We start from the raw sequence: 71,722 nt of genomic DNA, 5'->3' as shown, positions 1-71,722 counted from the left end.
TCATTCCTTATATAGGAAGACTTCTGATGCAATAAATGTGGCCAGATTATTCTTTAAGGAGGTGGTTCGTTTGCATGATGTTCCTAAGTCTATTACCTCTGATAGGGACAGTAAATTTCTAGGCATTTTTGGCGGACTTTATGGAAACTGTTTGATTCATCTTTGAATTTCAGTAGCACTACTCACCCGCAGACTGATGGGCAAACAGAGGTGGTTAATAGAACTTTGGGAAATTTGATTCGAAGCATTTGTGGAGATAAGCCGAAGCAATGGGATGTTGCTTTATCACAAGCAGAGTTTGCTTATAATAATGCAGTTCATAGTTCTATTGGCAGGTTGCCTTTTTCTGTTGTTTATACAAAGGTGCCTCAGCATATTCTAGATTTGGTACAGTTGCCTAAGCAAGCGGATAAAAGTGTAGCAGCGGATCATATGGCTAAACAAATTGTGGAAGTGCATCATGAAGTCAAATAGAAGCTGGAGGAAGCCAATCAGAAGTATAAAGCCGCAGTAGATAAACACAGGTGGAAGTAGGTGTTTGCGGTAGGTGATCAAGTCATGATTTTCCTTCGTAAAGAGCAATTACCAGTTGGATCTTATAGCAAATTGCAGCAAAAGAAGTATGGGCCTTACACTATCAGCTAGAAGATCAACGATAATGCTTATGTTATAAACATTTCACATAGTACGGGCATATCTAACACTTTCAATATTGCTGATTTATCACCGTTTCATGAGTCCACGGAGCCGTTATATCTAGATCCTGATTTTAACTCGAGGATGAGTTCTTTTCAAGTGGAGGAGAATGATGCATAATCTATTAGTGTTTCTGGAAGGCGAAACGGTGATGCGACTAGAACTGGCGGACCCGGTTGACGACATTGGATCGGGCTCAAATTCGGTCGTTTGAAGCGAAACGACGTTCTAAACAAAACTCACTGCTTTTAGCCGTGACTAACGATGGATTTTAGCGATTCGGGATTGTTTACATGGGTTTTTCTTTTTTTTAAATAATTTTTTTATGGGTTTTAATTTTAAGGGCAGTTTTGTAATTTTGATATTTTATGCTTTATAATCCTAGTAGGATTTGGTTTAGGGATATATAAGCTTGTTTTAGGGTTCTTTTTTAACAACAGAATATTATCATCAATATTGAATTTTGAGATTTCTTTCTCTAAGCAAGGTTTTGCTTGAATTATTCGCTGAACGCTGCGTCAGCCTCGCCCATTCGCAGCCTAGGGGTGACACCAAGTCTGGGATCACCCGAGACTGACGAGGTTGGGTCTAGGCTCGGCGAAACTAGATAAACCGTCTAGAGCTCTACCTAAAGCAACGACAGGCCGGAGTGAAGCCAAAGCGAGACAGAGGCTCTGTTTGTTTCTTGAAAAATGAATATTTTGGAAAATAATATCCAAAAATTGATCACTTGTATCCTTTAAAATAATTTGCCAATGGAAAATATTTCTATATCGATAACAAGTTATATCTAAAAAATTTTGTGGACGATTAAAATATTTTTCGTTCATTCATTTTTGTAAACGATATAAGAGATCATTTTTAGGGAAATATTTTCTAAATCACACATTTTATGCGAAATGAATAAAGTCTAAACGAGGGATTGGGGTTGGGGGCTTGCGAACTAGCCAACAATGAGTTGGACGAGGTTGCGTTGCCAACACCCCCCCCCCCTCCCGGGGGGGAGGGGTGGTCCGATCACGGTGGGCAACGTCGAGGGTGGGTCGATCGTACCACATCTTCTGTAGGAGGCTAGAGCAGGCTGGGAATTGATCTGGGTCATCCGTTTGCCTAGCAATCGATGTGTTCAAATTTCGTAGTATATCTTAATTATGTAAAATAAAACCCTAAGTTTAGAGGGTCACTATCCACTATCTCTCTTTATGTCCACTTATCATAAAACACTGAAAGTGATTAGAGGTGTGCAAAAAAATCGAAAACTACTCGGACCTCCCAAAATCGGACCGAACCGATTCAGAACTGACAATTCTAATGAGGATTGATCCGATTTCCGATTTTAATTTCTTGAAATCAGTGGATATCGATATGATTTTTGATTCAAGATATAGAACCGACCGCCCATCCACCTAAATTAGTACACGTATATATATATAAATTTAAGCTTTTCAGGACTAGACTCTCTCTCTCCAATTAATAAAGTGCTCTCTCTCTCCTCTCTCTCTCTCTCCTCTTTGTCTTGCACGATCACGGATCAACCAAAATCTCTCTTCACTTTCTTCTCTCTTCATTTAATGCGGCACTCTCTGTCCTCCTTCTTCTGCGTCCATCTCTCTCCACTTTTCTCTCTCTTCAATTAATAGCAGTCTCTCTTCTCTTTCGTATGCGTGCAGCTCTCTCTCTCCTTTTCTCTCTCTTCGTTCAAACTCCTGCATCTCACTCTCTTCAATTAATACGGCATTCTCTCTCTTCTTTCAGAAAAAGTACACCTTGCAAGATCCCTCCCCTCTCTCTCTCTAAACAGAGCTACGTTCATGGCCATTTCTTCATTCTCGCTGAGTTGAGTTCCAAGAACCTTCAAAGAAAAAAAATTTCTCCGTTTCTGATTATTGGATATACCTCATCATTTACGTCCATTATCTTTCACAGCCTCGTTGGAATGAGTCATCTTGAACCAATGTCCATTATTTTTCACCGTCCATTCTCTCTCTAGAGAGATGTAGATCTTCTCTCCACCACCTTCACTCTCTCACTCGACGCCTAAATCTGACCCTTTCGTAAAACCCGACTCTCGCTCCCCCTCTCTCCCCACCCTCCACTCCCGCTCCACCTCATGGTCGCTGTGCTCGTCTCGCCCCTCATCTCACCCTCTCCCAACTCTGCTCCACCCCACTCGACAACCCGTGCCTGCCGTTCCCTTCCTCCTCCGCCATTCCCTACCCCTTCTCCGCCTCCCTGGCCAGTTCCATAAACCCTCCAGGGAACTGGAACCGACCGGTGGTCCGGTTTCTGGGTGGGACCAGGAATTAGCGGGTAGTTCTCAATTCCCATTTTGTGAAATCGATTTTTAGCGAGCAATTTCCGATTTTAGGTGGGAATCGCCTACCCAAATCATGCTCACCCTTAAAAGTGACAAAGATACTTTGATCTCCATCCACCTACACGCAATCGTGCAAATCTTGCAAATCTTGATTTTGACCTAACAATATAGATATTGACCTTCATTAGGACCCAAATGTCCAAGTGCATAGGACCACGTGGAGGAACCAAGTTACTTACACTTGTCGATTTGCTTGGACTGTCGCAATCCAAATGTCGTCTCATGTGACGTGACGAAGATGCCGAAAGTGACAAAGATATTCCGATCGGTCTCCATCTACGTACGCTGGCAATCGCTTGTCCATGCAGATATTGATTTTGTCCTAGTAATTAAAGACATTGACCTTTCTTAGGACCCAAATGTCCAAGTATTTCGGACCGCCGGAGCTGAATTCAAAGTTCCACGCGGAGGAACCAAGTTTTCACCAAGTCGATTCGCTTGGACCATCGCAGCTGAAATGTCATGTGATGCGGCCAAGTCACATCAGTGATTAATGATGTGATGACATTTGTTTGCTGAGTAGCTGTGGCTATAGTTAAATATGGGACCATTTTATGGACTCAGGGACGGTGTGGAAAGGCCTAGAGCCATAATTGAGATCTCAATTTTAGCGCCTATGTAATTTGGATAATTTGTTCTAACGAATTACACAACGCATTCTTATATGGATCTTATTAACAATTTCGTTGCATATTTCATCAAACGACGTTTGATATTCGAAGGATTGGTTATATATATATTATGAGAAAAGTCGGTCCATTGAGAATGGTAAGTTTTCTTTATTTGATTGCATAAAAACGTTTTGGAGATACTTTTTTAAAAAATAGTTCTTTTAGTCGTGGGACTTCTTAGGATGCATAATATCAACTCATATATGACCGAAACAGCTGTCCTGTGAATAAATCCAATTGGAAATAGATTAATATATAATGGGGCAAACCAAAAACTCTAAACTATGCTAACTATGAGACATTTACCCTAAATTTTATTATGGGTCACCAAAAATCTCAAATTTATACTTGTATGACACATTTATCTTCCATCAAAAGTTTGTCAATGACAACCGTTAAAAATCAGCTTACGTAGATGCCGGAAAGCAAACAGTGTTAATATGTTAAAAAAATATTTTTTTAGCTAGAAAATTATCTAATGGAACCTTGACATAGGTACAAGTTTTCTTACTAACTGGACATGAACCACTTCAACCACAAACAAAGCATTGCACCTTTCTAAGAGTTTCGGGGGATGGTGAAAAATATGAAAGAAGATAACCATGATCGGGCCTGAATTATCTTCCCTAAGTCTGAATCTCAACCAAAAAGGAGTTCAGCTGACTTGGAATGCTAACCTAACTGGATTGGAATACTGGACAGCTTAGCTTCTTCAAAAGCTAAGGAATAGCTAAGGTATGGGCTTGGAATGATGGCAAAGAGAAAAAGAAATCAAATACAAAGTATCTATTTTATTAATGGTTAATACGATTAAAAACCCTAAACTGGAACACATGTGACAAATTTTTCTTCAAACTAATTTTTTGACCACTAAAAATCTCAAATTGTTACATCTGTGACAAATCTGCCCTCCGTTAATTTCCGTTAAATTTTATCGTAAAATTTCTAAGTTTGATGACACGTGGCAATTGACGGGTGTACCAATTTAGGATTTCACCTTCCATTTGTCACAAATGTAACAGTTTGTGATTTTTTGTGGTATAAATCCAATTTAACGGATGGTAAATTTATCACAAATGTATCAGTTTAGGATTTTTTGTGATCAAAAAATTAATTTTGGGTAAATTTATCACAAGTGTACCAGTTTAGGATTTTTTGTGGTATTAACCCTTTTATTAATGCTTATTTCTACTACTATGTTCCATTTTTACTGATTTTTGGAAATCTACCTGGAGCTTTCGACTTTTTTATATCTATAAGAAAAAACAGTCCTTAATTGGGCCTTCTCTTTCTATCTACAAAAACTAGGATTCCATAACTTGATGTCTTTAGTCATTGTTAAGGGTGAGTGGTTCCAGATTCCTTATAGGTTCCATGTGGAACCTAGAACCTACCATCGGGTACAGGTTTCCAAATTTTTTAAACCTAGAATCTACCCGTCGGAACCTGAAACCCGAAACCTACCCTGTCACTGGTTCTAGGGTAGGTTTCAAGGTCTAACAGGTTCTTTTTATATATATTGCATTTTTAGTTAAACAAAACAAAAATGAACGCAACAATATTGAACAAACTTGTCGTTCATCAAAAAGAATGCAAACGACTAGTTTTCCTGGCATTACAGTTCAAATAAATATAACTAAAATGAGAAGTCATTGCGTGAATCGATACTAGGGGTGAGCAGTTCCATGTTTCGTATAGGTTTCGCTAATGATAATAAGTTTCTCGTTTTTTGGAATTTAGAACCTACCCTATCACAGGTTCGATGGTCGATTCCAGAGTCTACTCAAGTTTCACCTGTATTATTAATTGAATAATTACAGTGAATCATCACCTTTAATAACCACAACTTACTGCTATGATCCGCTAACCACAACTTATATTTAAACACAAGAAGAATATGAAACATTAATAAATCATAAAATGAAAACTTAGACTAGTGGTTTCAGATCATACACTTATCATCTAATACCATGAAACACCGCAGGATCACGAGAAGACAGGTTCAGGTTCTAGGTTCCAGATTCCATAATCCACCTATCTAGAACCTGGAACCTACTTGTCGAAACAAGTTCCCCAATTTTTAGAACCTAGAACCTACTTTGCATACCTTGAAATCTGAAATCTCCAGATTTCCATTGGTCAGGTTCTTAAGTTCCAGGAAAGAATCTGGAACCATGCTCACCCCTAGTCATTATCAGTCTTATGGATACTTTGTTACCAACAGAATCCTTTTATTTCAATATGATTCATTCGAGGTCTGACTCGACAGTTCAAACTCGTCCTTTCACAATCATCAGAAGATGGGAACAATAGTTTCAGCCAACAAAGGAATGAATTCCAGACCTTAAGGAGACTTCAGATCCACTAGGGATTTTAGCAAAGCAACAGGCCTGACCTCCAAAAAAAACTTCTTAGACTTAACAAACTGGCCCATTTCAGCCAAGAACTATTCGAGAAAGAAACACAGCCGAGATGATAATCGTAAAATAATAATATTGTAGTAGATAATAATCGCGCCCACATCGTAAACGGTGAGGGTCTCTCCTCAGTGGGCCCGCTTCACTTGGTTAAGTAGGTGCATGAATTAGGTCGGGTAGCTTGTGGTTTCGTGGGAAGGAGTCGAAAAAGAAGATTGGTTAGCAGTAGAGCCTTGGTCTGCTCTTTGGTTATTAACTGTAACCGGAAAAAGAATATTACATAAGCTCTTACAGAATTGAGCATTTTGAATTGTATTTTTCTTTGACCGAGCTCAGAGACGCTTTCAAGGATTTAAGGGTTACCACTCTTTAGTTTGTCTCAGTAGACACAAGGAGCGAACATTTCAAATCTAATTGGTATTTTCCTTTTATTGATTCTTAGCTCTTGTCGTCAATTACGGATTCCTTAGCGATATAAGCCATCGGGCAGGAGATCGACAAGGGAAGGGCTGTCTTGGTATTCGTTCTTGAATCAGTAACCGAGAGTAAGGACTAGTGATCAATAAAATTAGATTAGTGAAGTAGGCATCTTGCTTTTCGTAGTAAGCAACTCTCTATATAAAGCTCTTTTTAAATCAAAGTAAAGAGTAGCTCCCCTTGTTGAAGTCATTCCTCCCCTTTTAGGCGAGCCACTTCGTTCCTCTCAAATCTTTCACTTGTTGTTTTTGTCTATTAGCAAACTACGCTTTCTATCCTTATCTTATTAGCCGTAAGGGAAGCCCTATTCTATGGAACAAACCCAATGTGCTGCGTATCATTCTCTTCTTCTTACTTTTTGTTCTTTATGCATCGCTATTAGCCCACGTAACATTTGCTGCCAACGACCGTGAGGGTTACAGTTAAGCCCATGGTTGTGATTCATGTTCATAGCATTGGCTGAGTTTCCACAGTGCTTTGTAGTTTCACATATGTACAAGTTTGGCAGTTTTTATGGGGCTAATTCCAAAAAAAACCCCAAACTTTACACTTTGTCCCAATTATACCCTAAACTTTTTTTTATCTAAAGAAAAACCTGCAGCCCCCGATATGGGGCGAGGGTCGCGCCCTCCCCCAGATCGGGGGATGCAGGCCCTCGCCGGCGACTCGCCCGGGGCCGGCGAGGGTCGCCGGCCTTCGAGAAAGCCCGGGCGAGGGCCGCCGAGCCCGGGCGAGGCCTCGCCCGGGGTCACCCACCCCGGGCGAGGCCTCGCACGGGTCGGCGGCCTCACTGGGCTTTCCCGAAGGCCGGCGAGGGTCGCCGCCCGGGCGAGTTGCCGGCGAGGGCTGCAGCCCCGATATGGGGGAGGGCGCGACCCTCGCCCCAGATCGGGGGCTGCAGGCCCTCGCCTTCGACTCGCCCGGGGCCGGCGAGGGTCGCCGGCCTTCGAGAAGGCCTAGTCGAGGGCCGCCGCTCCTTCCCGGCGGCCACCGGCGAAGGCTTGGCCACGCCGCAGCTGCTGGTTCTTTTTTTTTTTTTTCTGACGTTAATTGGACGGAGTTATAACGGTAGGGTAGATTTGGGACTCGGATAAAAGTTTGAGGTTTTTCTTGAGACAATAAAAAGTTCAGGGTATAATTGGGACAAAGTGTAAAGTTTGGGATTTTTTTGGGAATTAGGCCGTTTTTATGTTACAAGAAAAAATTTAGGATAAATGTGTTACATATTCATTCATCGCTTATATGTATCCCTTATTTATGAATTTTATCCCTATATACTTTTCTTTTTTTGTATAAGTAAGATTTGAGGGAAAAAAAATGCCACGCAGGAGAGAAAGAAAAAATAATAAAAATATATATTGTCATCATTTTCCGTTAGCCATATTGACGAAGTTAACGAAAGGACTTGATTGCATCAATTTGATAAGTTTTAAAATTTAATTGCACTTTTTAAAAAATTTAGGATATGATTGCACTTTCGAAATAAGTTTTTGGATTACCAATGCATGTGTCCCTTCCAATGCATGAGTCGAATCACATAGTGGGCAAGAATTAGGGAGTTCATGTTTGGGCAGGCGCAAAATTTTTTAATTGGGCCACTCATTCTAGGCTTATGGGCCTAAACAATTGAGCAGATTGAACAATTAGATAAATTTGAGAATAGGCCTAGTTTATGATATTCTTATTTTGCACCCATCTCTCTGTCCTCAGTTTTTCCTTTTCCCAATTATTCTATGAGTCTGGATGATTGAAAATGGTGAGCGCCTCTGTGATTCCCATCAAATTTAATGCTCCGAATTCAATTTAGTACATATACTATATTCGTGCAATAAATTCTTACGTATACTTCCAAAAAAGTGTATCACTTGACATTAGGCTCTCCACTTTAATTGAGTGTTGAATCGTTTGACTTTAGTTGCCGATTGATGACATATACTATTAATCAAACCACACAGACAAACACTTTATTCTTGTATTAACTCGCGCAATTTTGATTTTCTTTTTTGTCTAGCAATTAGGTGCTATCCGAGCCAACTTTGACCCATCAAATTAAATCCGTCATATCGATCCACTATCATAGTAACTAAGAAAAATACACTAGTCTAGGCTTTGTATAGTCTTTCTTGCTTACTCGTCTATGTTGTCTACAATTTGCTTCCCCGTAAAACTTACCCAAATATAAACATTACATGCACTGAAAAGGGAGGAAAAACTGCACATTTGCACTCCCGTCCATTAGGATAAATAAAATATGAGCTGATCCCTCTCCAACAAGACCGCATAGCGCAGTGGATTAGCGCGTTTGACTTCGGATCAAAAGGTCGTGGGTTCGACTCCCACTGTGGTCGGTTGGCTGCTTCATTGTTTTTATAATTGCCCGTTGGTTTTTCTATTTTTTTAATGATATGTCCCGGTTACTCTTTTTTTGTCTTTTTTACTACGCGCGAATCGAAACATAAATGGAATATGCATTGGTCCGTTATCTAAATTAAGCTAAACATTCGCAAGATTCGATAATGTACATTCGAGTTTTATCACTATATTTGTTTATGTCGCTTGGTCCATTGATCTCCACCGCAACTCTTTGTCATCATCAATTGCTTTCTCCAATTCACAACTCTCGCCCGAGGCCACTCGCGATCAATGTAACTTCATAAACGATGAACCTCCGCCACCCAATACTCTCTACACTCTCTTGTTTACGATTATGCATCTCCAGATCGTTTCTTCTATGACTGACTCGAGTTCAGTTGCAATTTATTCGCTTCCTTCATTTAGTAAAGCTTGCGTCGCGCGCTTTCACGAAGGAAGCTCTTGTTCTTCCACCATTCCGACGAGAAGACACCCACCATGGGCTTCGTCGGCTGTGGGGTTCTCTAATCTAGTGGGTCTGTTTAGGTTACGTTCTAATTGTACTACTCTGAGCCTTTTTTAGCCTTTACTTTTTGGTTTTGATGTCTCCGAGTCTTAAGGTGGATGTAATGTGTGTTGTTTGTTGGCTGGGGGTTGCTCTGAGGCTCTATGGGCTTGGGCCTCGACTAGCACGTCGAGGCAACCGTGCCGGGCCGGCACGGCCCGCCATAGTGAATGGGCCAAATCCAACTGCAGAATTACTTGACAATGCATTTCAATGCTAGTAGCATGACTTTGGATGTGCCGAAAAGACCAACTTCTACATTCCGCTCTTGTTCTTAAAGAGGGAAAGTGACCGGAGTACTTGACGTAAATGGTTCCCGAACTTTGGCCAATATATAATGTGGTCCCTGAATTTTTAATTTGTTGATTGTGGTCCCTGAATTTTTAATTTGTTCAATATAGTCCATCGATTTCTGGTACATGTTCAATATAGTCCTTCAACTATATGAAAATGTTTAATATAATCATTTCATTAATTCAAGATTAAGGACTACATTAAACATTTTCATATAGTTTAAGGCTTGAATTGAACATGTACCAAAAGTTTAGGAACTACATTGAACAAATTAAAAGTTTAGGGACCACATTGCACATTAAATTAAAGTTCATGGACCACATTGCATATTGATCCAAAGATTGGTCCAAAGTTTAGGGATTATTTATGCCATTTTCCTCAAAAAAAAAAATTGGTTGGATTCCCCAATTAATAAGCAAGTGGAAGAAAGAGTTTTTAAGATGCAAATATGTTATGTTAGTGTCGTTTTCTTATAACACGGAATTTTGTACTTAGATAATCTCTATAAATCTAAACAAATTGTCCCTGCCACATGTATCGAATAAGGCTTCGCTCCCAAGGCAACATGTCTAGTTATTATTTGAGTAGGAGACGATGTATTTGGATAGAGAATCTACCGTGCATCCAAACCAAACAGATGACCCCTCAATCAATCTCTTAAATTTAATGTCATGCAGCGTTTACAAAATACACCGATAATAATGTCAGATCCTAGAAACTGAGTACGTACGAAAACTTATTTCCAATTATGTGGCACCATGAGCAAGGAAATCCGAGGGCTACTAGGAGAATCCTCGGTAAAGTTTGATTATTGGTTAAGATACACAACACCAACTAGTTATGTACAAGAGGCCAGGAACATGAAAGACACTGAACACATGAAGGATGACATGCCATAATAAGAAGAAAACAACTTTAACAAAGAGATTTCCTCGTGAGTATCCAAGGAAAATAGTGAAAATTAGTAAGAGTACCACCGAAGGGTTGGCAAAACAGAACAAAAACATGAATGGTTCTCAAAATAAAAGTAGATTAGCGATCAAGTACATTCAAAGGTGCATTCAACATTGATATGCACAAAGCAACGAAAATCCAGACACGCGGCAGGTAACGGAGTTGCACCCAATATAGAGCGCTCAGCAAGGATTCAAGCATTCTCTGCCCATACAATCAAAAGCAGGCCCTCAAAAGCCACATCGCTCTTGGCAACACTCCATTGAAGTTCTCTTTTTTGTTTCCTTCTAAAATACTCTTGTGCAAGTTACCAAATGTGTAAAATTTTGCTTCCAAACAATTTCATGGTTCCTGTAAGGTAATAGTGGTTACCTTGTAAGCGTAATTCGGTTATCTCCTATTGAACTCTTACATGAAATGATGAAATTGATATTCCTTACATCCTTAATTACTGTTCAGCGATTAGAAATTGCATCGAATGGAATTATCGTTAAGTATGAATACATCAAATGGTGGATGGAGTGTTCAATGATTTCCGTGAACGATGTTTTAACTCGACGAAGGTCGGAAAGTCGCTAGAAATGATGAATCAAATATATGTTTGTGGGGGGGTAAATTTGTCTCTTCCAGTGTATCAAGAGATCAAAGCACTTCTTTCATTAGAATTAGATTAGTATCCTCCATTTGAAACAGTTTCAATGCAATCAATCAATAGAACGAATGCTTTTTTAGGGACTAGATTGAAAGGATCGAACAAAAGTATAGACAATTGTGAAAATCTGGCTTTAGTAAAGACCTATCCTCCATTTGAAACGGTATCAATGCAATCGGTAGAAAGAATGCTTTTTAGTAAGGGTGAGCGGTTACTTGGAATCTAGAACCTATCCATTGAAACCAATTTCCAATTTTTTGAATCTGAAACATACCCTACATACTTTGGAACCTATAATCTAAATTCTAAAATCGGTTTTAGGATCTATTCAGGTTTCACTTATATCCGTAGTTAAATGATTATAGTGAATTATCACCTCTAATGATCACTATTTACCGCTACAATCCATTTATTACAATTATATATTTGGCACATGTAGACAAATTAACATTAACGAAGTGAAAGTTTCAATAATAGATTTCGCTAGAAATGAAAGCCCAGACTAGCGGTTCTCATCGGATACCATGGAATACTGCAGAATCGCACGGAGACATAAAACAAGAAAAACACAAAAGGCTTATTCTAGATTTAGGTTTTATGTTCCACGTGGAATCTACTCGTCGGAATTGGTTCACCAATTTTTGAAACCTGAAACCTATCATGCATATATTGAAACCTGAAACCGAATCGATTTCCACCGGTCCGATTCTCCGATTTCTGATTCTACTATGGAACTATGCTTACCTCTACTTTTTTTTAGGGATTAGATTGAAAAGATTGAACAAATGTATAGGCAATTGTGAAAATCTGGCTTTTGTAAAGACCCAAGCTGATAAAAACGATCTCCGCTCACCCTCCTCCTCTTCCTCCTCCATCCTCCGCTTCTATCATCCCAGGCAAAACAGCTTCACCTGCTTCGTCTTCTTCGTCTTCGTCTTCTTCGTCGATACGAATTCAATCAAAACCCTAACATTCTCGCCCAACAAGCTGCCTCTGCAGCCCCCACCCGCACGTCCTCCTCTCCCGCCGCAGCTCCGCGCGCCGCCCGGAATCTCGCCGCCCTCCCTCTCCCAAAGTCGGGGCGATCCGACCGCCATGAAGCAGCTGCACAAGCAATCGAGCATCAACGCCCGCCGCGGCGACGAGGAGATCGCCGCCTCCAAGCCGTCCCCGTACTCCCCCAAGGCCCTGAAGCACCCCCGATCCCTCCCCCGATCCATCCACTACCTCCTCCGGGAGCAGCGCCTCCTCTTCGTCCTCGTCGGCATCCTCATCGGCTCCTCCTTCTTCGTCCTCCAGCCCACGCTCTCCCGCCTCGCCCCCGCGGAGGCCCGCACCCTGATCCCCCGGCCGTTCCAGGCCTCCGCCGGCCTGCCGGGGCGAGATCGGGCCTCCGCCGTCGTCCCCGGGTTTGTCCACGGGTACGGCCGCGTCCCGGCCGCGGTCGCGCGGCGGAGGCTGAGGATCGTCGTGACGGGCGGGGCGGGGTTCGTGGGGAGCCATCTCGTGGACAAGCTCATCGCCAGAGGTGACGACGTGATCGTGATCGATAACTTCTTCACGGGGAGGAAGGAGAACGTCGTCCATCATTTCAAGAACCCGAGGTTCGAGCTCATTCGACATGATGTTGTGGAGCCGATTCTGTTGGAGGTCGATCAGATCTACCACTTGGCTTGCCCTGCCTCTCCTGTTCATTACAAGTATAATCCCATCAAGACTATCATATCCTTGCTCACTTCTTGTCTTGCCATTTGGGGCTCTCTTGAACTTTCATTTCTCTGTTTTTTTCTTTTGTGAATTATCATTCTTTTAGTTTAACCCAGCAGCTTGTGTCTAGTTTGCTAAATTGGCTAGATTTATAGAGTTTGATATCCTTAACTGAGATCATACAAGACAAATGTGATGGGAACTCTCAATATGTTGGGTTTGGCAAAGAGAATTGGAGCGAGGTTCTTGCTAACTAGTACAAGTGAGGTCTATGGTGATCCTCTCGAGCATCCTCAGAAGGAAACCTACTGGGGAAATGTCAATCCAATTGGTACTATGCTAGTTCGCATTTTCCTTCTTATTGTTCTGGTGCACTGCCCGTTCATATCTGTCTAATCTGCAAACCATTTAGGTGTTCGGAGCTGCTATGATGAAGGAAAAAGAACTGCTGAAACATTGGCGATGGATTATCATCGAGGTGCTGGAGTGGAGGTGACTGATTCTAACTCTGAATCTAACATTATAAATGCTATCACTTGCTTAAGTTTCAAATATATTGGGCATGAAGTAGCTGTTGACTTTTACTAATAACGGCAAGAATTCTTTGCCCATTCGAACCCCTGTATGGATTTAGCTAAGTTACCTTAATTGCTTTTTCTTTAAACCTATCATGTAGTCTTTCTGTGTTGAGCAAGACTATCTGAGTACGTTGTTTAGTTTTATCTTGTTCTGCACTGCTTCAAGTTCATGTTACCCTTCTTAATGAACTCTCTGGGAATGTCATGGTTCCCAGTCATAGTCATTGATACTTTGGGCCTATCTTGCATGAACATATGAAGATAGTTTCTTCAATTTATCGGATTAAGTACTAATCGAGTGCAGACACATTAAGGCTGTTACTTTATATTCAGGTGCATGTCATTATAGTTGCATTGGAGTTTAGAGTAATATAAGAACTCTGTAGACTTTCTGCAGATCTGATCATTGGCAGCATATTCCAGACAAATATCTATTCATTGCCACATTGGCAGCATATACCAGAGAAAATCTGTAACCAACAGCATGAGTCCACCTAAATCTCCATGTGTCTTGCCCAAGTACCGATATCCACATGTACTAGTGAACAAGGATAAAGTATAAAGAGAAAGTTCCTCTCTCACAGATTATTTTGTGTTTTTATGGTGCTTATTAGTAATATTTAATGTAGCTAATTTTTCTTTCAAGCATGCATAGCAACGATAAACAAATACATGACCAGGAGAATTGAATGTAAAAATTCATGAGCATTCAATAGCTGGGGGGATAAGTTTAGGTGACTAGCCAAAAAAAACTAGGGGGTAAAACCCTCATATGGTCAGGCTGAAATGGTATAACTTTCCTACATCTTGCAGATACAAGTAGTATAAGCAAATAATGGGAAATCCTTAAACTTATAAACTACAAGCAAGAAAGTTCTTACTAAAATCCACTTGATGGCTCCCAAAGACCAATGCGTGCTTCTATAATTAGAAAGACATGTCATGGCAACTTGTGCGGTCCAAAAGACCAATACATGCTTCTATAATAAGAATGACGTGTCATGGCAACTTGTGTAGTGCAATTGAGATACTTTGAAGCAACATGCCTATGAACTTTTGCATCCCAAAGACAATAAAGTAATGCAGAAAGAAGGCAAAGCAAGGGGAGGAGGAGATGATACTTGACTGACCACGTGGAACAACCACATGAGTGCATATCCGACGTTATTTTACAAATGGGATAATTTGACTTTTTCAGAAATATAGCTTATTTCAAGTGAGGATCATACTCTACTTTGAAGCAACATGCCTATGAACTTTTGCATCCCAAAGACAATAAAGTAATGCAGAAAGAAGGCAAAGCAAGGGGAGGAGGAGATGATACTTGACTGACCACGTGGAACAACCACATGAGTGCATATCCGACGTTATTTTACAAATGGGATAATTTGACTTTTTCAGAAATATAGCTTATTTCAAGTGAGGATCATACTCTACATGTCTTTAAGAGGAGAAACAGAAAACGGTCTGAACATTCAACTAGAGAGTGTGAGAAGCTGAAATTGAATGCTTGGTCCTGATTCATGATATCTTGAAGATAATTAAAAGCATTATAAGTGTCTCTAATCAAGTACTCCTTAAGGTTGCCTTTCTATCTCACACGTGCCAATGGGAAGATCTTCATCCGATACATATAATTGAGGCTAAAGGGCCAATGTGTATGATTGGTGTATTAAATGCAAATAGACCAATTTAGAAATATTTCTGGCAAATATTGTAGCTGGGAGATTCATACTTATATTTCAACCGCATTGGTTTTTCATGATTACTAGGCAGACCATTGTGCATTCAAAGTACATCTTCAAGGTCATATATGCAAAGCAGCTGTGGTACATGCCACTTGGGCTTTTGACAGCAATAAGTTGTCTTTTATAAGAATCTTTTATCTCTCCTGGCTCTGTCCCTCAACAACTTTTAGGTAAATGTTAATAGATTCTAGGTTTTCTAAATATATTACTTGTTGGGTCTTGAGCTCTTCCGAGATCTAGGATGCACTTTGTTCCCTCCATGGAACCTTTTGTTTTTGCTGAAGTTTGCCTAATTATCTAGTTAGAAGAATTAATGGCTGACATAATATGCTGTTGTAAAGGAAATATGGGGTTGGATCCTTTGGGTGCTCTGGTCTTCACATTAGAGACTTTAGGCCTATCACCCTATAGGGAGGCATCCACAAAGTTTTGGCTATTGTGCTAACTAGAAGGCTAAATGATGGAGAATTATGTCAACAATCTTTGAACACTTATAAAAGGTGTGCCGGATGAAGATCTACTAATAGATAATGGTTAGATTTATTTTCCTTATTAAATTAAAAATCTGACATTACGTGTCCATTTTTTTTGGTTGAATACCTTTCCATTAGGAAGTGAATATTACATTTCCTTGTTTCCTTTGGATTAGGACATTGGATTTCCTATTCATGAGTTTCCCATTTAACTTGGAATAGGGTTTAGTGAAGTCCTTAAATAAAATGCACTTCCTATGGACTGTTGTATGATGCGATTCTAACCGCAGATGTGATGCTTAGGAAGTTGTGGGTTTGATGCTTGAAGGATTTAACCTTTCATGGAAAATCCATTATTTCATTTTGATACTTTCAATCAAACCTTTCCCTACAAATATTGATTCCTTGACCTTCACATAGATGCTTTTCATGAGACTATTCATGAGCATTGTTCCTAGAACAGTGTTTGGAGACTTGATTAGCGTCTGATCAGGTCCTACATCACTAAAGGGTGCGATGTAGGGGCTGATTGGGCTTTTTCAGTTTGCTTTTGTAGAAGCGAGACAAATCCTTGATGCTATCTTGATTGCAAATGTAGTTGATTCTAAAATCAAGGTGGCTCTTACGCCGTAAGTGATGATAAATTCTTGATGTTACCTTAAGTTGTTGATTTGTTGAAAAAGATATGGATTGGAGTATATGCAGATTCTGGAGGATCAATGGTTTGGTTCTTGCATATTATGGAGTATTGTAACATTTAGGAACAATTGTCAAAAGATTGGAGTGGAGTGATATGCCGATTCTGTGGATCAATGGTTCGGTTCTTGCAAACTATGGAGTATTGTAACAAATAGGATCAAGAATTTTAACTCTTATGCTTTGATGGCCACGGTTCACTGGAAGTAGTCATGTGATTGAACTAAAATCCGATGTTCCATAAAAGAGGACAGGCATATGATGCAAGGTGAAATTATCCTAGAAGTTGGGGCCAAGATGAAAAGGTGTGGCAATGAAGGATGAAAACTTGGAAAAGCTACATTATAAGCTAATTCCTTTGTCGTATACTACAAGTGAGATTTTGGCTGCGTGAATGAGATTATCAGCTTCTTCAACCTCAGCGGGGTTGGTTTGGTCCAATTCTGCACTCAGACCTCTGATCTTGGTTTTGCTTTTCTTTTGATAGAGTTTCTATTAGGAGGACAAGCTGCATTTTAATTGCTGCTCCCTGCCTCCATTTCTTCAGTTTTCTTTATATTCTGGGATCTATCGATTATAATGTGATACAATGGCAAGTGCAGATTCCCTTCCGAGACAAGCTATCCAAATAACGGTTTGACTTTACTAAGCCTAGGTCATGTTGCTTCTTAAATCACTAGCATTGAGACCGACCTCTTGAGGCCTTTTTTTTTTTCTACTGCAGATCGTTGAACAGATGGATTAATCTTACTACGATTTAAGATTGGCCGAGCTTTTGGGTTTTAAGCTTGACTTTACATAAGTTTCTTCATTTAAATGTGGTGCATTTGCTTTTCTTTGCCTGGCTATTTAGGTTTATTTTACCCTTTCTAATCATAACAAGGGTATTGTTCGTGTTTCTTATGTCTTGACTGTCACATGGATATTACTGTGTTCTGCTATTAATTAGATTCTTTCTTGCAGGTGCGCATTGCTCGAATTTTTAACACATATGGTCCTCGAATGTGTTTGGATGATGGGCGTGTTGTCAGCAATTTTGTTGCTCAGGTATCAGGTTTTCAGTCTTCCTCATACACAACATGTCTGATGATTAGAGGATTAAATTTGGGATGTTCTGATTTTTGTCATTAATTATACCATGTAATTATGGTTTTCAGGCAATCCGCAAACAACCATTGACAGTTTATGGAGACGGAAAGCAAACACGGAGCTTCCAATATGTCTCTGATTTGGTATGGCCCCTTGCACATATCTATGCCTGAGTATGCACAACTTCACATTCACAATATTTTGGAGACTATACAGTGTCCTAAAAATGTTGTCATGAGCTAGTATGCTTGAGCTAGTATGCTGACTCTGATGAACTCATGGTCTAGAAGCTAGATTGCGAAGGTCTGTGAAAGAGTACTTCATAGATTGGCGAAAAGGGACTGCTATAAGATATAGCCACTGTAGAATAAGCTGATCCATGTTATGGTTGTTTTCAGTGATTAAAATTTCCTTCTGATGACAGGTTGACGGACTGGTGGCATTAATGGAGGGTGAGCATGTGGGGCCCTTTAACCTTGGCAACCCTGGGGAGTTCACCATGCTTGAACTTGCCGAGGTTCGATTTCTTCGAGTTTTCATCTGAAAGTTTTAATCCTTGTTGCTTTGGAAAAGCCTCAACATTGATTTTCTGTTTCTCCCGCGAGCTCTTTCGGCATTTCTTTCCTTGTCTTTCTTTGTCGTCCCAATGACCTAGTGGGCACCAGCATGCATGTGGATGAAAGTTTTGTTCGTCATACTTATGTCTTCTACCGCACTCTGCGGATAGGTTGTCAAAGAAACGATCGATCCAAGTGCCGCAATAGAATTCAAACCCAATACTGCCGATGATCCGCACAAGAGGAAACCAGATATTAGCAGGGCAAAGGAGCTTCTCAACTGGGAACCGAAGATATCGCTGAGAGACGGACTGCCTCGCATGGTGTCTGATTTCCGGAATCGCATCTTGAACGAGGATGAAGGGAAAGGTTTCTAATCTAACATGGGACGGCCGAAGGGGCTTGTATAGCATTAAGAGCATTTTTTGTATCTTCTTGATTATTTTTATATAAAATCACGCTTGTCATTTGCCAATTTTGTAGCAATTTTCTTTTGTTTATATTTGTATCTGCGGCGTGCCTACACGTGCTCTATTAAGCACTTCCTTATTCAGAATTCCCTGTTGAAATTACTAATCAGACATTCCATTCTTTTCGGGGGTATCCAACGTCCAAGTTGAATAGTAAATTGGCATTTTCTTTAGCTTAGTGTATATGCATTTCTCGGTGTTTCTCTGCCTGCTTTCCGTGGATGAAAGAACAGGAGACTGATCTAATTTGATGCTCTGGTCCCAACTGGGTTCGGCGTTAACAGTGGAAGTAATGTGTTCAGATGCTATCCATCTATCCACAGATCCATCTGACCGTGAATTTAATTACACGTGAAGGTTAAATTGGGAAGTATCGAATCTACGTTTGGGGCTGTCTGATGCGAATCAAATGGATTTGGTATTTGATCATAAAGGGAGGCTCTTATTTTGTGGTCAAGGATTTGATAAGGAGGGCAAGAAAAACAACAAATTAGAGTTTTATGTATGCCATGTAAAATGATGGGGAAGAGAAAGATTGAAAAAGGGACAAGGGCATAGGAAGTTTTGAAATTTATTGCGAAAGTGCAATTGAGTCGTGAAATTTTTAAATAGTGCAATTAAATTCTAAAATTTTTCAAATTTGTGTTATTAAGTCTATCTGTTAATTCCGTATAATTTGGCTAACGAAAAAAATTGACACGGTCGGTCTTTATCAAATGCCACGTCAAAAAAAAAATGCTTGAAAATAAAGGAAAAAAAAGTGATTGTTTTTTTAAGCTTTATGTGAACAGCCAAGTGTTTTAGCTTCACGGTTGTGGCCACTCGAGCTTTGTACTTTGTCGAGCTTGGCCATGGCCATTTGAGCTTCTTCGAGCTTGTGGCCACGCATGGCTGCTTGAATTTTGTCGAATTTGGCCATGGGGGCTCCAGCTTTTAGGCTTATTCAAGCTCGCGACCACGGCCACTCGAGCTTTATCGAGCTCAAACATGGCTGCTTGAGTTTCCAAACATTGTTTCGTGGACGTCACCCCTGAGGATGGCGACAAGGAGGATGCAGCGATGGGCGAATTAGAGCTAGGGGAGGTCGAAACATAGCCTTCTTCATGCTCGTAGCGGCAAAATTACAAGAAAAAATCCTAAACTTATTATATTTATGCCAATTCATTTATAAATATTTCAATTTGATCAATTTAGTTCTAAACCTTTTAACGATTTGTCGATGTAGTGTTCTTGGCCAATTTTTCCTAGAAATCACTAACGTTGACAATTTTCATAATTTTTTTAAATTTTTCTGCAAAGCCCTCGCCCGCCTCTCCTAGTGGCCAGCGAGAGTCACCGGTCCTCACCTATAAGTGAGGGCTTCGTGGCCCTTGCTTGATATGGGCGAGGGCTGCGACCCTCACCCGCAAACGGCAAGGGCTGCTAGCCCTCGCTCGCGAACTGCGAGGGTCGATCATCCCTTGCCTGTGACCGGTGAGGGCGGCTGATGACCTTGCTAGGCTTAGAAGAAAAAATAGGAAAAGAAAGAAAGAAAGAAAAAGCAAACAATAAAAAAAAGAGAAAAAAATACAAAAAATGTAGAAAAAATTTAAGAAATTACAAAAATTATCCACATTAGTGTCGGCCACATAAGAAGGTTAGCGTCTACGTCAGCGATTTTAGGTCAAAGTTGTCAGGAATGACTATATTGGCAAATCATCAAAAGATTCAGGACTAAATTGATCAAATTAAAATGTTTAAAACTGAATTGACACAAGTACAATATGTTTATTATTTTTTTGGTAATTTTTCCCTTCACAGCCATGACCGCTCTAGCTTCTCGGCTTCTTGAAGCTTGCAGGGGCCACTTGAGCTTCGTCGAACTTGGTCATGTCCGCTTGAGCTTCCGAACAATATCCTTTCGTGGCAATGGTGGGCATTTCGGAGTTGGGGATGCAGTGGTTGGCGGAGCACTTGTGAAGTCGAGCGACGACGGAGGTGGACAGAATTTGCGCGATGAAGGACCAAGAAAGAGGAAGATGCTTGTGTTGCGGATGCCACATCAACACCTCTCTCTTCAAAAGATAATAATTTTTATTGTTCATTTTGAATGGGATTATGGAGATACTCGATTGCATCAATTTAACAAGTTTTAAGATTTGATTGCATTATTTGAAACTTTTAGGACTTGGTTGTGCTTTCGCGATTAGTTTTAAGATTTGTGGTACACTTATCCCGTAGAAAAAGCGAGAGAGACGAAGAAATCTATGGAATCATATGATTTGGGTTAGCAGGGATGGAGATTTCTGATTGGGGAATTAGAGATCACTTATGCAAGTCCCACAATCTATGCACAAGTGTGTACGTCGCGCTCGCGAGGATTGAACCCCGGACTTGGTACTCTCCGATCGCACCCTTCATTCCCTGTACCAGTAGAGCCCATGCTTGTTGGCAAAGACTTGGATTTGATTAGTTCATGATCCTTGAATGATCTTCCATGTACCTTCGAGTAGTCGGCTTTCTACACTCGTGCCTCCATATTATCTAAATAAATTAAAAAAAAAAAAGGCTTCCGTGTCTCATCAAATGCATCCGCAGTACAAATTTTTGGGGGGGCCAGAATACGTTTCCCACGGACAAAAATAATTGCTCTGAATATCTCAAATCATGTGTCTCCTTACAGACTTTAAAGAGTAGGGCTCTGCACCTGCATGCACATGCAACCTGTATCCTCTTCTCTGTACGTTCATGTACAGGTGGGGTCTGTGACTCTGTTTGCTATTTACTTCTGTGTAACGTTCTATAAAATGTTTCACTGAATAGTGAATTCAGACAACAAAAGTGGTCCCAATGCCCTTGGGGCTCAGGTTAATGTTTCTACAACTACCTAGTGGTGAGCATGATTGAGATTGGGCCAGTTCAGCTCCTAACCCATGGATTAATCCGCACAGTATTGATCCCCAATTTTTAAGACGGGGGACCCGACCCTGTTGAGCTTGAGACTGAAGATTGGAGCAACCTGTGAGTTCGGTCCGGTTTCAAAGGCAACTCGGGACCAACCGATTCTTTTTATTTTTATTATTATTATTTTTTGTATTCCTTGAAAGGACAAACGTATTCTTTAAAATGACATATAAATCAACAATCCGATCTTGAGCAACCAAACGGTGAACACCGGTACAAATCAAACTGAAATCTAAGATAAGATAAGGCAACGATAGAAATCTTCACTTGCCAAAAGTAACAAACCATAGAAAATGAACACGTAAAATAAAATAAATAATAAAAAAGTTTAACATAAAACATGAATTATAGAACTTCATATCTTATTCATTCATAAAAGACTACTTCAAATTTTCAACACTTGAAAACTAAACAAACAACAAGTATAGTTAATACTTAACGATAGTTTTAAATTGAAATTACTATTGGTGCAATTGATAGAACATCTCACCACTTATTTGTCATCCTCATTCCTTCAAGTGAAACTAATGTGGCATAGCCATCGCAATAACCATATCAATAACTCATAATTGCCTCGTCATCCAGGACCATCGAATTCACTAAACTCAAAAGAAAACCACTAAAACCTTAAGTCTAACTTATCCGAAATATGGAGAGACATCTCCCACCGCCAATCACAACCAAGCGAAACACTCCATTCCAACAAAGCTAAGCCCTTCATCTACAATGCATCGTAACAGATGAATCAGCAAAAAAAAAAAAAACAAATAGAGATGAAATAATGAAAAGAATTTGGGACACACCAGTCGCAGTGAAGATACAACTGATCTGATCACCAAAGGTAGCAGAGTGAAAGGGAGGGGAAGAAAATCGATCGTTGAGTTCAAATGAATAGAGAGAAGATGAAGAGACTGCTCTTGAAGAGATGAAAATGGAAGATATCATCGATAATCATAGATTGAAGAAGAGAGTGAGATTGTGAGAGAGGGAAACGGCGAAAGAAGAGGAGAGGCACTTGTAATATATATCCAAGGTTTGGACACAACAAAGAAGAAGATCCGGGTTGGACCAACCTTTTAAGCATTAGGATCAGGGATCAATCCGTACAGTACAGGTTCTAATGGCCCTAGGATGAAAGATCGATCCAGTCCCTCTAGAAACCGGACCATGAATGGCCAGATTGGGCCATTCTTAGCCGTAGTAGACCGAAGCTGTTATAGCAATTGAACGTTAACCTTGCATAGACCGAGTCGATGTAATTATCTCTCCCTCTACACAAGTCACGATTCCATGTGTCGGGAATCGTTGATTGTGACCTCTCTGAGCTGCTCGCTATTTCTTTTGAAAATTTTTCTAACGTTGTTCTCTGTCCCAAATTTACCAATGTTTCTGCTGACAATCTTGTTTTCTTGTTAACGTCTCTATTAAAAAAATAAGAAAAAAAGAAGCAATTCTATATTAAGTGCCAATTCGAGTACTAGTTGCTGTATTCATAACCCACAAGTTGGTAAACAGGAAATAGGTTAAGATTGGTATGGCGACAAGAATGGTCCAGAAAATCTTGAATACTTACATCATTATTGTAAGATTAGGGATTAGGGACTTAACTGAGATATACTTACAAGCAGAAAATGCGACTCGTCCTTTCTGATGTAAAACTGAGTCTAGTTAATTCTTCTTGATAAAAAGTAAGATCGGCGACGCCGATCATAGATCGAATGACCATGTAAAAATTTTTCCTCTAAAATCCAACATAAGGCTTTCCGGTTTCAGTTCCACGAGGGAGATAATGTGCATTGTATAACTTGTATAAATTGCACTTCTTTATCACTGCAATGTGCAGCGAAATGGAATAGTTTATGATCGGCACTCAGAGATGAATTTTGAAAATATTCACCTGTTGAATAAGATAAAATAAATAAATTCAAGTACGGTTCCTTTACTGAGCAGAATCAGCAAATTTGATCTTATACATTAAGTATTAGAGACTCGATCACCTAGTCCCAGCGTAGTCAATATTTAATCTTTTTAGGAAGTAAATTTTATTTGGTGCAAAACAAAGGTCCACTAAAATAAAGTTATCAGTGCGAGAAATGTATCATATTCCATCCATCCATCCCTAAACTTATGAACCCAAGTTTCAAGGTTTATCGGAGAAATTGTCCAAAAAATTCTAAAAATATTGTATGACGGCCAATTTAGCCTTAAATCTTTGGATAATTTGCTAGTGAAGTCCTTCCAGCTAATTTTGGCCGATAATTCCCGACGTGGCTCTCTGGTCAACGTCGGCCATTCTTCGTGGCATGATCGGCATTAACATATACGATTTTCTTTTTTTTTTTGAAAATTTCTAAAATTCTCTTTTTTTTTCCTTCATCGGAATTTCGGCTGGCTAAGGAAAATAAGAAAAAAAAAGAAAAAAAATTCAGTTCGTGACTCTAGCTCGACTTTCTCGAGTTCGTGAACTTGATTTGACATTTCAAAAAGCTCAAGCTTGAGTTCGAATCAATAAATTAATGAATCATATTCTAAATTGGAATTAAGCTCAAACTAAAGCCAATACGAGAGTGGGCACGAGCTCGAATTCTAAAGGAAAACTTGGAAAATCATATATTCGATTTGGTTTGTGAATTACTCAGAGTTAAAGGTATTGTCAAGCTTATAGACAAGTCCAAATATCCGTCCCTAAAAATCTCAACTTAAGTAAAGTATTTTCAAGCTTATGGTGCGTTTGTTCAGGAGAAAGTGAATAATTTGAAAAATATTTTTTTAAAAATGATCGCTTGTACCGCTTGAAATAATTAGTGAACCAAAAACATTTTCATCGTCCACAAAAATATTTAGACATAAATTGTCGTCGATAATGAAAATATTCTCATTGACTAATTATTTCAAGTGATACAAATGATCATTCTTAAGAAAATATTTTCTAAATTATTTATTTTTCGCGAGACAAATCAAATCTTAGTCTCGACTTGCTTAAGTACTTGAGTTACGTGAACACGGATGCGATTCGAGTCTGGTCAGATGGACCTTGGTCACCTAATAATTCCCTCCACATGCAAGGAAAAAATCTTGCCTGCTCGGGGTGCACGTGAGCTTAAAATATGTACCGTTGGATGAGGTTGGACTGACGTGGACCGCACCTAATATAAAGGGTGGATGTGCAGTCGGGCTCGGTCCGCTAGGAGCATGCAAGTATTATCTCCTGTGCAAGGGGGGTAACCCACAACCTGGCCAAGCTTTAAAAGCAGAAATAGACAACGCTTCCTTCTCTATCCGAACACCAGCCTCCTCCTCAATCATCACCATCCTATCCAGCATGAAACGAATAGACATCTCGTGTGCATCCCAAGCCTCAACGGCCATATGCTCGAGCATGGTGAACAAGGCCAGTCCTTCATCTTCATCATCCACCATGCATTATCCGGGCGACCGAGCCATCGACCGCCACAATCCCATCATCCGAGACGCGAGGCGGTCCGTCCGGTCGGCCCTCCCCATCACTCCCCCTTGCAGCTCTTCTCACTGCCCTCCCATCAGCCCCATCCCATACCACCAACTTCACCAGAAAACCGAACCGAACTCTCTCTCCCCTTCAAAATCAAGCGCTGGCGACCCGGACAAGAACCGGTCAAGGACTGACCAAACGAAGAGCAAGAACAAGAAGAAGAAGAGGGGTGCGCATAGCATTTTGACCAGGAGCTTCTCTAGCAAGACGGAGACTGCGTCGGCTGCGAGGAAGAGCGTCAGCCCCGAGCCCAAGCTCGGCGACTCTAGAACAACTCCTCCTGGGTCGACCCGGTATCTCTTGGGAGGCACCGGTTCTTTCGACAGGCTATCAGATCGCGACCCGGCTTCTGCACCTGCTCCGGCTCAGGCTTGGAGCAACAATAGTCAAGATCATCATCATCAAATTGTTGCTTCCAAGCCCACTTCGTCTTCTTTGTCATCTCGCTTTACATCCGCTTCGAACCAGGTAAGAGTTTCTTCTGTTGGTTCACTTGCTTGTGAGTATACTACTCCAAATCGATAGGCTTTGGTCAGTAATTACATTTACATCATTTTAGTAAGAGCAATGTTTATGTCTGCCGGTGGAAAACCTTTTTAAGAAATTATCTATTTGCAAGATCTAATTTCATAAATATATTTCAACAGGATAGAAAATATATGTTCAAATATCCAATTCGGTTTGTAAATTCGTGTTTGGTTTCATCGCAGGCCACTGTATGTTTATCTAGGTCTTGTCAACAAGTCCTTCGATGGCACTTGTTAACCATGCTCAATTATGCATACTTCAATTTTCAAAAGAGTTGACACTCGAAAATTATTAGTGCTCGCAGCACTCTTCAGAAAGTTCATTTATTTAAAATGCTAATTAAAAACTGATTTACTTTCAATTCACGTAATTCTTGAGTCCGTTGAAATTCACATGTCACTGCGTTGCTAATTTCAATTTTTTTTTTGGTAAGGTTGCTAATTTCAATTTTATGTACAATAATCTCAAGAATATTTCTTTTATGGGCTACATCGACAATTTCTTTTTGTAAAGAAAACTACATTGTTCTCGTTATTTAAAGATGTCGTCGCACAGGTGGTCGTCTTGAGGGTATCGCTGCACTGCAAAGGCTGCGAAGGGAAAGTGAGAAAACACTTATCAAGAATGGAAGGTATGTATTGCCATTTCTTGGTCAGGCCATTTTTTTTTCTCTTCTTTTTTATTTATCTATTTTATATTGGGTTAATACCACGAAAAACCCTAAACTGGTACACTTGTGACAGATTTACCCCAAACTATTTTTTTGACCATAAAAAACCCCAAACTGGTACATCTGTGACAATTTTACCCCGAACTATTTTTTTGACCACCAAAAACCCCAAACTGGTACACCTGTGACAATTTTACCCCGAACTATTTTTTTGACCATCAAAAATCCCAAACTGGTACACCTGTGACAATTTTACCCCGAACTAATTTTTTAATATTATTTTTTTTATTTTTCGAATTTTTTTAGTTTTTCTTTTCTTTTCTTTTTCCTTTCCTTTTCTTTTTTGTTTCCTTCATCTTCATTGGACCAACAATGGATTGTTATATTGTAATTGATACAACAATAACGTGACACGTAACATAAATGCTACATTTTGACCCAAAAAAAAACATAAACGCTAAATGAAAGACTTTCTTTTATATGCATGAATTTTCATGACAACCACTTTTTTCTACATTTAAATGTCTCATGTTTTATTTATTATATATTTCAAGTGATCATATTGATTTATGAATCGTCATGCACATATAATATCTCTCATCTTATATATAAAATATACTAATTTTGTAAATTAATCTGTTAAATTAAATTGGCAAGCAAGACGTATATAAATTGTTGATTAGCTGTACTCCAAGCTTAGGTAACAAGCCTACGTTGGACCCCATCAGTTTGCCTATCCACTTGCACCCAAAAATAAGAAAGACACGACAACAATATAATGCCTTTTTCGCGAGACATTTAAATGTAGAAAAAAGTGGTTGGCATGAAAATTCATGCATATAAAAGAAAGTCTTTCATTTAGCGTTTATGTTTTTTTTTTTGGGTCAAAATGTAGCATTTATGTTACGTGTCACGTTATTGTGGTATCAATTACAGTATAACAATCCATTGTTGGTCCAATGAAGATGAAGGAAAGAAAAAAAGAAAAGGAAAGGAAAAAGAAAAGAAAAGAAAAACTAAAAAAATTCGAAAAATAAAAAAATTATATTAAAAAATTAGTTCGGGTAAAATTGTCACAATGTCGGTTGGGGTTTTTGGTGGTCAAAAAATAGTTCGGGTAAAATTGTCACAGGTGTACTGTTTGGGGTTTTTAGTGGTCAAAAAATAGTTCGGGTAAAATTGTCATAGATGTACCAGTTTGGGGTTTTTTATGGTCAAAAAAATAGTTTGGGGTAAATCTGTCACAAGTGTACCAGTTCAGGGTTTTTCGTGGTATTAACTCTTTTATATTTTGTGTTTCTTTTCTTTTCTTTTTTTCAGGTACAACTTTTTATAATGGTATCAGTTTCACCACAATCCAAAAATTCCTGAGCAGCCAAAATCAATTTCTCAATTATAAAGCCTTTCACGAAATAGTGAAAGTCACGTGAAATTCTACTTAAAATACATGGATAAATGCATTAGGTGTCGTAAAACTTGTCATGAAAGTGTAATTGAGTCCTATAAATTTGAAAAAGTGTGATCAAGTCACAAAACTTGTCACGAAAGTGCAATTGAGTTCTAAAACTTTCAAAAAGTACGATCAAGTCCTAAAACTTGTCAAATTGATCCAATTAAGTCATTCCGTTGGTTGCATTTTTGAAAGTTTTAAAACTCGATTATACTTTCGTGATAAGTTTTGGAACTTCATTGGACTATTTAAAAGTTTTATGACTCGATTACACTTTCGTAACGGTTTTAGGACTTAACTGCACTTTCGTAACAAGTTTTAGGACTTGATTATACTTTTTTAAAGTTTTAAGACTCGATTGTACTATCATGATAAGTTTTAGGGCTTTCAGTGCACTTATTCTAAAATACAAGTCTTAACATATGTTTTTACTCGGTGATCTATCCATAATCAGTTCTGCATGAGGTATTTTTGCACAGTTCGAATATTTTTGTGGCTAACAAAACCCTAGAAAATTAAAAATTGCAGGCGTGACGTCATTCAACATAGACTCTGCAGCTAAGAAGGTGACCGTTGAGGGGGACATAACACCGGTGGGTGTCCTGGCCAGCGTCTCGAAAGTGAAGAATGCTCAATTTTGGACATCCTCATCGACGCAATAGCTTTCGATTTTCATTAATCTTTCACAAAGCCTGCCGTGGAACAATCTTTTATCTCCTTGTAATAGGATTAGCTAGCAAATGGTGTATATTTTGGTTTTTCTTTAAATTTCTTTAACTTTTCTTTATTTTTTTTTTGGTTGAAGAAAATAATGGGGTTGAGCAGTTCATGGAATTTCTGTTTTTTGTGTGTGCGCGCGCGTGTTTATTAAGAATCTCTGTTGCTTTGGAAGATGGGAGTCTTTTGATTCTTTTTCGGCTATATTCTCGGATGCTATTTTGTTGTCATTTGTTTTTTTTTCCTTCTAATTCACGAGAAAAAGGCATGCTATTAAATTATGATTTTCCTACCAGGAAAAGTGAACGTCAAGCCTATTCTTCTGGATAACCCAAGCATGGTTGTGCTACAATTTACGTAGCCACGCCTTCGTTCTTCCCAAAAATGGATCTTTCCGTAATCAGCACAATGTCTAATATTCCCTACGTGTAATTTTGCTTTGGGAAGTTGCAAGAAATTAGGTTTGATTATTGGCTCAAGGCCATGGAGTGTTTAAAAGAACGAAAATCTTTGACCCGGTTCCACTAGTGTGTCGACTTAAAAGCTATTGCATGGCCTATGGAACATGTATACTGATATTATCTGAAACATTAATTATATGCATTTTTGTTTTGGGAAGTGGCAAGATGTAGAGACCTCTGATTATGGGCACAAGGCATCAATTATATCATCTCGAACTCGCCTTCTGTAGAATTCATGCATTGTAAATCCAACGTGAAGTATTTTGTTCATTTGCCATGTATTGATGCCTGAATTTGACTAACGGCGAGCTAGAGACTTGATTGTGGGATTTTGAAATTTTAAGTCCTCAATTGACCAATAACCATATCCTTAAAGTTCTCAAATAACCAACGACCTAAAGCTTAAATTCTATTTCTGCACTCATCCCAAAGTTATTGCATAGTCTAAAGGCCATGTAAACCAACATTGACACCCAAAGTTTTGGGCAAAGGCCATTTTCACGTATTTTCAATTGGAACTAGTTTAAATTGTTTTGGGCATTTGGGCCGATATTTCTTAATATTTATTGCCCCCCCTCTCCCACCACTCCCCCCCTCCAAAAAAAAAAAAAAACTAAAAACAGAATAAATAGTCTCAGGTCAATTATATATGTATTTTTGTGCCAACATGTCAACCATGTCTTAATTATGTATTTTTAGCTAGGACAATTCAAGAAAATATTCTTTTAAATTACAAATCACTATGATTGATGCCGTATGGCTGATGAGCTGCACTCGTAAATGTTTTGAAATCTTTAGTTGGATTTTCTTTGTTTTGGAATCTCACAACCGTTACAAGCTAACATACTAGGTTTGGTAGTGCACGCGAGAAGTAGTTCGTTTGCACACCCAAGTTGTGGAATCGTCAGTACTATTTAATGCTTTCTTACTGCTCTTTCACTTGCGTCAAACTCGATTTCTTTTCCTATTTAAACCCAGCAGTCTAGAGCAACAATATAACATTACTACCTTGTTTAGAAAAAAAATGCACTATGTTTAACATGGCAACTCCATTATGTAGTCACTAATATTACTACCTGGTTTAGAAAATCTAGTACAAATTGTTGAGAAAACCTCCTATATATTTTGAAGATGACAAAACTATCCATAGTTAATATTGGACTTGACAAATGCGATAAGTGTTTATGTTTTAAGTAATATTCATGCTGAAAGTATTCTCTATGATTGAAAGACCTGCATGAACAAGTTTAATGAACATTCCTATTGACTTGAAAAGGCAAGGTTTTATGTCTACATAATCTAAATTACTATTGTTGCTAAATTATTTTGGTAAGAACAGTTGATCATATCCAAGAAGCCAGAAGCAAGTGAATTGCGTGAATATTAGCAAGTGAACTGCTTGAATATTAGCAATACCACTTAATGAATATCAGTTAAATTTCCGAATGAATATCATCAAGGGTTTCATATGATTATCAACAATGCAAATGTTGGATATTAACAGGAAGAAGCTGGATATCAGCAAGGCAAATCCTAAATATTGTCATAATATATACTTGAATGTCAACAGAAAGCCAAATATCACCGGAGGAATGCGATGATTGAATTTTAGCAAAACACTTGTTCTACCCGCGACGACAATCTTGTCACGAACTTCAAGACTATTATTTGAGATATTTAACTTCATAACTTTACATCTTGTGATCTAGTATGAATCCCCACTTTAGAAGGTATTGATTGACTTTCTATCTTCATATTATCTTTGCGGAAATATTTAATAACACAACACATCTTGATAGATTGATAATCATCCTGAAGGCAAAATTCTTTCTATAATTGAAGAACTACAAAATTGTTTAAGTTTTCAAACGATCAATTCACTCCCTTTAGGTTGTATTGTTAGCCCTAAGATAGCTAAAGAAATTATGGAGCAATTGCTTATTCACATTCCACATATGTTTATACAATTTTTTTATTGGGTGGCGCTATTTCCACCCCCTAAATAACCTAAACCACTCGATTTACACTTAAAAGATAAAACCGTCCTTAATAATTTAATTGCAATTTAAAGTGATGTCCCATTCATTCTTTTTTTCTATTTTTTCTTTTTCTATATAGAATCTAGTTTACCATGATTAAGCATTTCACATATTTTTTTTTTCTAGAGTATTAAATAAAAGTCTATTCTTAGATATACTTACATATTCCGTGTAAAATTATCTCGCTAATAGTAAACAAAAAAGATATTCTTTCATATAATAAAAAACTAAAAACTCTCTGCTTCATTATTAATCTTATAACAACTTATCTATTATTTATCTCAAAAGCTTACTTTCTTAGTAAACTTTTTATTTTTTAACTTCATTAGGTTAAATTATATATCAAGTATATTTATGTACTATATTAAATATTATCTTTTTTTCTTACTAAAGTGACGAGATACTTTTATACAGAGCATGTAATACGTTAGAAGAATATCTAGGTATACTAAAAAATTGTGCACAATAAGGCATCTTCATATTTTTTCGTAAACATTTCATTGATGATATTAATTTTTGCCAATCCAAAATAATTATGTTTTAACTGGCATTTTCAAAAGGTATTCCTTATTTTATGCAATGTTTTGATTTAAGTAAATTTCATCTTCCAAAATTTCACATTGGAGAATGTAACTCCGATTTTATTTAGGAAAATCTTCAAAGAGAGTTTCTTTTGCTTCATTTGATCATCCCATTATTTGTGTTTGTGTGTGCATGTGTGTGTGTGTATATATATATACACACACACAATATTTTCTGAAAAATTTCCTGATGAAATCAGAGACAAAAATCAATTACAGAGATTCCTTGGAAGTCTGAATTACATTATTGAATTTTTCCCCCGTATAAATATAATTTGCAAACCACTCCACCAAAGGCTCAAGAAAGATCCTCCCCGTGGACTCAGGTTCACACTGATATTGTGAAACAAATCAAACGAACTGTCAAGGAAATTCCTTGCCTACATCTTGCTGATTCTTTTGCTTTTAAAATTGTTGAAACTGATGCTTCTGACATTGGTTATGGAGGAATTCTTAAACAATCCAAACACGATAAAGAACAGATTGTTCAATTTGTCTCAAAACATTGGAATGATTGTCAAAAGAATTACTCTACTATTAAAAAAGAAATTCTTGATATTGTCCTTTCCCCAATTAGCGGGAATGGCTGGTAAGATGTAGGCAAGGAATTTCCTTGACAGTTCGTTTGATTTGTTTCACAATATCAGTGTGAACTTGAGTCCACGAGGGAGGATATTTTCTTCTTATATATATACACACACAACAAAAGTTAAAACATATAAAAAAGTCAATGTTTTAAAAATTGTCTATGTTAAATTTTTTCTAGACTCTACTTAAAAACTTATCCATAAAGTTTCCCAATAAGGTAAAAAAGAACTAGTTTTCTTGGAAATTTCATTTTTCAACAAAACTACTTTTTGTGGAAGTAATATCTAACAATAAAAAAACATAATGCCCTTAATAAACATGGGAAACCTTCCATAAACAAAAATTTAACATGTAAAATTCATAATTAAGGTAAGCAGATCCTACATAGATATAGATAAACTAAAAACGGAAAGTCAATTAATTTGGGACCACCACTTTAATTTGCAATTGAATAATTGAGGGCAATATTATCTTTTTGGTGAAAATTGTGTGGATTTTGTCAAATAGGGATGGAAATAGCACCGCCCTTTTTTTATGGTGTAACATTATCTTTAATTAACTTTTTTTATTTGTCGATTCAACATTTTCGCAATAAAGTGGCTTTACTTAATCTTTCAATATCAATTTTTGGCATACACACAAGGGCTGTGGCGTTTGCACATTTGCTATTATCCTTAAAGCAAAGATAAACGTGTTTTTTAAATATCAAAAGCTGCAACTTAAATGAAGAAACAATGAAAAGAGGGGAAGAGAGATGTGTGATTAATAGGTGGTGTTATGGTGTGATTAGAATAACTTTAATGTTGCTAACTAAGTAAAATGACAAAAAAGGAATACCAAAGCTCTAGAATTGCTCGATTTGCAATCAATAGATTTCTTGGCAAACTCCCTACTAAATTGCCAAAACGATGGTTGTGTGCATATATAGGAACTCTGTCTGACAACTAGATTATTCCACCCATAATGATTGTTTCCCTTTTGAAAGATTGCAATCCCTAAACTTTAGGGTAGTCTCTGCTATTCATATAGATTTCTTGGTAAACTCCTTTATAAATTGCCATAACGGCGACCGTGTGCATATATAGGAATTTTATTTCAATATGACAACCACGTTATCCCACCCATATAGATTGTTTCCTTTTTAGGAGATATTAATTCGTATAAATTAATAGACAGACCCTTGGGTAGCAAGATACATCCGAGATAGAGACGAGCAAACAAACAATGGATAGTGGCAGCAGAAAATGCGTATGGATGGTCTTGTTGATGGTATTGGCTTTGGGCTTATCTTTCTCTCCTCTTATTGAGGCGAGAAAGCTCACCGCAAGAAATATCGAGAGTCTTGTGAATATCGGCTCAATTCCATAAAAAACCCCCAACTTTAGCCTTTGTCCCAATTATATCCCAAACTTTTTTTGTCTCATAAAAAACCCCAAACTTTTACTTTTGTCCCAAATCTACCCCGTTTACTATTCATCCAATTTTTTAATATTATTTTTATTTTTTCGAATTTTTTTCTTTTTTCTTTTCTTTTCTTTTTTTTTTGTTTCACCTTCAACCTCCGGCCGGTCGCCGGTCCGGCGACCGGCCAGAGGCGAGGACCGGCGAGGTCGGCCCCGCCTGCAGCTGGCGAGGCTCGGCCTCGCCCGCCAAGAACGGCGAGGCCGACCTCGCCATCGGCCCCGCCGGCCGCCGGCGAGGTCGGCCTCGCCTCAAAGAACGGCGAGGCCGAGCCTCGCCAGATCCGGCGATGCTCGGCCCCACCGGGTACCGGCGGGGAGTCGGCCTCGCCCGAAAGAACGGCGAGGTTCGCCTTGGCCGACCTCGGCCGGCCGCCGGCGGGCCGATGGCGAGGTCGGCCTCGCCGTTCTGGGCGAGGCCGAGCCTCACCGCTTGTCGGAGGGGTAGACCCTCACCGGATCCGGCGAGGCTCGGCCCCGTCGGCCGCCGGCGAGGTCGGCCTCGCCCAAGGCGAGGGCGAGGCCGAGCCTCGGCAGATCTGGGCGAGGCTCGGCCCGCCCGGCACTGGGCGAGGTCGGCCTCGCCCGAAGAACGGCGAGGTTCGGCCTCGGCCGACCTCGCCCGAAGAACGGCGAGGTTCAGCCTCGGCCGACCTCGCCCAGCAACGGCGAGGCCGACCTCGCCAGCGCCGGCGGGCCGAGCCTCGCAGATCTGCCGAGGTTCGGCCCGCCGGCCACCGGCGAGGTCACCTCGCCAAGAACGGCGAGGCCGAGCCTCGCCAGGCCCGGCGGGGCCGACCTCGCGCCCTCGCCTGCTGGCCGGCGCCGGACCGGCGACCTACGGAGGTTGAAGGTGAAAAAAAAGAAAAGAAAAGAAAAAGAAAAAAATTCGAAAAATAAAAATAATATTAAAAAATTGAATGAATAGTAAACAGGGTAGATTTGGGACAAAAGTAAAAGTTTGGGGTTTTTTATGAGACAAAAAAAAGTTTGGGATATAATTGGGATAAAGGCTAAAGTTGGGGGTTTTTGAGGGAATTGGGCCTGTGAATATCAGAGGAACACCTTTTCATTTCAGGGTTTTGCCCAAAGGACCACCGGTTCCACCATCTGGACCCAGTGGCCCCAGTCTTGTGAATATCAAAGGAGCACCTTTTCATTTCAGGGTTTTGCCGAAAGGACCACCGGTTCCACCATCCGGACCCAGTGGCCCCAGTGGCTCCAGTCTTGTGATTATCAGTGGAAAACCTTTTCATTTCAGGGTTTTGCCCAAAGGACCACCGGTTCCACCATCTGGACCCAGTGGCCCCGGTAGCTCGTCGCCCCTGCCACCACTGATACTCAGGGATTGAGATTCGGCATCGATGCATCAGGCATGCCGAAGCAACTGCCGCCACATTGCTATGTTTCTTTGCTCTTGGACAATGTCGCATATTTGAATAAATGATTCAAGGTTGTGTTACAATGTCATTTGGTGTGTGAGAAAGAACAAAGTGCCATTTCTCCTTCCACCTCTGCCTTCATAAAACCGATTATTCTCCTCCTGACTAACAAACACATAATATGGTGATTATTCTCAAGCTGTGAAATGACCTCATCATAGTCACGTTGAGGTTTCAAGTAGTAAATTGTGGTTATGAAATTCTCATATTCCGAGCCTAACCCCTCCAAAACGCCAAAAACCTTCGTTATCTCATCCACAAGTTTACCAGTTGCGTTCAACTGATTGCAAATTAGTTTAAATTCCCTGAGATAATCAGACAACAAGGAAGAGAGGAAGAAGAAGACCGTTCTTATATGCTTTCGGTCACAGAGGATTAGGGTTTTCACTCCTCTGAAATTACGGTTGTGCCCCTCATGGGCCGCGGTGTCAGTTCTGGGCCGGCTTGCTCATGGGCTGCGGCCCGTCCCGTTTTTGGGCCCGGTCCGGGAAACGGTCTCTATAATGCCATGATCGGCAAAAGCTCTGTCGAGTCCCACACTTGTTTTTGGTCAGAGTCTCCATTGTCTTCTTCACTTCACTATCTTGACCCAGAGCCAAATTTTCAAACGGACCTTTACTCTCAATGGTGTGTAATCGGATTATAGAATGAATGCTTTGCTGCTTTTGATTTTCACACGGTCTTTTGCTATAAGGGTGACTTTAGGTGCTTTAGTATTAGGTTTTTGGTTCTGGTTGTGGTTTATTGAGGCACTAAGGATGTATTTCTGTATGTTCTCCATAAGAATATTGCGTGTATTGAATATTATTTTTATAACAAGAAACCCACTTGAAATAGGTAACTAACCTCATGGATCAAGCAATATTCGAACCAAAAGTTGAACAGATGGTCTAAACATGGATCGTTGACACTTAATGGCGTGCCTATCAAATTTATTGTGTGCTAATACAAACATAAAATAAATAATGATTGTCTTAAGTGAAAGTATATCTTCTTATACATCTTACTATTTGACGGTAGTTACTTAAAAAGGAACTCGACTAGATTTAAAAGGTAGAAGGATATGAAAGCAGACTGTGTGACGTTTCACAGCTTCTTTCTAGTTTCAAAAGTCGTCTTTATGAATGCTTTAGCCATTTTCCCAAAGCAATATTTAATATCATCAGAAGTATAATTGGCCACCCTTATTGCGTGCGCGATTTGCCTCTTTGACATTAAAATCTAAGACATCTTAAGTACAAATTAAAATAAGGTGTGCTCTTTAAGCCTATCTTAGGTCATGTTTCTTACACATCTTGAATCGCATTCCGAAAGGGAAGCATTCCTTCTGAAGATGTTGTGCAAGAGCCACAGCAGACTTGTCCAAATAATGCTGTTGAAATAAGATGTGATTGTTTCATGTATATAGAACAACTCTCTTATAATATGCTTCATCATTAGCTAAAGGAACCGCATTAAATGCAAAGGTGTGGCAAATAGACGATAATAGCTCCTTAAGACAAAAAGGAATTGGGATAAGTGCACTGGAAGTCCTAAAACTTTTCATGAAAATGCAATCAAGTCTTAAAACTTGTCATGAAAGTGCAATTCAGTTCTCAAACTTTTAAAAAGTGTAATCAAGTCCTATATTTGTCAAGTTGGTGCAATCAAGTCTTCTCATTAACTCCGTTCAACTTGACAAATTGAAAATACTAACAAGTTTTAGATTTGATTGTACAAACTTGACAAGTTTTAGGACATGATTGTGCTTTTGAAAGTTTTAGAACTCAGTTGCACTTTTGGGATAAGTTTTATGACTTAATTGCACTTTTTGAAAGTTTTAGGACTCAATTGCAATTTCATAATAAGTTTTAAGACTTCCAATCACTTATTCTAGAGAAATTTGTCTCCAAACGAATTTGTATAATTGCAATTAAGTCAAATTTCTAGCAATCTGCCTTTTAGAATTCTCTCCAAACCCTTTCTTGATTTGTTATAGCGTAAGTTGTTTAGCTATTCGGACACAGCAGTAGAATCAATACAATGCAAAAACGACCGCTATGGATGTTAATTTTCGTCCATCGAGATTTGACCTGAAAGTATTTAAATTAAAATGTTTAAAAGAATACTGAAGCTGCTTAATATGGTCCAGAGAAAAGAAAACCTCTTCTTTTAAGGAAAAGCTCATTGATAATACTTAAATAGCACAAATTTTTTTCTTTCATCCCAGCTTTAATTAACCGGCATCGCTCTTCAATAATTTCATTAGTTTCACGGCCTCTCTTCAATGTTAACAGAAAGATTAATGTGCGTAAGGATTATGTCTCGAGTTTCATTCCATGATTCGAATGGAAGTGAGTGGAACTCCGACCTGGTGCGTGACTCTCGGATGTTGCGTAGTAGAAGATTCTATGAAAATAATGTAGAAGCTAACGAATCTTGCAATTGAAGTTTGATGTGAGAAGAAGAAGTTACCAGAAAAATCAACGGGAAACAGTAAAGAACACTAGAGATTATCGTGGTTTAGTCTGAGTGTCGGTATCAACTCCACGGGATTAACCAACCGCCAAGAAATCCATTATGTGATGTAGCTAGCAAGGATCACCTAGAGGGGGGTGAATAGGTGATCTAAAATAATTTTTAATAATTTATGCGGAAACAAAATAAATCACAGAAGAGTCTGAATAAAATTCAGATTCAAGACAGATTATGTAGACGGTGCTCTTGATGTGTAGAATGTAAAGTAAGAGATAAGGGATAGAGAATCTGCACACAAGTTTATAGTGGTTCGGCTTATAGCAAGCCTACGTCCATTCTCCCACACTTACAGCCTACTGGCTGGATTTCACTATGTAATCAAGAGGAATTACAACTTCTGAGTGTTAACACTCTTGTGTATGATAGGACTCTCTATCTCACACAATCACTCTTACAAAGTGTCCCTCAAGATCTTAATGTTTTGCTCGGAACGACAAGAGAAATGATTGGAGTATGCTCAGACTTTGGACTTGTTGATTCTTGATTCTGTTCTTCCTTCTGCTGCTCGTTGATCCTCTTAAATACTCCTCTACTAGCCGTTGGACAACTTTCGGAGGATCATCTTTCAATCTTCACCTTGGACAGATTTGTATAATAAGGATTGAGTAGCCGTTGGATGACAGATTCTGAATCCCGCTGATTCTGGTCGCCCATACAATTAGAATCTTGGTTTCCATAAGTAGAGCTTTGTCCGTTGTAATGCATTCTTGTCATGATGTTTGATTGTCAATCAATTTGATTCAGATTGAGACAATCAGAACATTCCTTCTGTGAAATCCATGCCATATCACTAGCTGTTGTGTTACGTTCTGAATTCTGCGTCTGAAGAAATTCTGCGTCTGCATCTGAAGAACTTCTGCGTCTGCGTCTGAATAATTTCTTCGTCTGCATCTGCATCTGAATAACTTCTGCATCTGAATCTCAGAACCTAGATTATGTGGGTCTTCAAAAACATACTTGACAGTTTGTAAAGTCTGAATAACTTTCTTCTGAGCTTCCAGAATATACAGACCTGGAATAAATTTGTTCAGAATAAGTATCAGATTTACAATAACTTAGAAGGTTTTGTCAACTTCAAAATCAATAGGAGTTTTCCTCAACATTATGAATCCGGAGAATACAAAGTTTAAATCATTCAAGTGCTTCGCAGTTCCAAATTACACCTAAAATAAGACCCACAAGTGTTATCTCATAATTTCTCATAAAGAACTCACTTAGAAAACTCACAAAGAGAAAACCCTAAACATTCCTCTTGTTTGCTTTTATGTGCTGAAAACCGAAATCCACCTCTTATATGTATAATATTTGTATCCAAAATAGGAAACCCCTTTTAGCATACTCAAACTAGGAATCCCACTTCATCGAGGACTTGTTGTTGCTTCATATGTTCGGTCTACCAAAGTTCAATCAAGACTTTCCTAATTTCAATCACATGACTGGGCTTTATTCACAAGTTCAAACTCGAGACATAATTTATAATTCTCCATCTTGACTTGATGTTTGTAGCCAAGTCATAGTACTCATCATCCATACCGGCTATCTCAATGCCCCAATGGGCGCTCAACCATCACAAACCTCTATCAAGCCCAACCTCACTCGAGATTGTCTAGAGGAATGAACTCATTACATATATCCTTTGGACTCTTTGCCGCAAGAAACTTCTTCATAGTTACATCCTCTCCTGATATGTTATTTTCAACACAAAAATATTGGTAATCAATGAACTCAATTCTACCTTAATATCCCTAGCTTCCATCGAGCACATAAACAACCTGGTGTCCTAGCCAACATCACAAACCAAGTCATCTGACCACACCGCCTTGTGCTTAGGTTGTTTTATGTTTTGTACAGAGTGCTAAAGCAGCATGCAAAGATTAAAGCTGAGTTGAAGCCATGAAGTCGCTGGTTCTGAAACTAGCATTATTATGTAATTCATGAATGGAGACAAACATGGAGGATGGGAATCTCAAATGTTGTAATTGTTAGGTTAGGGAAAATGACACAAACAGTCCCTGAACTTTGACTCAATGTGTAATTTGGTTAATGAACTTTTAATTTATTTAATGTAGTCCTTAAACTTTAACTCAATGTTCAATGTGGTCCCTAAACTTTCAATTTATTCAATGTGGCCCCCGAACTTTTGGTACATATTCAATATAGTCCCTGAACTTTATAAATTTGTTCAATGTAGTCGAAGATAGAAGATAAAAAGGGTTAGCACACTTTTCTTGTATGATACTCGTCATGATCTTGTCAAGATACATCAAATTGATAAAGCCAAAGTCGACAGAGAATTATTAATGTTAAATTGTGTCACGAATTAAACAACGTGGCCGTGTGATTTAAAATGAGGAATTGATTGGACTTTTGGTTGACAGAATATATGAAGCAGCAAAAAATTCTTGTTGGAGTTGAATTTCTAGTTTGAGGCGGCTAAAAGGGATTTCCTGTTTTGGATACAAATATTAAAAATATAAGATGTGGCTTTTAGATTTAGCCCATTAGAGCAAATAAAATGAGTGTTAGGATTTTCTCTCTATGAGCTTTATGGGTGGCATTCTTTGTGACAGATTGTGACGTAACAATTATAGATTTTCTTTGGGTGTAAAAGGCTTGAACGATGCAAACTTTTTATTCTCTAGATTCATAGTGGATTTCTTGAGAGTTGACTCTCTCCGTGAAGTAGGTACCAACAATCGGACTAAATCACGTAAATCTCTAATGTTCTTTATAATTCATCATTGATTTATCTAGTAATTTCTTTTTCTCACTTTAGATTTAAATTGCAAAATTTGTTATTTTCCATGTTATTTTAAAACAATCAAAATGGATAAAGGGAAATGTCACGCTTTCTTTCGACGATTAATGATTATATCATTCCAAAATACATATGATACTCTCGAGCATCAATAATCCCCATGAGAGTATATATTAATGTGAAAGGAGACAAAAATGCAATGGGGAATTTTCGTCCTAGTATTGTTTTCACGAAGAAGACTATTCCAATGCATGAAGACAAAAGAAAAGGAATCTCTTCTAGTAGTATAGTATTGCTGAACAAGCCCATAGACAAACGGCTCTGCTGGTAAAGGGATTGAGGGGTGGACTTGCACTCGTTTTATGACTTTTCTCCGAGAGACACGACATTATAATTTCTGGAGACAAGAAGGGTCAAAAACCAGCTACTTAATACAAAAACCCTCTTGCTGATAGCTAGAGCCATATTTGAAACAGTCTTTGAACCACGGCAGGCAGAACACTCCTCTCCCAGGCAGCGCAAAGGTATGCAAATCCGCTAAAGTAATGCTTATCAAAAGCAAGAGTACTCTGGTTTTAGTTTCCTTTGTTTATGTCAACTCGTTAAACTAGATAGTGGGATTTATTAGCATATGGTTTGCAGACTAGAGGAAAGGTGGCAGTGATCACTGGTGGGGCGGGAGGCACAGCAGAATGTACGGCAAGGCTATTCTCGAAGCATGGTGCTAAAGTCATTATAGCCGACATTCGCGACGACTTGGGCAAGTCAGTGTGCAACAATCTGTGGCCGGACACCACATCCTTTGTACATTGCGATGTATCAAGCGAATCCAACATTGTAGATGCCATTGACACTACAGCTGACAAGCATGGGAAGCTGGACATAATGGTGAGGGTTGCTGCAACGGGGGACCCTGTCAAAGCCAACACATTGGACAACGACAAGGCCGACTTTGAGAGTGGTTGGCGTGAATTGACAGCTGTTTTCTTTATGGACCAAGCATGCAGCTTGAGCCATGATCTTGTCACGAAGAGGAAGCATCATCAATGTCGGAAGCGTCTGCTCGAGCGTGGGTGGGGTTGCAACCCATGCATACACCAGCTGCAAGCACGCCGTCATGGGGCTCACAAGGACCGTGGCTGTGGAGCTCGAACATTATGGAATTCGCGTCCACTCTCTAACTTTATATCATTCTATCACCAAAGAGAATGGGGTTTTTAAAAACTGTCCAGAATAGAGAAGCCCGAGTGTATTCTAACTTGGATGGGGTGACTCTCCAGGAAGAAGATGTAGCGGAGGCTACTCTGTCTTTGGGGAGTGATGAGTCCAAATACATCAGTGGCCACAATCTAGCAGTGGATTGAGGCTTCACCACCATCAATCCCGCCTTTGGCTTGTTTGCTCGTGCTTCACAAAAAAAAACCCCTCTTCGTACCATTATTGTTGTACCCCGCATGTCTTTCGAATTTGTACCTCGGATCGGATGAAAATTTATATGCCAAATAAGTTCACGAAAGATTGTTCCGATAACATGTCTGATCTAGGGCCCAAGTTGGTCGAGCAAAGTTACACAGCCCCCATCATTAGTAGAAGGTGCTGGCCCTAAATATTTTGGACCTCTAGGCAATCTCGAATCCTGTATTTAGATTCGACAGACTGCAATCATCAATTTAATTAGCAAGCACTTTTCTTGAAGTCTCCAGTGTAGCAATTGAAAAGAGAATACAGGCCATACGAAATTGGGAATACACATCACGTAAATGATCGGTACTAAATGGAAGGTCATCAGTGTGGTACATAGACTACCCCATATAAGATATAGCCGAGCTCTTCTTGGAGCTGATGCCAGAGGCGTGCTGTGGCTTGGCATCACTAGCTGCAGACTTTTGCGGACCCATCTTTCAACACCGAGCTCCTTAATGCAAGTTTCTTTCAGGGCATACACCTGGAAAAAACAACAAACATGATTTCATTGTTGTTTCAGCCGATTGGAACTTATCTGGGTAGCTGTATAAATACAAAAGAGGGTGCGCAAGGACTACGCCATAGGTGCTCCGAATGTTTTGGCAATGGTAGGAAGAATCTCTCCAGGCTTCCCTCATCGAATAAGCAAATCAAGACCCCGCATCACCAAACTCCTTTTCAGGCCGTCCAAACACTCAATGAGCAGCTGTTCTCTCAAAGCTGCCAAACAAAGAAAATAGCACAACTTTGATCCTTTATCAATCAGAATCATTTTGTCATCACTTATATTTCCACATGAGCAACAATAGCAACAGGGTAAGCATGCATATTCAATTTGGTAGGAATACCGAGAGTGATGAATCATGGAGTCAATAAAGGGGTTTAGATTGGAGCATGGGGAGTGCATATCAATGGGGCTTTTGTTGGTGCAGGGAAAGAGCATAGAGAGATAAAAGACGATGATCTTTTACCTCCAGTTTTGGGGAAGCCAAAGTAATGGGTGGTGGCAAAGTGGTGGGGATTGAGGCAATAAACGGGCAAGACAGGCTCAGAGGAAGACCAGGTCTGGAACAAAACCTCGTTGTCCAACACCCTCGGATAGTTCCTGAACCACAGAATCACCGTCCCCTGGCCCTTCCTCTTCGCATCGTTATTACGGTAGTATCTGTCCATGGTCTTGTCTGCAATCTGCTCTATTTTGTCGGCATTCAGTGCAGGTACGTGGAAAAGTCTTGCTGCTTCAGGCATTGATTCAGAATCTTCAGAAGAAGAAGAAGAAGCCCTTGTTGTTGGGGAATGAAGAGAGAGCTTGGATCTTGATGTGTTGAGGAGGTGTCTCAGTTCAAGACTTGGCGGGAATGGTGAGCCTGGAGATCAAGACAGCGCCTGCCGTTTCCTCTTTCGCACAGAGATAGGCGATAGACACCTTGACACGTAGGCACGCATTTTGTCGTGACGTGGTCTTGTGCAATCCACTAATGTTAACGATTCTCCATCAAGTGAGCGGGTCATTACTTGCTGGAAAAAAAAGATCCAACTGTTTTTCTGTGGTGACCGGGCACAAAATGCAACAAAAACCCACATATTGATCAATGTGACCTTTTCCTTTATAAAAAGAAATTACTGTACTACTTTAGATTGACTTATCAATACAAGGAATATATTTATGCCAAAGAAAAAAACAAAGTGGATGTTTTACAATTGAGCACGACACATTACAAAAGTCAACTCCATTAGATTCCGACTACATTCTACACTCGGTTTTGTAACCAGCGAGTCACTGAATCTCTCCCAGTTTGTCCTTAATATTGACAGGGAAAGGCGAATGAAATAAAGCATGGAAGGCAGTTCTACAGCTCCATGCACTCTGTTGAACATTTCTTCCACTGTATGTATGTTCCTGCGGAAGATGAACCGTACACCCAAATTTGTAAGATTGCGGGGGTGTTATAGGGAACCAATGACAAGTCCAGCTTTGAGAATGGTGCATTACTTTAAGCCTATGAAATTGACATAGATGTAAGAATGCATAAAATGCACAGAACAGAAAGAGTGCGCACTACATGAGTAGCAACATCAGATACAAAGGTGGAATGGCTAGTGATGGTACTTTTTCCCCTTCAGGATTGTCCATGAGCTGAAAACAAAAGAAGAAAGCATTAATTATTTACCATGAGCAACCAACATAGAGCATGATCAAGAATCAGATGACCGTTTGTCTTTATGGTAACACAGCACCGTGTAATGTGCAGGTGTTATTTACCCAATAACCATTACTTCAACTGTTTGGACCAGTAGGCATCAACAACTCTTCAACTATCATATTATCGCTAAACTGACAGTAACAATAATTTCTGGATACTACTGACCCATGAGAAAGATGTGAACATGGTTGCTCCATACATAAATTTGATAGGTAGAGCATCCAACACTATGGAAAAGTGACAATAAATACACCTCAGCGTGAGATTTATCATCCATCAGGTCAAATGACAGGTAAATTAGGTGAATTTTTCTGGGGACATTTTGTGATGCAAGTTTCACCACTATCCATTATTGGAAGAATAATAAGTATTGTGCAAGAGCAGAATAGCTGCTTTGTCTCCCACCAAACAACTCACTTTATCTTGATTTTTATATACAGTTTGGTTTTGCTGCTACAAGCTTGGTGAATATTGTTTTGTCAATGAACTTCAGCAAGTTACCCTATGATAGACATTGATTGGAATTTAAAAAGAGAAGGTTAATCGTAAGGTCCAATAGCATAATGAACCATTACTTTTGCTCTGATAGTTCTTGCAAAGAACTTGTAGAGCTGTTCCATAAGCACAACAAGTGCAATTTGTTGATTCAACACCAGGGAAGATGACTAGATCGATACATTGCCACGTTCTCTTAATTTTGGTCCATGACTATAAGGTCCACCGATGCAAAATGATAGCTTTGAAGCTCCCTGAAATATCAAAAGGAGAAATGACTCCAAGCAAGTTTCATTCATGCCTGAACCAAGCAACATAACATCACTGAGATTATAATAATAACAATACTAACTTAATGGCAAAGAAGGAGTACAGAAAGAATTAGCAAAAAAATTGCAAGTCCTACATGGGACTCTCTAATTTATAGCAATACATGTCATGTCATAGAAAGCCTGAAATTCATTAGATACATTCTACATATGAAGACGATCAATGGAATTTTCTACCATCTGTTCCAACTGGGACTGTATGATGATGGTCATATTCCTATAAAGATCTAAAGGATGCAAACTGAAGCAGGAATTCATACCTTATCCACAGTATCGCTGATCAACTCAGCCATCTCCTCTGACTCAATATCTATCCTGTGCTCATCCAACAGCACAACCTGATAAATATGAAAGTATAACATAAATTGAGCCTTGAGATTTTCATCAAAATTTCTTTAATTTGGTCAATTGTTCCACTTGAATATCACAGTTGGACTCCAACCAAATAATGACCAATCATGAATAGTTATGTGCAGCCATAAATAGTTCAATGCAGACATTACACCACTTACATATCTTTCACAATAACCAGGTTGCACTTAAACACGCGAAGAGTGTGGAAAAAAACATCACATACAATCTAGAAGAAAATGAGCTACTGTTTCATTATAGAGCACAATATTGCTAAGGGCTTCAGTCATTCCCACTTTAAAAGATTGATTAGGAACATGAATTGGCTCTGTGATTGAAATTAGAGTAATGCCCAATCATCAGGTCTGATAAGACTACCATATCTTCATTGACAATTTGAGCCTGCTTCTAACTGCAAAAGAGCTAACTCTGTCATCGCCAACGGTGCCGTGTGCACCAATCCCAAAAGAAACTTTTTTTCTTCTTCATGTTTGGGTTAACAGAAATTCAACAGCAATTAGTAGGCAAGCAAAATACATTGGCAAAATGTTTCTTACAAGGGAAAATGAACTTCCTTTTTCATCTTGCTCATCTCCGAATCCCCATATGCTTGATTGCTTCCTGATCTCAATACCGGTGACTAGCAAATGGCCACGGCTCCGTGGCCATCACTATTGGTCTCAAAACCAGCTCATGAGTGTTGGATGGAGGAAGATATTATCCTCGTGTGAGAATAAGATGGTTTGGTTGCTCAATGTGAAGGGGTTTGATCTGGTGGTCAATGTGATGGCATCATTCAAAAGAAGAAAGCCCTCAGATTTAGCATTCCATGTCATCTCGGTAGTTTTTCAATCTTGATGCCTCTGCTGGCTTTTCCGTTTTCAGTTCTCTCTTGAATTTTTCATCCCAACTCAAGTAGTAAGTTCCCCCATTGCTTGAAGACGCTCAGGGGCATTGCATATTCCTGACTAATACTGCTTAGTTATTCCCAGGCCTAAGTAAATCATACTTATTAGTTGATACATTGGTAATTTCTGATTCCCCTTCCTCTGCAACTTGTCATTGACATATTACTCCTGACAATGTTATTGACATTGACTGATGTGCCAAGAAAGATGTATGCATTTATTGTTATGGACAGAAGTTTACTATATTCAGTTATTATGTGTCCGCTTGACTTGCTTATATTTGTTAATAACCAGTTTATGCCTTTCCTTAGCGTCGTCATTGAAGGTTATTGATGCTATAAGTGTAAATTAGACAGGCCCTGGTGATACAATTAAAGTTCTTCGGTCAATTATAGTCTTGTACCAGCTAATAGGTGGTTCCTAATTTGATTAAGAAAGTCGAACTCGAAATACTAAGTTGCCAACATAACCATATGAGGATGCGATTCAGGAGTTCAACCATTATCTGACTAATAGATATAATATATAATTTAGGGTTTACTGTTTATTTTTACTGTTCACCTTTGCCCTATATAAAGGGACTTGTAGTTCTTATTCAAGCAAGGTAAATACATAAATTCACATATCTCAACTTGGTATCAGAGCTGTAATAGCCCGAATTTCGATGTAATTCCGGGATCAATAAAATTGTCAATATTTCGCATTTCATTTTAGTAAGTCTCACCCAGAGCTGATCACTCTCGGGATACTAACCAATAGGGTATGGCTAATTAGAAAGAAGTACGTGGACCAAGGATCCGATCGCGAAGCGGACACCGATCACAAGAAATAATGAGAGAATATTATGAACCAATGTGGATCGATCTTAGGAAAGGTAACGGATTTGGTTTGGCCAAGGCCAACGATGTACAATCGAATTCGCAGGTGATTCTGCATGACCGAGAGTGCACGTGGCCAACCAGTCCTGAATTTAAACCGGACAATCGTGACCTCTAGGACTAGTGATAATTTCTCATTCTCTCAATGATCAGGACCGTCATGACTCGGATAACCCTAGGTCGATACGCGTAACCTCTAAACAGCCGCCCGTTAGTGAGAGACCCTGAAATTGAAAATTGAGCGAGTTTTGATCACGAAATTGGGCCCGGATTTCGATGTTGATTTTCGATGGCTTAAGAGACTATTTTTGGGAATCTGACGTCATATTATGCTGGCCACGCATATTTTGAGTTAGTATGGTTAAAAAGTGGAATTTCGGTCCGGGGTGAAAAATTACGGTTTTGTCCCTATGGGCACTGAGGCTGGATTCGGAGGCCGTTTGAGGTTATTTTTCGCGGCCAAGGTCATTTTGGGGTGGCCACGCACATTTAGAGTGGTTTTGGCCAAAAATTGGAATTTCGATAAAAATTGGAAAAATAATATTATTTTATTCCCGAAAACTTCGCAGTCGATTTTCAAGGGCTTAAAGGGCTGTTTTCGCGATTCCGACGCCATATTATGTTGGCCACACACATATGGAACACGTATGTGCGAAAATTGGAATTTCGCCCCGGGACCGGAAAAATGACGGTTTTGCCCCTGTCTCTCTCTCTCTCTCATCGCTAGCCTCTGTGCTTCTCTTGACTAGATAGCCTCATTTAGTGTAATGGAAGAAACCAGCGTACCCCTTCAACCTCCAACTTATGGAAACTTTATCACGATTCTCAGCATTGATGGTGGAGGGATAAGAGGGATTGTTCCCGCTACTATTCTAAGTTTCCTAGAGTCTGAACTTCAGGTATTAAACTAATGCTAATTGCTGCATGCATAGTTGATATAATTCTGATTTTCCAATACACCTGAATCTATTTTGTAGAAGCTGGATGGTAAAGATGCAAGGCTTGCGAATTATTTCGACGTGATAGCAGGAACAAGCACAGGGGGTCTTCTGACTGCCATGTTGACCAGCCCTAATGAAAAGAATCGACCCATGTTCGCTGCCAAAGACATCAAGGACTTCTACCTTCAAAATGGCCCCAAAATCTTCCCTCAGGACAGGTCTGAATTCAGTTGTCTTTTCCCCATCATCATGTCAGAAGCTTCTATGTATGATTAGTATTTCCTCGTGTACTCAAGATTCTAAGTTGTCCTGTCGATTCTTAATCAAATGTGTTGCAGTCGTCCATTTGCTCCTGTTACAAAGATGATGAAGACTCTAACAGGACCAAAGTATGATGGCAACTACCTTCATAGCCTCGTAAGGGAAAAACTAGGGGACACAAGGTTGCACCAGACGTTAACCCATGTTGTGATCCCAGCTTTTGACATCAAGCGTCTCCAGCCAACCATCTTTTCTACCTACCAGGTATGCCTCCTGGCCCCGGATTATGACGCACGCCCTCACCAATTATATATACATGATCGCCTTTTTGTATATTCGACTTTTTTGGTATCATCTAACATATGCAAGTCTCGTTCGTTTGTTTTGGACAGGTGAAGAACAAACCATCCATAGATGCGTTGCTCTCTGATATATGCATTGGGACTTCAGCTGCGCCAACTTATTTCCCTGCCCACTATTTCAACCTGCCCACTATTTCAAAACTGAAGATCACTCCGGAGCAGTGAGAGAGTTCAATCTTATAGATGGTGGGGTGGCTGCAAATAATCCGGTCAGTACAAAAATAGAAAGAAAGTAACTCCACCATGACGATAAATAAATGGTGCAGGCAGCAGCTTGCATGTTAATATATGTGCTACAATGAAAACTTATTGTTATTGCAATGGATGATATGCAGACTTTAGTTGCTATTAGTGAAGTGACGAAAGAGATAATCAAGGGAAGCCCAGACTTTTTCCCTATAAAGCCAATGGACTATAGGCGTTTTCTGGTGATATCCTTAGGAACGGGTTCGGCAAAATCCGAAGAGAGGTATGATGCACATGAAGCAGCAAAGTGGGGGATCATCGGTTGGTTAACGAGCGGAGGGTCCACACCTCTAGTTAATGTCGTCAACCAAGCAAGTGCCGATATGGTTGATCTCCATCTCTCTGTTGTTTTCCAAGCACTTCATTCTGGAAAGAGCTATCTCCGCATCCAGGTATGTATCAACACTAGAATACATAAGGCATATGTATGCAGAAACGCTTGTGTGCATATATTTACCTGCTTATTGTTCTTTTCCCTATTTACATATGATGTACAAAATTCAATCATTTTTGAAGGATGATAGGTTGAGTGGACTCATATCTTCCGTGGACGTAGCCACAAAGAAGAACATGAATGATCTGGTCAAAGTAGGGGAAGGACTACTGACGCAGCCGGTGTCTAGGGTTAATCTGGACACAGGAATCTTTGAGCCGCAGAATCAAGAGACTAACGAAGAAGCTCTCAAAAGGTTTGCAAAGCTACTTTCTGAAGAGAAGAGGCTTCGCCATGCTCGGTCTCCCCACGGACGTGCTCACTTTGCAAGCCCTCCCACTTCATCAACTGCATGATCTTTACGTCTCTAGCTTTGTAAGTTCGGATAGCACCAAACTCATACAACAGCATATACCAGTCAAACTTAGGACTTAATCGATCAGGCTCCCTTATTCTTTCTTCTTCTTTCGTACTTCAACAAGAATCCGAACGGGATGGTGTTGTTTTCTAGCCATAGATGATTTCATGATGTTTTGCGTGGTTGAATAAAAGGTCGTCCCTGCATGACGGCCTTTCAAGTCAACAATTCTTATCTTCCTTTGATCTATTCTTAAATCCTCCATGTAATGGAACGAAGACTTTAAAGTTGTGTGTTGTTTCTTTCTGGTCTCCCCTAAGTTGATTGGGGTACTATTGATTAGTTCAACGTAATTCGCATATACACATTCTCATTCTGCTAAACAAATCTTTCATGCTTGGTTTGTTGTTTTTTCCCAACGATACATGTTTCTTTCTTTCCTTGCTCAAGAGATTTGAATAAAGATGATTGATCCACACGGCATCGGAAGAGCTCATAAATTAGTTTCAATTATATATTGGGTGACTAATCAAAATTATAAATAATAGAGAAACCGGAAATCCTAAAATCAAAGATCATGTAACATTTTCTTATATCCAATATAGCTTGAGAAAAGAATTTTTAGATGAAACTCCTCATTCATCTAATAGCATTTAAATTACCATACTCTCATGGGCAGCCCCATATTAAATATTATGACATCAAACAAATAATATGGGAAATTGTAGGTGTACGTGTTTCAATAAATGGGTCTTATTTAATTCCCGATAAAAACATGTCTCGTCACTTTATAAATGGATTTTACGAATTAATCTTGGTATGCCTAGTACTATCCATGAAACTTAATGTGTTTGTGCAGCCAATCCCGTATGTATCAATTCAATTTGCAATACGTCGTTCACTCTTTCTCTGATCTCCATTTTTTAAGGGTTTTTTGTCTAGAAATTTTTTTAAATAGACTATTTTATAAATAATGTGATGGATGGTGTCAGTTACAGTGCATAAAGTGTGTGGGAACTTGGGTTTTCTCGTTAGACCTATTATGGTACCATTGCTTCTTGACAAGTGATTGACATGGTCTAGCAAACTGTTAAATTTACATCCTAGAATCTCATTTCCATCGTCTGGCAAAGTTCATAGTCACAATCAACCATAAAGATGGCTATTCCATTTACTTCTTGCACTTTCCTTTTAATTTTTTTTCTATAGTACTAATCGACAGGCCAGCTTGAAGAATGGCCGGAAAGATATCAGAAAAGACTGATAAGTTTGATAAATCAATTAAGGATATGTTAGACAAACACCAAATCAAAAATAATTTCTCGATGAAGCTACATTTGATCGTTTGCATGTGTTTCAATTCAGTTTCGATAACCAACTAATTGTGCATATGGCTCACTCAAGACTCATTTATGATAGTTTTAGATTTCACCTCAGTCTACAAATAAATATCCTAAGTTTAGCATAATTGCGCAATGAACTGTGACGTGCAAAGACTAATTAAGTTCTAAAAGGATTTCTCCTATTGGACCTGCTGACATTCATTATGCCCCAAACCATACATTTTCATTGTTATTATACTTATGCTTAGGACAATGACAAGAGAACGTAATTTTGAAAATAAGATCCGACACTTGTCCTTTTCATGACAGAGGACTGACAACGACATGTTTTGACACTGGATTGCCAGCAGTCAATCTCTACTGGTCAACGTACATTAAATTAGGATATGTCACTCTCCACGAGTAGTTGCGAATGTCTCTCAAAAGTATAACATTATTTTTTAAAGAAAAAATGACACAAATGATCCATTAACTTTAGATCAATGTATAATATGATATCTGAATTTTTAATTTATTCAATATGGTTTTTAAACTTTAACTCAATATGTAATGTGGTCTATGTACTTTTAATTTGTTCAATGTAGTCTCTGAACTCTTAGTATATATTTAATTTAGTCCCTAAATTGAACATGTACCAAGAGTCTAAAGATCTCATAAAACAAATTAAAAGTTCATATATCACATTGCACATTGGGTCAAAATTCATTAACCATTTATGTTATTATCCCTTCCTTTAACAAGTAAGAGGATAGCCATCCTAAGACCTACCATTGAACGAGGCCCCTCCATTGTAGAGCCATTCCATCCAAATGAAAGGACCAATGAGTATCGATTTCACAATTTCATCCAAAATGTGAATGAGATAATCAATTTCAGCTCGACTTAATCATTTTTCTGTAAGGGTATTGCGCAATAAGTAAAAATATTAAGTTTTGAACTTTACTTTAATTGATGCACATAGCTATTTCTAGAATTTGTAAGATAGCATTGGTAAGAATCAACCACAAGACATCACTATGCAATGTCGTGCTCGTGCTAATTACAGCTAGAATAAGCTCCAATATTGTCGTGAATTCGAAAAACAAAAGAGTTATTTATTGAAAATAAGGATATATCCCTATTCTTGAGAAAGAAAAGAATATAAAAACATGTCACTTGATGTGATTATTTGCAATTCAAACTTCGTGTATTTTTTCAAGAATCCTTCTAAAATACTATGAGGCAACGGCATATAATGTTACACCCTATGTCATCGGAAACCTAGTCATTGACCATCGCACTTAATTAGGATAATCAATCAGGGATACAATTCGGCCATATATTCACATATTCTCAAAAAAGGGAAAGTGAGATTCGCGGCTAATAAGAGCATAATTTCTTAGCATAAATGCAAGAGTTTTCGGCCATAGATGGCAACACACGTCCAGATTTGGATACATATTCTCAACACAATTCTCGGTTAAAGTGGATAGATAACACTCGGCAGGAGAAGACAAATTATGAGCTGGAGAGCAATATGTACACACCCATAAAGTGGGCCGTGGAGAGGAAGGAAAACCGCGTGCAATTGGGGGGTCTTTTGTTGTCCATAGCTGTCTGAGGAGTTCACAAGGTAACAACCAACAACTCCTACATATACTTTTTATCATGTTGTGACCCTATCATGGCTCAATAACATGTTTACCGAATGTGCAATGGATTGTCCATACTTTTTTATGCGTGTTTGCGTGAGTCCATCTCTTGGTCTTTGTTCTTGAATGATGATTCCTCTTCGTGTAGGTTTGTAGCCTTGATTCTGAAATGTGATCGGTATTGCTATCATGTTTGAGTAGATGTGATTTAATCCCTAAGCTACTTGCCCCTCTAGGATTTGATTAAGACCGGTCGCCATTCATTGAATTTTATTGCAAATTCTAGTTAGATTGACAACTTCATTGTTTGTTTGCATCAGGTGAGTTTTTGTTAGCACTCTTTACTCTTAAGGAAATTCATATTGCTAAATATATGTGATGTGGTCCAAGTTGCACGCCAACTGAACTTCGTCTGAACCAGTGCGGGAAAAGAAAAAATTTGACTTTTAAATTAGTAGTTATCTTCGGCATTCATGAGTAATGACCAGTATAGATGTATATTGTGAATGTGATCCATCCATGTTGATTTCGCATAATGTTTATATAGTTTGCATGTTTAAATCATGTTTAGATTAGTTTCGCTTCAATTTCCATCTTTATGTCAGCTTTAGTTGTTTCCCAGTGGGCAGTCCTCGAAGGAATTCTAAGATCCGGTGGGAGTGCATTTAGGAATCTTTGCATACTCACATATAGATTCATTCTCCTAATATTGCATTATATTTTAGATGCATTAATTAGATTTTATTTCCATATTTAATGAAAAAATTATCTAATAAATGGGAAAAGTGTCAAAAAAGCCTTAAACCTCTTATATTGATGTCAATTTAGTTATAAACTTTTTTTTGGTGCCAATTCAGTCCTAAACCTTTTAATATAATGCCAATTTAGCCATTCCGACTAATTTTGGTCAGATATTGCTGACGTGGACGCCGACTGGCTTATGTGGCACTGTCGGCGCTGACGTGGACAATTTTTCATAATATTTTAATAATTTTTCGAATTATTTATTTATTTTTTCTAATTTTTTTCTTTTTTCCTTTCTTCTTCTTCTTCCTTTTCCAATGACCGGCCGACGATGGCCGTGCGGGCTGGCCACGCTTGAGCGAGGGTCGCCGTCGGCCGGCCAGGCGAGGGTGAGGCCTGGCTTGGCGAGGGCTCCCCTCGCCAGATCTGGCAAGGCCAACCCTCGCCCAAGCCAGGGCAGCCTCGTCAGGCGTCGCCCGAGGAAAGGAGATGCCTGGCGAGGCCGCCCTAGCCTACGTGAGGGTCGGCCTCGCCAGATCTGGTCTGGACGACGAGCAACGACAAAGGCAATTGGGTTGGTTGTGCAATGGCGTCGGGTGAGAGGGATGATAGCGCAACAAGCAACGAACAAGAGCTTGGACTAGCTGTGCAACGAAAAGACTAGTTAACGTGGACTGGATGAAGGTAGTGCGATGAGCGACATGGCTGAACAGGCTCGGCGAGGGTCGGCCTCGCCCAGGCCAGATCTGGCGAGGCTGACCCTCGCCTAGGCCAGGGCGACCTCGCCGAGCATTGCCCGGGTGAAGGCGACGCCCGGCGAGGCCGCCCTGGCCTGGGCGAGGGCCGACCTTGCCAAATTTGGCGAGGGGAGCCCTTATCAGGGTTGGCCCTCGTCGGGCCAGGCCTCGCCCTCGCCCTCGCCTGGCCAAGCGATGGCGACCCTCACTCAAGCGAGGCCAGCTCGTACGGCATGGCCGAAGGCCGGCCATAGTCGGCCGGTCACCGAAAAAGGAAGAAGAAGAAGAAAGGAAAAAAGAAAAGAAAAGAAATCAGAAAAAATAAAAAATTCGAAAAATATTAAAATATTATTAAAAATTGTCCACGTCGGCGCCAACGGTGTCACATAACCCGGTTAGTGTCCACGTCAGCAATATTCAGCCAAAATTAGCTGGAAGGACTGAATTAACTCGAAAAAAAGGTTTTGGACTAAATTGGCACCCATGTAAAAGATTTAGGACTTTTTTGACACTTTTCCCTTCAATCAATCCTAAACCTATTGTTTAGATGACAGTCTAGTTGTAAACTTTCTAATTTGGCCAATGTTATCTTAAACGTTTTCATGATTTGCCAATATAGTTCTTTTGGTTTAAATTGGTCGAAAATTGTTGACGTGAAGGTCCGATCATTGTTGGCCATCCCACGTGTCACGGTCGGTGATCTAACACTACAAAAAAAGTTGGTTTTAGCGACGAATTTTGCCACGAAAAATTTGGCAAAATTCGTCGCTAAACGAATTTGCCACGAAATTAGCGACGGAAAAAAATTCGTCGCTAATAGGCCGTCGCAAAATTTTGCGACGGAAAATTTCAATTTTCGTGGCTAATTTGCGACGAAAAAAAATTCGTCGCAAAATTCGTCGCTAAGTATTCGTGGCAAAATTCATGGCTAATTTGCGACGAAAAAAAATTCGTCGCAAAATTCGTCGTTAATTATTCGTGGCAAAATTCGTGGCTAATTTGCCACGAACTATATTCGTGGCAAAATTCGTGGCTAATTTTCCACGAACTATATTCGTGGCAAAATTCGTCACTAATTTCACTACAAAAAAACAAGTTTTTAGCCACGAATTTTGCCACGAAAAATTTGGCAAAATTCGTGGCTAAAAGAATTTGTGACGAAATTAACGACGAAAAAAATTTCGTCGCTAATTCGGCGTCGCGAAATTTAGCCACGAAAAAAAATTCGTGACAATTATTCGTGGCTATTTTCGTGGCTAAATTGCGACGAAAAAAAATTTGTGGCAAAATTCGTGGCTAATTATTCGTGGCCAAATTCGTTGCTAATTTGCCACGAACTATTTTCGTGGCAAAATTCATTGCTAATTTGCCAAGAATTTTTTTTTTTTGCGTCGTTAAACTGCGACGAAATCTATTCGTGGCAAAATTCATCGCTAATTTGCGAAGAATTGTTTTTTTTTTTAGTCAGTAAGTTTGCGACGAATATTGTTTAGGGACGATTTCGATTTTAAATCTAATTAGCAGCAAAATTAATGGCTAAAATATATATTTAACATTGCAGCTCCAAAGAGAATCTACAATAATGGAGTTTCAATATAAACAATCCCTCCCCTAATCTAAACTGACTTCAAATAATAGTGTAGTTGTGATTCCCATGGTACTGGTGGGTATCTTCACTGAAGCCCCTTTCGTACCCAGAGGGAGCAGCTGGTCTTGGTCTATTAACTGCATAATATCCTGGAAAGTTTCGATTGCGTGGTGGTTCCAAGATGCCAGAGGATTGATTGTTGTTCAACTTGATATTTAGTGTACTCTTGACAAGACGATGAGCTGCTTCTCCCAGCATTGGACCGACCATTGCTCCAGGTACTGATGGCCTGCAAGATTACAAGCACTGCATTTAGATGGGGAGAGAAAAGAAAGAAGCGTCTCTAAACAGAAACAACAGGGGAAAACGATCTCCAAAGATTCCACAAACACACTCAATAGCCTGCAGGAGTAACCAAAATTTTATTCCAAATGTTCCTGGTTTCAAGTTCATTCTCAACTGCAAAATCTATTGCACCACAAGCCTCTAAATTGATACAAACCACCAATGCAACAGCAGAAATACAAAACAGACGGACAGAGACATCAACCGAGACAGCAAGACCATTAGAATTCATTCTCACCTTTCTCTTCCATTCTGGCGCCTACCACTGTTATCTTCATGCCATAACACAGGGAATGGCTTGTTATCCAAAGGTCCTAAAACCTATAAAAGTGAACAAGTGAGCCATCCATTTTCTTGTCACGACATCCAATATAAAGAGACCTAAATAGTAATTTGAAAAAGGTTCTCCTGTATGAAATAATCCGCGCTTTTCAACCGTATTGATATTTCATAGAAATGTTGAAAGGGAAAAGGCCTCATGTAACATCAAACACAAAGCCCTACATAATGCACATAACGTTTTTCCAATTATATTGTATACATTGAGAACAAAATACAAATATTTGCTTTTAGATTAACATATATGAACCAGTAAGAGCATCATGTACCTTTGGAGGAATGACAACACTAGCAGGTGGTCTGGGATGTGCTTGTGCTTTGCAGGATTGAGATAAGTAACATTACTGTAAAGCAACAGGGATTGTGAATGATTCAAGTCTGTCGCCCAAGAATTACAAAAGCAAATAAGAAACTTACTATACTTGATTGTTGACAATATCCTCCAATCCATGGATAGGCGAAGGAATTACATTGGTCAGTACATTCCTCTCACTTAGCCAGAGGAATCTGTTCATTCCACCGCTGTAAAAGATTCGCAAACAATGAATGCAGCATAATATAAAGTTACCCAATGGCAGCCTCGTCAAAATTTTCACACAAAATTCTATGCAAGAAAAAGGCATACTGACCTAACATTTGTGTCAATTGGTACAGGATATCTTTCATATGGCCCTAATTGATAGCTTAATTGGTAGTACATATGAACTTGTAGTGACAAAGGATGAACCCTAAGCTAAGCTCAGAATCTGTTCAACAAGGTAAGCCTACAAAATTCCACCTCCATAGAACATGACACTCCTTGCCACAACCCTAAGCTAAGCTCAGAATTGATCAAGTAATGGTCTCCAAATAAGCAGGAAAATATCCTTGCCACAATATTAACAAACAGTGAAGCATGGAAGTGCTATTAAAAGGCTTTATCAAAACATTTTCATTCGACTACAAATGTTTAGTATCCTTGGACCAAAAACTCGTCACTATCCTATACGCACTACAAATATGGCTTCAGCACCCCAGCACAAATCGGAGCTCTTCAATCTGTACAAAAGCTTTACTACATAGATGCGGATGATGACAGAACCAACAATCTGTTCAAAAGCTTTATGATTGGCAAACACTATGCTTCAAGGCTAAAGGGTTTCAAAAGCTCAAGATATTAGGTCTTGATCATTTTGAGAAGCTGACATTTGCACAGATAGAGGAGGAAGCGATGTCTAAGCTGGAGAAATTGATCATCCAGCGATGCAAATAGTTGAAGACTATGCCACCAGGAATCAAGCACCTCACCAAGCTGAAATTGCTGGAGTTCTGTGAATATAAAAGAATTAACCGAGCAGCTTACGCTAGAAGAGAAGGATGAAGATAATAAGAAAGTGGCACATGTTCCAGACTTGCTCATTTCCAGCTAAAGTAGCCCCAATTCGATGACACGACCGCCACATCGAGCTCAAACAGCAAGAAACGAAGAACAAGGCCGACCGATGATCACCGAGGTCGAAGCCAATTGCGGACGGGTCACATATCCCAACCATCACGACAACCGCAACGCGGGAAAATGCGCAGACAGCAGGTACAAGCCAACTAACCTGAGCTGATGCTGGCTCGAAATTCGCCCCAGAATCGCGGTCCAGACCAAGGGGAAAGAAGAGGCAAGAAACGAGGACGGACTCCGAAAGGAGCAGCGGCCGGAGGAGGTCTTCCCGGGCGAAGGAAACCGGAGCAATTTCGGCTCCGCCGGCACCGGAAGCAGGCGAGGAATGGGGGAGGTGGAGCAGCGACCGGAGGAGGTCGTCCCGAACGAAGGAAATCGGAGCGATTTCGGCTCCGCCGGCACCGGAAGAGGGCGACGAAGGGGGGGTGGAGCAGCGGCCGAAGGAGGTCGTCTCGAGCGAAGGAAACCAGAGCGATTTCGGCTCCGCCGGCACTGGAAGCGGACGAGGAATGGGGGAGGTGGAATCGCGGAGCGAGGCCGGGAAAAGCCCTAGCCTAGATTTGAAAACGAACGAGACGAAGGAGAGGGATGTGGGGGAATTGGAAGAGGGATTTGGGGGAATTGTTTTGGCTCGCAAGCTTTTCCCTCCAAGGAGACGAAGGAGAGGGAAAACGAAAAACGAAAAACAAAGAGACAGAGACAGAGAAGAGAGAGCCGTAATCGTAAATGTAGCCCCAAATTTCATCAAAATGCCAAAAATTCATTTTTTTAAAATTCGTGGCTAAAATCCGTGGCAATTTGCCACGGATTTTAGCCACGAATTTCATGAAAATATTACTTAGACATGCTTGTGGGCATTTTTTTAAAAAATTCGTGGCTAAAATCCGTGGCAAATTTGCCACGGATTTTAGCCACGAATTTCATGAAGATATTACTTAGACATGCTTGTGGGCATTTTTTTAAAAATTCGTGGCTAAAATCCGTGGCAAATTTGCTACGGATTTTAGCCACGAATTTCATGAAAATATTACTTAGACATGTTTGTGGGCATTTTTTTAAAAATTCGTGGCTAAAATCCGTGGCAAATTTGCCACGGATTTTAGCCACGAATTTCATGAAAATATTACTTAGACATGTTTGTGGGCATTTTTTTTAAAAATTCGTGGCTAAAATCTGTGGCAAATTTGCCACGGGTTTTAGCCACGAATTTCATGAAAATATTACTTAGACATGTTTGTTGGCATTTTTTTTAAAAATTCGTGGCAAATTTGCCACGGATTTTAGCCACGAATTTCATGAAAATATTACTTAGACATGTTTGTGGGCATTTTTTTTAAAAATTCGTGGCTAAAATCCGTGGCAAATTTGCCACGGATTTTAGCCACGAATTTCATGAAAAAATTACTTAGACATGTTTGTGGGCATTTTCATGAAATTCGTGGCTAAAATCCTTGGCAAATTTGCCACGGATTTTAGCCACGAATTTCATAAAAAATGAATTGTGGGCATTTTATGAAATTCGTGGCTAAAATCCGTGGCAAATGCCACGGATTTTGCCACGAATTTCATAAAAAAATGAACATAGGCATGTGTATGGGCATTTTTTTTTAAATTCGTGGCAAATTTGCCACGAATTTTAGCCACGAATTTCATGAAAAATTATTTAGACATGTTTGTCGGCATTTTCATGAAATTAGTGCTAATGAAATTTGCCACGAATTTAAAAAAATGCCCATACACATGCCTATGTTCATTTTTTATGAAATTCGTAGCAAAATCCGTGGCAAATTTGCCACGGATTTTAGCCACGAATTTCATGAAAATATTACTTAGACATGCTTGTGGGCATTTTTTTTAAAAATTCGTGGCAAATTTGCCACGGATTTTAGCCACGAATTTCATGAAAATATTACTTAGACATGTTTGTGGGCATTTTTTTTTAAAATTCGCGGCTAAAATCCGTGGCAAATTGCCACGGATTTTAGCCACGAATTTCATGAAAATATTACTTAGACATGCTTGTGGGCATTTTTTTTAAAAATTCGTGGCTAAAATCCGTGGCAAATTTGCTACGGATTTTAGCCACGAATTTCATGAAAATATTACTTAGACATGTTTGTGGGCATTTTTTTAAAAATTCGTGGCTAAAATCCGTGGCAAATTTTGCCACGGATTTTAGCCACGAATTTCATGAAAATATTACTTAGACATGTTTGTGGGCATTTTTTTTAAAAATTCGTGGCTAAAATCCGTGGCAAATTTGCCACGGGTTTTAGCCACGAATTTCATGAAAATATTACTTAGACATGTTTGTTGGTATTTTTTAAAAATTCGTGGCAAATTTGCCACGGATTTTAGCCACGAATTTCATTAAAATATTACTTAGACATGTTTGTGGGCATTTTTTTAAAAATTCGTGGCTAAAATCCGTGGCAAATTTGCCACGGATTTTAGCCACGAATTTCATGAAAAAATTACTTAGACATGTTTGTGGGCATTTTCATGAAATTCGTGGCTAAAATCCTTGGCAAATTTGCCACGGATTTTAGCCACGAATTTCATAAAAAATGAATTGTGGGCATTTTATGAAATTCGTGGCTAAAATCCGTGGCAAATTTGCCACGGATTTTGCCACGAATTTCATAAAAAATGAACATAGGCATGTGTATGGGCATTTTTTTTTTAAATTCGTGGCAAATTTGTCACGGATTTTAGCCACGAATTTCATGAAAAAATTATTTAGACATGTTTGTCGGCATTTTCATGAAATTCGTGGGCTAAAATCGTAAATTTGCCACGAATTTTAAAAAATGCCCATACACATGCCTATGTTCATTTTTTATGAAATTCGTAGCAAAATCCGTGGCAAATTTGCCACGGATTTTAGCCACGAATTTCATGAAAATATTACTTAGACATGCTTGTGGGCATTTTTTTAAAAATTCGTGGCAAATTTGCCACGGATTTTAGCCACGAATTTCATGAAAATATTACTTAGACATGTTTGTGGGCATTTTTTTTAAAATTCGTGGCTAAAATCCGTGGCAAATTGCCACGGATTTTAGCCACGAATTTCATGAAAATATTACTTAGACATGCTTGTGGGCATTTTTTTTAAAATTCGTGGCTAAAATCCGTGGCAAATTTGCCACGGATTTTAGCCACGAATTTCATGAAAATATTACTTAGACATGCTTGTGGGCATTTTTTAAAAATTCGTGGCTAAAATCCGTGGCAAATTTGCCACGGATTTTAGCCACGAATTTCATGAAAATATTACTTAGACATGCTTGTGGGCATTTTTTTAAAATTCGTGGCTAAAATCCGTGGCAAATTTGCCACGGATTTTAGCCACGAATTTCATGAAAATATTACTTAGACATGTTTGTGGGCATTTTTTTAAATTCGTGGCTAAAATCCGTGGCAAATTTGCCACGGATTTTAGCCACGAATTTCATGAAAATATTACTTAGACATGTTTGTGGGCATTTTTTTAAAATTCGTGGCTAAAATCCGTGGCAAATTTGCCACGGATTTTAGGCACGAATTTCATGAAAATATTACTTAGACATGTTTGTGGGCATTTTTTTAAAAATTCGTGGCTAAAATCCGTGGCAAATTTGCCACGGATTTTAGCCACGAATTTCATGAAAATATTACTTAGACATGCTTGTGGGCATTTTTTTTAAAAATTCGTGGCTAAAATCCGTGGCAAATTTGCCACGGATTTTAGCCACGAATTTCATGAAAATATTACTTAGACATGCTTGTGGGCATTTTTTTTAAAAATTCGTGGCAAATTTGCCACGGATTTTAGCCACGAATTTCATGAAAATATTACTTAGACATGTTTGTGGGCATTTTTTTTTAAAATTCGTGGCTAAAATCCGTTGCAAATTGCCACGGATTTTAGCCACGAATTTCATGAAAATATTACTTAGACATGCTTGTGGGCATTTTTTTTAAAAATTCGTGGCTAAAATCCGTGGCAAATTTGCTACGGATTTTAGCCACGAATTTCATGAAAATATTACTTAGACATGTTTGTGGGCATTTTTTAAAAATTCGTGGCTAAAATCCGTGGCAAATTTTGCCACGGATTTTAGCCACGAATTTCATGAAAATATTACTTAGACATGTTTGTGGGCATTTTTTAAAAATTCGTGGCTAAAATCCGTGGCAAATTTGCCACGGGTTTTAGCCACGAATTTCATGAAAATATTACTTAGACATGTTTGTTGGCATTTTTTTAAAAATTCGTGGCAAATTTGCCACGGATTTTAGCCACGAATTTCATGAAAATATTACTTAGACATGTTTGTGGGCATTTTTTTAAAATTCGTGGCTAAAATCCGTGGCAAATTTGCCACGGATTTTAGCCACGAATTTCATGAAAAAATTACTTAGACATGTTTGTGGGCATTTTCATGAAATTCGTGGCTAAAATCCTTGGCAAATTTGCCACGGATTTTAGCCACGAATTTCATAAAAAATGAATTGTGGGCATTTTATGAAATTCGTGGCTAAAATCCGTAGCAAATTTGCCACGGATTTTGCCACGAATTTCATAAAAAATGAACATAGGCATGTGTATGGGCATTTTTTTTAAAATTCGTGGCAAATTTGCCACGGATTTTAGCCACGAATTTCATGAAAAAATTATTTAGACATGTTTGTCGGCATTTTCATGAAATTCGTGGCTAAAATCCGTGAAAAATTTGCCACGAATTATTAAAAAAAATGCCCATACACATGCCTATGTTCATTTTTTATGAAATTCGTAGCAAAATCCGTGGCAAATTTGCCACGGATTTTAGCCACGAATTTCATGAAAATATTACTTAGACATGCTTGTGGGCATTTTTTTTAAAAATTCGTGGCAAATTTGCCACGGATTTTAGCCACGAATTTCATGAAAATATTACTTAGACATGTTTGTGGGCATTTTTTTTTAAAATTGGTGGCTAAAATCCGTGGCAAATTGCCACGGATTTTAGCCACGAATTTCATGAAAATATTACTTAGACATGCTTGTGGGCATTTTTTTTAAAATTCGTGGCTAAAATCCGTGGCAAATTTGCCACGGATTTTAGCCACGAATTTCATGAAAATATTACTTAGACATGCTTGTGGGCATTTTTTAAAATTCGTGGCTAAAATCCGTGGCAAATTTGCCACGGATTTTAGCCACGAATTTCATGAAAATATTACTTAGACATGCTTGTGGGCATTTTTTAAAAATTCGTGGCTAAAATCCGTGGCAAATTTGCCACGGATTTTAGCCACGAATTTCATGAAAATATTACTTAGACATGTTTGTGGGCATTTTTTAAAAATTCGTGGCTAAAATCCGTGGCAAATTTGCCACGGATTTTAGCCACGAATTTCATGAAAATATTACTTAGACATGTTTGTGGGCATTTTTTTAAAAATTCGTGGCTAAAATCCGTGGCAAATTTGCCACGGATTTTAGCCACGAATTTCATGAAAATATTACTTAGACATGTTTGTGGGCATTTTTTTTTTAAATTCGTGGCTAAAATCCGTGGCAAATTTGCCACGGATTTTAGCCACGAATTTCATGAAAATATTACTTAGACATGCTTGTGGGCATTTTTTTAAAAATTCGTGGCTAAAATCCGTGGCAAATTTGCCACGGATTTTAGCCACGAATTTCATGAAAATATTACTTAGACATGTTTGTGGGCATTTTTTTAAAAATTCGTGGCTAAAATCCGTGGCAAATTTGCCACGGATTTTAGCCACGAATTTCATGAAAATATTACTTAGACATGTTTGTGGGCATTTTTTTTAAAAATTCGTGGCTAAAATCCGTGGGAAATTTGCCACGGATTTTAGCCACGAATTTCATGAAAAAATTACTTAGACATGTTTGTGGGCATTTTCATGAAATTCGTGGCTAAAATCCTTGGCAAATTTGCCACGGATTTTAGCCACGAATTTCATAAAAAATGAATTGTGGGCATTTTATGAAATTCGTGGCTAAAATCCGTGGCAAATTTGCCACGGATTTTGCCACGAATTTCATAAAAAATGAACATAGGCATGTGTATGGGCATTTTTTTTTTTAAATTCGTGGCAAATTTGCCACGGATTTTAGCCACGAATTTCATGAAAAAATTATTTAGACATGTTTGTCGGCATTTTCATGAAATTCGTGGCTAAAATCCGTGGCAAATTTGCCACGAATTTTTAAAAAAATGCCCATACACATGCCTATGTTCATTTTTTATGAAATTCGTAGCAAAATCCGTGGCAAATTTGCCACGGATTTTAGCCACGAATTTCATGAAAATATTACTTAGACATGCTTGTGGGCATTTTTTTAAAAATTCGTGGCAAATTTGCCACGGATTTTAGCCACGAATTTCATGAAAATATTACTTAGACATGTTTGTGGGCATTTTTTTTAAAATTCGTGGCTAAAATCCGTGGCAAATTGCCACGGATTTTAGCCACGAATTTCATGAAAATATTACTTAGACATGCTTGTGGGCATTTGTTTTAAAATTCGTGGCTAAAATCCGTGGCAAATTTGCTACGGATTTTAGCCACGAATTTCATGAAAATATTACTTAGACATGTTTGTGGGCATTTTTTAAAAATTCGTGGCTAAAATCCGTGGCAAATTTTGCCACGGATTTTAGCCACGAATTTCATGAAAATATTACTTAGACATGTTTGTGGGCATTTTTTTAAAATTCGTGGCTAAAATCCGTGGCAAATTTGCCACGGGTTTTAGCCACGAATTTCATGAAAATATTACTTAGACATGTTTGTTGGTATTTTTTAAAAATTCGTGGCAAATTTGCCACGGATTTTAGCCACGAATTTCATGAAAATATTACTTAGACATGTTTGTGGGCATTTTTTTAAAATTCGTGGCTAAAATCCGTGGCAAATTTGCCACGGATTTTAGCCACGAATTTCATGAAAAAATTACTTAGACATGTTTGTGGGCATTTTCATGAAATTCGTGGCTAAAATCCTTGGCAAATTTGCCACGGATTTTAGCCACGAATTTCATAAAAAATGAATTGTGGGCATTTTATGAAATTCGTGGCTAAAATCCGTGGCAAATTTGCCACGGATTTTGCCACGAATTTCATAAAAAATGAACATAGGCATGTGTATGGGCATTTTTTTTTTTAAATTCGTGGCAAATTTGCCACGAATTTTAGCCACGAATTTCATGAAAAAATTATTTAGACATGTTTGTCGGCATTTTCATGAAATTCGTGGCTAAAATCCGTGACAAATTTGCCACGAATTTTTAAAAAAAATGCCCATACACATGCCTATGTTCATTTTTTATGAAATTCGTAGCAAAATCCGTGGCAAATTTGCCACGGATTTTAGCCACGAATTTCATGAAAATATTACTTAGACATGCTTGTGGGCATTTTTTTAAAAATTCGTGGCAAATTTGCCACGGATTTTAGCCACGAATTTCATGAAAATATTACTTAGACATGTTTGTGGGCATTTTTTAAAATTCGTGGCTAAAATCCGTGGCAAATTGCCACGGATTTTAGCCACGAATTTCATGAAAATATTACTTAGACATGCTTGTGGGCATTTTTTTAAAAATTCGTGGCTAAAATCCGTGGCAAATTTGCCACGGATTTTAGCCACGAATTTCATGAAAATATTACTTAGACATGCTTGTGGGCATTTTTTAAAATTCGTGGCTAAAATCCGTGGCAAATTTGCCACGGATTTTAGCCACGAATTTCATGAAAATATTACTTAGACATGCTTGTGGGCATTTTTTAAAAATTGTGGCTAAAATCCGTGGCAAATTTGCCACGGATTTTAGCCACGAATTTCATGAAAATATTACTTAGACATGTTTGTGGGCATTTTTTTAAAATTCGTGGCTAAAATCCGTGGCAAATTTGCCACGGATTTTAGCCACGAATTTCATGAAAATATTACTTAGACATGTTTGTGGGCATTTTTTAAAAATTCGTGGCTAAAATCCGTGGCAAATTTGCCACGGATTTTAGCCACGAATTTCATGAAAATATTACTTAGACATGCTTGTGGGCATTTTTTTAAAATTCGTGGCTAAAATCCGTGGCAAATTTGCCACGGATTTTAGCCACGAATTTCATGAAAATATTACTTAGACATGTTTGTGGGCATTTTTTTTAAAAATTCGTGGCTAAAATCCGTGGCAAATTTGCCACGGATTTTAGCCACGAATTTCATGAAAATATTACTTAGACATGTTTGTGGGCATTTTTTTTAAAATTCGTGGCTAAAATCCGTGGGAAATTTGCCACGGATTTTAGCCACGAATTTCATGAAAAATTACTTAGACATGTTTGTGGGCATTTTCATGAAATTCGTGGCTAAAATCCTTGGCAAATTTGCCACGGATTTTAGCCACGAATTTCATAAAAAATGAATTGTGGGCATTTTATGAAATTCGTGGCTAAAATCCGTGGCAAATTTGCCACGGATTTTGCCACGAATTTCATAAAAAATGAACATAGGCATGTGTATGGGCATTTTTTTAAATTCGTGGCAAATTTGCCACGGATTTTAGCCACGAATTTCATGAAAAAATTATTTAGACATGTTTGTCGGCATTTTCATGAAATTCGTGGTAAATCGTGGCAAATTTGCCACGAATTTTTAAAAAAATGCCCATACACATGCCTATGTTCATTTTTTATGAAATTCGTAGCAAAATCCGTGGCAAATTTGCCACGGATTTTAGCCACGAATTTCATGAAAATATTACTTAGACATGCTTGTGGGCATTTTTTTAAAATTCGTGGCAAATTTGCCACGGATTTTAGCCACGAATTTCATGAAAATATTACTTAGACATGTTTGTGGGCATTTTTTTAAAATTCGTGGCTAAAATCCGTGGCAAATTGCCACGGATTTTAGCCACGAATTTCATGAAAATATTACTTAGACATGCTTGTGGGCATTTGTTTTAAAAATTCGTGGCTAAAATCCGTGGCAAATTTGCTACGGATTTTAGCCACGAATTTCATGAAAATATTACTTAGACATGTTTGTGGGCATTTTTTTAAAAATTCGTGGCTAAAATCCGTGGCAAATTTTGCCACGGATTTTAGCCACGAATTTCATGAAAATATTACTTAGACATGTTTGTGGGCATTTTTTTTAAAAATTCGTGGCTAAAATCCGTGGCAAATTTGCCACGGGTTTTAGCCACGAATTTCATGAAAATATTACTTAGACATGTTTGTTGGTATTTTTTTTAAAAATTCGTGGCAAATTTGCCACGGATTTTAGCCACGAATTTCATGAAAATATTACTTAGACATGTTTGTGGGCATTTTTTTTAAAAATTCGTGGCTAAAATCCGTGGCAAATTTGCCACGGATTTTAGCCACGAATTTCATGAAAAAATTACTTAGACATGTTTGTGGGCATTTTCATGAAATTCGTGGCTAAAATCCTTGGCAAATTTGCCACGGATTTTAGCCACGAATTTCATAAAAAATGAATTGTGGGCATTTTATGAAATTCGTGGCTAAAATCCGTGGCAAATTTGCCACGGATTTTGCCACGAATTTCATAAAAAATGAACATAGGCATGTGTATGGGCATTTTTTTTTTAAATTCGTGGCAAATTTGTCATGGATTTTAGCCACGAATTTCATGAAAAAATTATTTAGACATGTTTGTCGGCATTTTCATGAAATTCGTGGCTAAAATCCGTGGCAAATTTGCCACGAATTTTTAAAAAAAATGCCCATACACATGCCTATGTTCATTTTTTATGAAATTCGTAGCAAAATCCGTGGCAAATTTGCCACGGATTTTAGCCACGAATTTCATGAAAATATTACTTAGACATGCTTGTGGGCATTTTTTTTAAAAATTCGTGGCAAATTTGCCACGGATTTTAGCCACGAATTTCATGAAAATATTACTTAGACATGTTTGTGGGCATTTTTTTTTAAAATTCGTGGCTAAAATCCGTGGCAAATTGCCACGGATTTTAGCCACGAATTTCATGAAAATATTACTTAGACATGCTTGTGGGCATTTTTTTTAAAAATTCGTGGCTAAAATCCGTGGCAAATTTGCCACGGATTTTAGCCACGAATTTCATGAAAATATTACTTAGACATGCTTGTGGGCATTTTTTTAAAAATTCGTGGCTAAAATCCGTGGCAAATTTGCCACGGATTTTAGCCACGAATTTCATGAAAATATTACTTAGACATGCTTGTGGGCATTTTTTTTAAAAATTCGTGGCTAAAATCCGTGGCAAATTTGCCACGGATTTTAGCCACGAATTTCATGAAAATATTACTTAGACATGTTTGTGGGCATTTTTTTTAAAAATTCGTGGCTAAAATCCGTGGCAAATTTGCCACGGATTTTAGCCACGAATTTCATGAAAATATTACTTAGACATGTTTGTGGGCATTTTTTTAAAAATTCAGTGGCTAAAATCCGTGGCAAATTTGCCACGGATTTTAGGCACGAATTTCATGAAAATATTACTTAGACATGTTTGTGGGCATTTTTTAAAAATTCGTGGCTAAAATCCGTGGCAAATTTGCCACGGATTTTAGCCACGAATTTCATGAAAATATTACTTAGACATGCTTGTGGGCATTTTTTTTGAAAAATTCGTGGCTAAAATCCGTGGCAAATTTGCCACGGATTTTAGCCACGAATTTCATGAAAATATTACTTAGACATGCTTGTGGGCATTTTTTTTAAAAATTCGTGGCAAATTTGCCACGGATTTTAGCCACGAATTTCATGAAAATATTACTTAGACATGTTTGTGGGCATTTTTTTTAAAATTCGTGGCTAAAATCCGTGGCAAATTGCCACGGATTTTAGCCACGAATTTCATGAAAATATTACTTAGACATGCTTGTGGGCATTTTTTTAAAATTCGTGGCTAAAATCCGTGGCAAATTTGCTACGGATTTTAGCCACGAATTTCATGAAAATATTACTTAGACATGTTTGTGGGCATTTTTTAAAATTCGTGGCTAAAATCCGTGGCAAATTTTGCCACGGATTTTAGCCACGAATTTCATGAAAATATTACTTAGACATGTTTGTGGGCATTTTTTAAAATTCGTGGCTAAAATCCGTGGCAAATTTGCCACGGGTTTTAGCCACGAATTTCATGAAAATATTACTTAGACATGTTTGTTGGCATTTTTTTAAAAATTCGTGGCAAATTTGCCACGGATTTTAGCCACGAATTTCATGAAAATATTACTTAGACATGTTTGTGGGCATTTTTTTTTAAAATTCGTGGCTAAAATCCGTGGCAAATTTGCCACGGATTTTAGCCACGAATTTCATGAAAAAATTACTTAGACATGTTTGTGGGCATTTTCATGAAATTCGTGGCTAAAATCCGTGGCAAATTTGCCACGGATTTTAGCCACGAATTTCATAAAAAATGAATTGTGGGCATTTTATGAAATTCGTGGCTAAAATCCGTGGCAAATTTGCCACGGATTTTGCCACGAATTTCATAAAAAATGAACATAGGCATGTGTATGGGCATTTTTTTTAAAAATTCGTGGCAAATTTGCCACGGATTTTAGCCACGAATTTCATGAAAATGCCGACAAACATGTCTAAATAATTTTTTCATGAAATTCGTGGCTAAAATCCGTGACAAATTTGCCACGAATTTAAAAAAAAAAATGCCCATACACATGCCTATGTTCATTTTTTATGAAATTCGTAGCAAAATCCGTGGCAAATTTGCCACGGATTTTAGCCACGAATTTCATGAAAATATTACTTAGACATGCTTGTGGGCATTTTTTTTAAAAATTCGTGGCAAATTTGCCACGGATTTTAGCCACGAATTTCATGAAAATATTACTTAGACATGTTTGTGGGCATTTTTTTAAAAATTCGTGGCTAAAATCCGTGGCAAATTGCCACGGATTTTAGCCACGAATTTCATGAAAATATTACTTAGACATGCTTGTGGGCATTTTTTTAAAATTCGTGGCTAAAATCCGTGGCAAATTTGCCACGGATTTTAGCCACGAATTTCATGAAAATATTACTTAGACATGTTTGTGGGCATTTTTTTAAAATTCGTGGCTAAAATCCGTGGCAAATTTGCCACGGATTTTAGCCACGAATTTCATGAAAATATTACTTAGACATGTTTGTGGGCATTTTTTTAAAAATTCGTGGCTAAAATCCGTGGCAAATTTGCCACGGATTTTAGCCACGAATTTCATGAAAATATTACTTAGACATGTTTGTGGGCATTTTTTAAAATTCGTGGCTAAAATCCGTGGCAAATTTGCCACGGATTTTAGCCACGAATTTCATGAAAATATTACTTAGACATGCTTGTGGGCATTTTTTTAAAAATTGTGGCTAAAATCCGTGGCAAATTTGCCACGGATTTTAGCCACGAATTTCATGAAAATATTACTTAGACATGTTTGTGGGCATTTTTTTAAAATTCGTGGCTAAAATCCGTGGCAAATTTGCCACGGATTTTAGCCACGAATTTCATGAAAATATTACTTAGACATGTTTGTGGGCATTTTTTAAAAATTCGTGGCTAAAATCCGTGGGAAATTTGCCACGGATTTTAGCCACGAATTTCATGAAAAAATTACTTAGACATGTTTGTGGGCATTTTCATGAAATTCGTGGCTAAAATCCTTGGCAAATTTGCCGCGGATTTTAGCCACGAATTTCATAAAAAATGAATTGTGGGCATTTTATGAAATTCGTGGCTAAAATCCGTGGCAAATTTGCCACGGATTTTGCCACGAATTTCATAAAAAATGAACATAGGCATGTGTATGGGCATTTTTTTTTTAAATTCGTGGCAAATTTGCCACGGATTTTAGCCACGAATTTCATGAAAAAATTATTTAGACATGTTTGTCGGCATTTTCATGAAATTCGTGACTAAAATCCGTGGCAAATTTGCCACGAATTTTAAAAAAAAATGCCCATACACATGCCTATGTTCACTTTTTATGAAATTCGTGGCAAAATCCGTGGCAAATTTGCCACGGATTTCATTTCTACTAGCCCACACACGCCTAATTCATTTTTTTTCCCGACAATAACGTTTCAGTAACAATAATTGCAATAATAATAATCAACAACAACAACAACAACAATAATAATAATAATAATAACAACAACAACAACAACAACAACAACAACAATAATAATAATAACAACAACAACAACAACAACAACAACAACAATACTAATAATTACGACAACAACAATAATAATAAATATGACAACAACAATAAACTCTTGTCATAATAATAATAATAATAATTACGACATAATTAGTAAAAAGTCTCAAAAATCTAAATATTCATCTTCACCTTCGTCTTCATCATGATCTTCATCTTCTTCTTGAGCATCATCGTCGTCGTCATCATCATCATCCTCTGTCTCAAAATCGGATTCTGCAACACATTCTAAATTTGATTCGCGAATTTCAGTTAGATCTACATCTATCATTGCTCCACATGGATCTCGTAGAGTTGGAATGTTATATTCCTCAGTTTGAACCGTGTTACAAACTTCCTCTTGTTGATATGTTGTATCCTTCCAGTGTTCCTCGATTTTTCTTCGTGCTTTAATTTTACATACAGCCAACCAATTAGCTTTGTCACGTTTCAAACTAGGATATGATGCATAATATACTTGAATTGCTTGTTGTGCCAACACAAATGGTTCATATTTCATATACCTTTTCTTGTGATTTATTTCAACCAAATTAAACTTCGTATGCACCTTCATTCCTTTGACGGGGTCGAACCACATGCACTTAAATAACACAACCCGCATTAATGGTCCGGGGTACTCTATCTCTATGATTTCATCCAACAAACCAT

The 71,722-nt window shown here is 38.6% G+C and overlaps 4 protein-coding genes, 1 non-coding gene and 2 pseudogenes across 6 annotated transcripts; 5 read left to right on the top strand and 2 right to left on the bottom strand.

Moving 5' to 3' along the window:
* Positions 1-8,912: 8,912 nt before the first annotated feature.
* Positions 8,913-8,986, top strand: TRNAR-UCG (transfer RNA arginine (anticodon UCG)). The gene has a single exon. It is a non-coding gene; the product is annotated as a tRNA-Arg (tRNA).
* Positions 8,987-12,332: 3,346 nt separating this feature from the next.
* On the top strand, positions 12,333-18,906 carry LOC115672308 (UDP-glucuronic acid decarboxylase 1). Of its 2 annotated transcripts, none has more exons than XM_056316540.1 (7): positions 12,333-13,178; positions 13,347-13,493; positions 13,575-13,654; positions 17,621-17,704; positions 17,815-17,889; positions 18,171-18,263; positions 18,474-18,906. In XM_056316540.1, exons 1-7 carry the CDS (start codon positions 12,551-12,553, stop codon positions 18,678-18,680), a joined length of 1,314 nt encoding a protein of 437 aa, XP_056172515.1. In that variant the 5' UTR covers positions 12,333-12,550; the 3' UTR covers positions 18,681-18,906. The 2 variants fall into 2 exon arrangements, with proteins under 2 accessions (XP_056172515.1, XP_056172516.1); XM_056316541.1 differs by having other exon boundaries at positions 12,333-13,182; positions 13,351-13,493.
* A 5,985-nt stretch (positions 18,907-24,891) lies between these two features.
* Positions 24,892-28,602, top strand: LOC115672313 (protein SODIUM POTASSIUM ROOT DEFECTIVE 3-like). The gene is made up of 3 exons (XM_030594096.2): positions 24,892-25,695; positions 26,311-26,386; positions 28,404-28,602. Exons 1-3 carry the CDS (start codon positions 25,039-25,041, stop codon positions 28,535-28,537), a joined length of 867 nt encoding a protein of 288 aa, XP_030449956.1. The 5' UTR covers positions 24,892-25,038; the 3' UTR covers positions 28,538-28,602.
* Positions 28,603-40,637: 12,035 nt separating this feature from the next.
* Positions 40,638-42,461, top strand: LOC115672241 (secoisolariciresinol dehydrogenase-like; annotated as a pseudogene).
* LOC115672240 (cryptochrome DASH, chloroplastic/mitochondrial-like) lies at positions 42,133-43,478 on the bottom strand. Its single transcript, XM_030594012.2, has 2 exons — positions 42,874-43,478; positions 42,133-42,622 (listed from the first exon to the last, which is right to left on the bottom strand). Exons 1-2 carry the CDS (start codon positions 43,148-43,150, stop codon positions 42,537-42,539), a joined length of 363 nt encoding a protein of 120 aa, XP_030449872.1. The 5' UTR covers positions 43,151-43,478; the 3' UTR covers positions 42,133-42,536.
* A 4,304-nt stretch (positions 43,479-47,782) lies between these two features.
* On the top strand, positions 47,783-49,937 carry LOC115672321 (patatin-like protein 2; annotated as a pseudogene).
* Positions 49,938-55,658: 5,721 nt separating this feature from the next.
* Positions 55,659-58,572, bottom strand: LOC115672322 (uncharacterized). The gene is made up of 3 exons (XM_056316382.1): positions 57,982-58,572; positions 56,295-56,377; positions 55,659-56,000 (listed from the first exon to the last, which is right to left on the bottom strand). Exons 1-3 carry the CDS (start codon positions 58,570-58,572, stop codon positions 55,751-55,753), a joined length of 924 nt encoding a protein of 307 aa, XP_056172357.1. The 3' UTR covers positions 55,659-55,750.
* Positions 58,573-71,722: the final 13,150 nt, after the last annotated feature.

This window comes from Syzygium oleosum, unplaced genomic scaffold (genome assembly GCF_021117445.2).
Source record: "Syzygium oleosum isolate NSW1041296 unplaced genomic scaffold, Sole_v2.1 Sole_v2.12, whole genome shotgun sequence".
In the NCBI taxonomy this organism is placed as follows: domain Eukaryota; kingdom Viridiplantae; phylum Streptophyta; class Magnoliopsida; order Myrtales; family Myrtaceae; genus Syzygium; species Syzygium oleosum.
The sequence above is the reverse complement of the archived record's forward strand: the minus strand, read 5'-3'. Positions and strand labels throughout refer to the sequence as shown.

What these genes read in the sequence shown, in the direction of transcription:
- LOC115672308 (XM_056316540.1), top strand. Translation starts at nt 12,551, where the DNA reads ATGAAGCAGCTGCACAAGCAATCGAGCATCAACGCCCGCCGCGGCGAC. An exon ending in ATCGAGGTGCTGGAGTGGAG is followed by an intron (nt 13,655 to 17,620) that starts GTGACTGATTCT and finishes TCTTTCTTGCAG; the next exon opens with GTGCGCATTGCTCGAATTTT. An exon ending in TCAGCAATTTTGTTGCTCAG is followed by an intron (nt 17,705 to 17,814) that starts GTATCAGGTTTT and finishes TATGGTTTTCAG; the next exon opens with GCAATCCGCAAACAACCATT.
- LOC115672313 (XM_030594096.2), top strand. Translation starts at nt 25,039, where the DNA reads ATGAAACGAATAGACATCTCGTGTGCATCCCAAGCCTCAACGGCCATA. An exon ending in TTACATCCGCTTCGAACCAG is followed by an intron (nt 25,696 to 26,310) that starts GTAAGAGTTTCT and finishes GTCGTCGCACAG; the next exon opens with GTGGTCGTCTTGAGGGTATC. An exon ending in ACACTTATCAAGAATGGAAG is followed by an intron (nt 26,387 to 28,403) that starts GTATGTATTGCC and finishes TAAAAATTGCAG; the next exon opens with GCGTGACGTCATTCAACATA.
- LOC115672240 (XM_030594012.2), bottom strand. Translation starts at nt 43,150, where the DNA reads ATGCCTGAAGCAGCAAGACTTTTCCACGTACCTGCACTGAATGCCGAC. An exon ending in TGGCTTCCCCAAAACTGGAG is followed by an intron (nt 42,623 to 42,873) that starts GTAAAAGATCAT and finishes TTTGTTTGGCAG; the next exon opens with CTTTGAGAGAACAGCTGCTC.
- LOC115672322 (XM_056316382.1), bottom strand. Translation starts at nt 58,572, where the DNA reads ATGAAATTTGGGGCTACATTTACGATTACGGCTCTCTCTTCTCTGTCT. An exon ending in TCGAGCCAGCATCAGCTCAG is followed by an intron (nt 56,378 to 57,981) that starts GTTAGTTGGCTT and finishes TCACTTTTATAG; the next exon opens with GTTTTAGGACCTTTGGATAA. An exon ending in CGCCAGAATGGAAGAGAAAG is followed by an intron (nt 56,001 to 56,294) that starts GTGAGAATGAAT and finishes GTAATCTTGCAG; the next exon opens with GCCATCAGTACCTGGAGCAA.